Below are 60,948 nucleotides of genomic sequence, written 5' to 3'. Positions count from 1 at the left end.
ACAAGGCTTTGTCTATCAGAACAGACGTTAGACGATCACTTCCTTTTGGCCATGCTGCGCTGTAACCCGAATCTTTATCGTAATTATTTATGCGTTGAATTCCTTCATCTGTGACATTTCGGATAACGATGTTTTCGGATAGTTAAACTATTCAAAATACCCACCTGGCCCTAACATAGGAGTTTGTGTTTTTAAACTGATGACTAGGAATGTTTTCTTTATTTCGTGGCTTTCGGTTTACACTATGTCTTCGTACTTTTATTTAAATGCGAAAGCACTGCATCTTCTCACGCATCTCAGCAAAGCTGGCATAAAATAAAAAAAGAATCGTTTCTCCCATTTTTATCCTTCAAATCCCTTCGCTAATATTTCCTACGCTAGCTACACTGTTCATCGACCGGCCTCTCTTCATCTCATTTAACAGTAAGCGATATATTTCCTGCCTGGTATTTATTGTTTTCCGTTCCCGTGTTGTTTCGTGTGTTTGTTTCGATACTTTGCGCCTCTTCTCTGCTACGCTGTGGACGTTCGGCCCCTTGGTGGGGTTTGATTCTGTACGTTACTGATTCCATTTTTCTTCGGTCACCTTCGCGCCACCCAAGGACGGGACGCGAAAATTCACCTTTGCACATTTCTTTGGACGATTTATTTGTTTGCTGTCCTTCGCAGTAACACTGCCAAAAGACCCAACTGCCCACCATCGGAACGTCCCGCTGAGCCCGCCGCCCGGTGCTAGTTCAGATGCTCGAAATAGTTTATCACCTGGCGATTTTCGACGTCCCGGATCGCGACCGCCTGTGAGCCGCACTGCAGTTTCGTGGATTTGGCTCCCGGGACCACCGTCAGCTGATGCAGTTCGATCTGCAAAATGAACCGATAACTTTCAACCGAAACTTTGGGTCCTCGTCCTCGCAAAACCTGGACTTACATCGTGTCCCACCTCGACCAGCGGATACTGCGGCAGCTCGATCGAGCCCTTCGCCAGGACGAACGAGTTGATCCACTGGCAGTCGGCGTAGACCGTCACAAAGCCCCCGCCGTTCCGTCCGCTGCAACCGTCATAAATTATCAATTAGCGAGACCGAGACCATTTTCCCCGAGCGGTCCCAGCGGAGAGCAGCGGTCGTCATCTGTCTTACCTTAGCGCTAACGAGTGCCAGTCCCCGTCGAACAGGGCCGCTTCCGGTACGGGCAGCATCTCGGAGAGGCCGTACTTCTCCTGGATCACCCGCAGCCCGCCGTGACCATCTGTCACGAAATTTATCGACAAACTTGGGCCCGTCGTTAGCTTCGAGCGCAGCGACAGGATATTGTTATTGCTTCCGGCAGCCGCCGGTGGCGAGTCCGTCGTGGGCTCTAGCTCCGGTGCCGGTGGTGCGGAATGGGCTGGACGCTGCTCAAGCCGGTGGTCACGAGTGGAGTCCCGTTGCATGCGGTGGTGGCCGTGTCGGGGATGAAGTTCATCGAAGTTCGGTTTTGGGCGCAGGTTCGGAGGTTTGTCAAAGATAAATGAAGATAAATAAACGGAATGGATGAAAAGTTCGAACCATGTGCGAAACTTTGGGTCGGTCCACACGCTAGAGTGGACAAATTCATTATTTAAACCCAGAGAAAAGCTCTTTCGTCTACGGTCGTTTCGGATGGATTTTGCGCCAATTTCATGAACCTCAACTCTAGAGTATTTAAAAAATTCGCTTTTATTTCAGTTGTATGATAGTTAATTAAGATATTATATTGGCAACCGTTGTCCCTTTTATTAGTAAAATAAATTTCTTATAAAACGCATATGTGAATAGACATTGCGCTGTATGCATTACGATCGTTATAGAACCAAAAAACAATCATCCAATCACCGTTCTCATTAGTTCCCGGAAACCGAAACCAGGCGCAACGGTTCCGAATAGTAACGTTGTTAATGAAAGAAACTTTCACGAATCACACAAATGTGAATTAGGACCGGGCGAACCACAAGCACGGCCCACAATGGGCCCAGAGAGTTCAATGATGGCTTAGTATTGAATTTAGTTGCCCCTGCAACTCTCTGATGAAAGTAGAAACTTTTTACTTTACTTTTCGATTCCGGACCCGGTGATTGGTTTTCTTGGCATCAAATCAATGCCACCGCCACAGCCACCGTTCGATCGCACGGTTCTGTTCCGGAGCCGTGGCCACAGTTTTCTCCTACGGTGGCTGTTTCGAGTGGATAGTTCATGGTGAATTTCAATTTTCTGTACCAAACTCTCCAATTTGTCACTCGAACGGGTTCCATATGTAACGTACGCTCGGTGCGGATGCCAGGAATTGCTGCGAGGAAAGCCATGATACGGTCGGAGAACATCTTCGTTAGCGAAACAATGCAAATGCGGGCGATTGATACATAGACGTTCCAACCGAAACGATAGATTTGCTTTGGGGCAAGTTCCTGCCCGAAGCATGTAGTGCAATGTTCGGCACATTTTATTGCCAGTTCTGCTCAGAAAACAGCATAAATATTTATCTTTTCTCACGCGCCCAGCTCCCGCGTATGCCGTCGACAAGGGTTCCACTCGGTTTCGCCTACTCGAGACATCGAGAAGTGCAACCAAGTCAAACGATGTTTAGCTGGTTTGTGTGCAGCAAACAATTGACCAATAGTGCCGCTTCGGCAAATAGAGCTGAGCTACGGTTGGCTGAAAGTAAAAGAACAGCGATCTGCGAGCTCGCAATAAAACTCCGACTCCGGTGCTCCGGTCTCGCTGTGTATTGATTTTGGTTACAGAGATTGCTGCTGATATGTTTGAGTTGAGAAGACAATGTTTGCCCGACCACGGCCCATGCTTCCCGGTTGGTTTGTAGAGTCAAACAATGGCAGTTGAGCAACTTGTTTGGAGTGGTTTTGGAACCCAGCTACCGGAGAACCTGCTAAATAATGTTACAACCGTTCGAATCTTACCTTAAACCGAAAGCTGACCATCAGCGTAAAGTTTTGCTCCAGCTGGTTGATCTCGTAGTTGATCCGTTCGTCGAAGCTCGCGTCCCAGTTTCTCCAGTGGTAGTCAGGTTTAAGTGCCGTCAGCAAATCGACAGTGCCTGGAACGGGTGTTGAGACACATAAAACATGTTTCCCTTTGACCTAGCCCATTGATAGTGATGACCCAACACGGGGCACTGCGACTAAGGGCTTTCGGCAGAGTTATAGTTTATGGGCATTGTTGCTTGGCCAAATTACAGAACTGAGAACAATTCCATTTCTCGAGGCGCGCAAGTCGAAACATTTAGACACAAAGTGTTTGTGTGTGCAATGAAGCGTCACAAAAGTAAGAGCAGAATGTTGCCGACCGAAAAGACGACCGAAACCCTCGTTCGGGAAGGCCACTTCAGAAACTTTCCGTCCGTCCATCGCATATTGTCGCGCCGGCCCGACATTTATCGCCCTGGCAAACTTCCGGCCGATGGAGCCAAAGAGCTCGCAAATAGTTACGGTGGTCCTCTAGCCGTCATCTGCAGGGCACATTATCACCCGGCAGCGTGCTGCCGTGTGCAAAGAAAAAAAGTATGTTGTCATAAAATCATAACAGCACCCCCATTCTCGTTGGCCTGCTTGGTGTAGGTCGGCGGCACCAGACCCCGTTTGATGAGATTGCGTTGCCATTGCTTTGCTTTTCGTGATCCACCGGCGGCCCATTCATGTTGACAACCGGACTTTTATGCGAAGTTATGACACAATCCGTACACAGTTCGCAAAACAACAACCACCACCCCGAGACGGTGGTCCGCCTTTTTATGCGTTTCACCATCATCAAACGGCGTACCGGGGTTCCTTACCTGAGCAGTCGAACAGGTTGCAGCTCCGTTGCTCGATGTTGTGCCCCTCGCAGGAAGCTCCCCCCAGGTCGTCGCGAGGAAGGCTATTGTTTTGCCGGGCTGCACTCTCGCCGGGCGGCGCCAAAGGTGTCGATGCAGTCGTCGGAAAATCCATTACCGGTTTTCCGTCCCACCCGTGGGGAGATGGTTTGTTCTTCTTCGGTTTCGATTTCACCTTTCTTTTCGACGTCACGCCACTCGCGGTCGGTGACGCGTCGTGATCGGTCGACCGGATGGAGGCGCCTGGTTGGTGGTAAAAGGTGACTGGCTGCGTACGTGTCGGCGACGCAGACGGACCGCGGTGTTCACCGATCGAAGACGTTGGCACCCCTGCGGCTGCGGTGGCCGTTACGTACCCTTTCGCTGGCTGCTGCTGGCGCTCTCGCGCGTACACGCCACGTGACGGGTTGCGAGACCGATGAGCAACCTTCCCGGGGGTAGCGGTGGCGGCTGCCGGGTCGGCGGGGAACTGCAAACAGTGGCGAAACCTTTGTTGTACGCCCTTGCCGCAAGCCACACTGCAGCCGGTGTAGTCACTCCACTCGCTCCACCCTGCCGCAGCGGAAAGTAAACGCGAGAGTAAAGGTTAACAACGGAAAAGGCTGCCTGGGCGCCGAAAAGGGCTAAACAAACGCTTCGTTCGGCGAAGATGGGTTTGCGATATGCTTTTCCTTTGTTTCCACCATCCTACCCCATTCTGTCTCGGTTTTGTTCTTTTAATTTACATTCGAGATTACAGGGGATGCGTGAGTCAACAGCGGTTCCCTAGAACGGGCCCCGGCGGCTCGAACGTGCCCCGGCGAGAGCGCCACGAATGCTAAGTAATTGAAGGCCCCATCATGGGCTGTCATTGTTGTTTAGTTTTGTGATTTACCACCATTGTCACGGATCTCGTAGCGAAAAAGACGTCTTATTTGCCGAGACATTACTATGGAAGGCGTTGCTCGCGCAAACCGACGGGCACCATCGGGACGAAATCATTCGGTTCTGCGTGCCGAAAGTGGATAGCCAAAAGCCAAAAGCCCGGTGCGTAGGATATTTACATTCAACGTGCGTTACTTAAAACGGTTCTAGCGGCCTGGCGCTCTTGGTAAGTCTAACGTTGACAAAATTGAATTAAATACACAACGTTGAATGTCGCATCCTATTTAAATGAGGCTTGTAAATTCAAGCCACTTGAAAGTAGCAGCTGTTGTGGGGAAGTGAATTTTTTTTAAGGTCTGTGCAAATTTAGAATCTTATTGGGCATTTGATTAAAGCCTTCTAACATGTGTGTCAATTTGTCTACATTTTGAACTTCATTTTAGCATTTTTGAAAATATTTACAAATTACCAAAACTGTTAATTTGGAGATGATCCCATAAGTTTTAGAGCTTAACACCTTCGAGTGAGTACATTTCCAACTTCTGACGATATTTCAATAACTTCAAACATTTATATATAGCATAGCAACACTGCTTGTTATATTATATTGTATAAGATAAAAGTATAAAATGTAAAAAAAAGTTAAATTCAAGAACAACTTGCTTCCACGAAAGAACATCAGCTTTCGGAACTACTTAGTGAAAGCTCCTGGTAAACCGACTTCATCTTGGCTGGCTCCATAGTCAAACAGTGTGCAACTTCCCATCGACGGGGGTTACCGACGGGCAACAGTTGTCGAATCGGGACGCCAGAACGCGAACGGCCTTCCGTTTTAATTGCTAGATTCTTTCAATTAGAAAGAAGTCTCTTCATTTCGTAAAGTACGCCCTCCCAGAGGTCGAGTGTCCCCCTTGGTTGAGCCGCTATGCTCTTGTAACAGTTCTCCAGCATTCTTCCATTTAATTGAACCTCAAAGCCCACCCCACCAGCGAGGGAGGCTCGTCCTTCCGCCCGCGTGCCGTGCGCCGATCGAAGTGAAAAAGGGATAATTTCCTACTTACCGAGCGCTTGCCAGAGGGCGTCCTCGAGCCTCGGGCTCCACCGTAGCAGCCCCATGTACGGGTCGACCCGCAGCTCCGTTTCGCCCGGGTCACCGACGAGCCGCCCGAAGACGATTACTGTAACCGGCAGTATCTCGTTTAGCGTGCGGCTAATCTGGCCGGCCTCGGTGCCGGTCCGGGCGTCTTCCGTGGCGTCCTGAACCGTCCGCCGGCTGGCGGGTAAATTAACACGTCCGTTTGCAAACGAGGGCCACCCTCTGTGGGTGGCAGCGGAGCCATCATCCGCACGGTTGCCTTCAAGGTTGTGCGCATCATTCGGCTTGACGGAATCATCCTCCACCGTACGTCCGGCCGTCGCTCCAGTAGCGGGATCTTCGAGGACGTTCTTCGATGAGTGGTTACCCACAGTCGTCGTCCTCGTCGTCGTCGTCGTCGGAGGTAGCGACCGTGCCGGAGCTGGCTGCGACTGGTCTCGCCGGCGCCTCCCACGGGCTGCTGTGCAGTTTAATCTTGCGGTGCTGCGGTTCATGCTGCGGATGTTCTGTTTTGGTGATGGCTGTGCGTAAGTTGGTTTACCGGTGCGTACGTGGACGTTACCTAACGATGCACTCGCCGTGGGCCGGGCCGCTGTTGGTTGGGGCGAGTACTCCGCACTGCCATTGCTGTGGACGTATTCGAGCGAGCAAAGTCAGTGTAGTTAGTTGTGAAGTTTATTCCGCATGGTGGCATTGCATGTTTTTCAGCAGGTTGTGAGTACTAATGGCCACCGATACCAATTTGCAGTCCTCCAAACGCACCAATGACTACAAGTGGAGCGACATTCTCTTCCTTCGTTCGACACTCTCCTTGCTCACGGCTTTGCCCAAATGCCCAAACAAATTTGATGGGGATCGATTGCGGGGTCCGAAGTGCTCTCGGCAGCGTAATCGAAATCGAGTCGAACGAGTGGATTACCCACCCAATTTAAATTTCGTTCAATTGCTTCCGCCAGCTCAGCCCGGCCAGCCGGGGAAATTAAATTTTCGATTGGATTTCGCACCGCATTATGATGGTGGCCGATTATTATCGGTTCAAGCTTTAAATCAACAGCGTAGATGATGTTGACTTGTGGCCGGTCAGGGTTTCATCATCGATATGTTGCGACAAGGCTAACGTTTCCGATTTTATACTCGCCGTCCAAAGGAAGTCAGAAACAGATTATGGCACATTGGCCGGAACTGATGTAAGGCATTGTTTGTAGTTTCGAATAACAGTTTTACTGGAATAACTGGAAAGCATTTTAATTTTGGACATATGGGCAAATTGTATGATAGCCGTCGGGTATTCGTTTGATTCGTTTGACGGAAAACGGGTATTCGTTTGATATGTTAAAATGCGTACCACCGCTGCCTTTTACTTTGAATTGCAATTACCGTCCCTGACATCAATGACCGATCTGTTGGTTCGTGGTCGGTTATGGGTAATCAAACGACTTGCAATTGAATTTGTTGTTTTGGTCGATGTTCAATCAATAAACAAAGTGTTTAATTTCAATACACATTGACAGTAGGGAATATTAACATGAAATACGAAACCATGCATACATTTCTCACTAAAAGCGAATCCTCCTAAAACCTCTTTTGTTTCTTCGCTTTCGTTGTTGTTACGTGATCTATTATTTTATAATAAATCATTCCAAACGATTCATGAAGCCATGGGTTTTGGCTTTCGTACAGTACGGGAGCCAAATATCAATAAACAGATCCTTTTTTACGAGGCACCACTCAGGGCCACAATTGACACATGCACTCGGCTGTAATTATGACTGTGAACTAGTGCCCGTTTTACATCACCTAGGTCGCGTCTCGCGTCGGAAGCTTTTCGCTCATTTATTCATTAAAATCTGGTGGCGGCGAGACGGAACACCTGGAGCCCTTGAGCATGTTTCACCTTGGCACTATCGTCGCTAAGTGCCAAAGAATGGTTGTTAACCGACGGAAAATTCAATTATCGTCTAGCGAGTCTCCTGCCGTTCGTTAAAGTCAGTCCAGTGAACGGAACCTCGCTAGGTTCCGTGTCGCTGCGTTCGAGTCAGGCTAGGCACCGTTGCTAGCAATTGAAAACAACCGGACCGGAACCTGCCGCCCACGCGACAGGACACCGACGGGCCGACTGTGGGATGGGAACGGTCACAGACAGGGGGGGTCAGGAGTGGAGCTACGAACGAGAGCCACACATCTCCATTTCCTGTGTCGGCATTGCGATGCCAAGGAGGGGCACGCCAACGGCCAGGAAAGGGTTCGATTCCACGGTACGTTTGGTTTGAAATTTATCTAGTCGAAAATCTAGTTAAATGTTTCGGGAATTAATTGAATATCAATTGCACCGGAGATTTATTGTCCTGGCGTGAGCTCGCTTTGGACAGCACCGTAGCGCCTCGGTAACGGGACGGGACGAGACCTCGAGCGCAGCAGTGAATGAACGACGTGCCCTACTTTAAACTGTGGAGGACCAACCAACCGGGGTTGATGTTCCCAAATTATGCGACTAATTTTGGATCTTGTTTGGACTAATCTTAAATTATGTTCTTTTTTCAATTCCATAAACTTAACAGTCGGGATAAGTAGAAGTAGTAAACTTAACAGTACTAATGAACAGTTTAAAACAATGCAATTTAAGTTGATAGAACATTTTCTATTACCGACAAAATTCCAAAGGATTGATTCCGATGCGAAGCAATAACATTTTGATATTTTAGTCATGTTTCAATTCAAATAAGTATTGTATTCTAATTGTTAAATATCGAAAGAAAAAATAACATCTAGATCAAGTTAAAGATAACATCTAGATCAAGTGAATAATGTGTTTGTAAAACACAATAAAAGTAATAAACAACGAATAAACTGCACAAAAGAATGCTCACTATTCTCATCAGTAAATTAAATTCGAATTATGCTACTACTGCCTGTCCCCACAGAGCCAATCGTTCTGCGAAAAGTAAAAGCTTCTCCGGGCAGCCGGATCTTCAACGGAGTGTTTATTGCGTACCAAACAGGAAGCCTCACAACGGAGTCCTTCCCGGACAGGGGCACAAAACCGGGCACCAAAGGGTCGACACGAGGCACCGGAAGCGAAGCGAGCAAAGCGGGAAAAGGGAAGCAAAAAACTTCCCAGACAGTCCGGTCCGGTGGGTCGAGCCATAACAAACGATTCGTCGGTCCGTCGAGCGTTGCGTGGAGACGGTTTCGTAACGTAGTTCGTACCACGAGGCTGTCGCAGCATCCCTGCGGCCCTTATTAGCATAACCACAACTAGCTGGCTCGGTTGGCTGGCACGGAGAAAGGCAAACACCTTTCCATCCGCATCACAATCGACGTGAATTAAGCAATTTCGCTCGGGCAAATATGAAACACCAGCCAACATGAAATTGGTCGCCTTTTTTGGAGTGGCCTGGCCTTGCCGGTTTGTGTCCTCCGGAGCGTGACCCAGCCTGGACCTTGAAATGAAGCATACCACAACGTAATGGGTTGAAACAGGCTCCCGCGTGTATCACCTCGTGATGGGCCACTTCACTCAACCCCCGTTCGCTGTGGCAGTGATGGATGTTGCAGGGCCCGACCCGTAAGCCCGTTTAACCCGGTCCGAACATAACCGCAGCGAGCGAACGACCCATCGCCAGTGGCGCCAAATGTTCATTTTCACTTCTCCACCTTTTTTGCTGCCGACAAACGGGAAACTGAAAGTAGTGCGAATGCCGCAACGAATCGCAAAACAATCCGCGCGAATCCGGGCGATGATAAATGGCCCGATTCATTTGCATCAACTTTTCCGCGGCCCCGGTTGGCAAGCGTTCCGTTCTGCCGAGGTGAGCATGGTGAAAATCGGAATCGGAAACACTTGTAACTCCCACCGATCGGCGCCGGCGTGGAGAAAGGCTGAAACATAAAAAAAAATGAGTAAAAAATTAACGATGGAACGTGGTTTTTCGCTCCCATTCGTTCTTCAGATAGAAAATTCCATCAGCAATCCCGAGAGGACGAAGAAACTGCACACAAAAAAAGGGTGGCCCGAATGCAAAAACCGCATCGAGCAGAGTTAAAGTATGTTCTTATTTCATCACCGTCCTGGGCGAGTTTTTGAGTTGTGTGCTACCGCGGTGTGTGTGTGTTTCGCGGAACCAAAGCGTGAAATTGCTTTCAATAAAGTTATTTCCATTGCCCGTCGTGGCCAAGGTTTTCTTACATTATTCCTGCCACCGGAACACTATTGCAATTTTTCATCACCAACGACTACACTACGACGAGCCATACCGGCGGTTGAATCGATTTTTTTTTCGTTCCCAAACGGCATGCTTATGGTAATTAAATTGCATAGCTTACGACCCCTCGGACCCGGTCACCCGCCTCGGCGACGGCGGTTTATGTAACAATCAGCCCCAGTGACCCAACGGGAGACATTCTTATCTGGAACGACTCTCGGTGCAACGGTACAGTTGACAAATGTTGAGACAAATGAAAATGGCTCCGCAGAGCATTTTTTGCTCATTATAATTGGTCGTTCGGTCCGGTTTCTGTTTCTGGGTTTGCAAGTTACGACATAACATCAACGGAACATCTGTTTCGTTTAAAATAAAACATTTGAACCATGTTACAAACATGTACCTGTACATTTCCTACGATAAACAATGTCCTATGGTTTTTGCCTGATTCTTGTTTAGAGAGTTCAGAAAATTCAAGCATCAGTTGTTTATCTCTAGCAATATTCAAACTAATAACGACTTATCAAATAATCAGATTTTATGTCATTTGTGAAGATATTTTGGAGCTCGCGTGAAGTTGAGCAAGAAATACAATAGAAGAGATCTTCCACCAAAAACGCCTGAGGGTATGCAACAGGGTATCGACGATATTCGGTGCGATCTTCTGATTTACTTCTTCTAGAAAAGTTGATAAACTGTAATTTTTCGTACTGTTCGATACAAATTCCCGGCAACAATATACAAGAACTTCAAAATGTTTATATTGAATATTTTCACATAAAAAAAGGATCTGCTATATTTTTATTGATGTACAACATTATCATTTTAAGACCGTGCAAACGATCGCATTAAAGTAGTCAACAAAAATTGTCAACCCAAAAAATAAGCAATTCGTATTACCTTTTTACAGATCACTTCTCAGAATCTACGCAACCCATCAGACTACAAATTAATTTGTCATCGTTAACTATATCTTAAGAAAAGAGCACTGAAATCGTCAAACTTTGACTCCATAGTGCGGCGGTACGAGAATAATCTACGATCGTTAGTTATTAATGGAGTTCTCGGAAAGTTTCAATCGAAAAGTGGCTCTGGCCAATCAGACACTTCCAAATGAGTCTAAATGTCTCAGTCACCAAATGTCTTGCGCTGGCTCGCGCACTTTTGTCCTTTTCTTCTAACGTCAAACTCCTTCAAGAGTTATTTTGGAATCCACAATTACTAGCGGAATGTGTACGGGTAGCATCGAGCAGTGGTTCACCTCACTCACAGCCGGTGCCGAGCATTGTTAGTCGTCCCGCAAACCCACCACCTACCTCCAAATGATGAAATAATGCTTCCAACTGTTCAGCTGCAACTGTTTGAAAAGTTCATTTCCTTTGTAGACGGTACCGGGCTCGAGGCGCACGATGAAATCGGACGCCGTTGATGATGCTGATGATGATGCTTTCCACCGCGGTTGATGATGCTGACGGTGTGCTGCCTCGGCCGCCCCCTCGGAGCGATTCAACACGCCGGCCTCCCGCAGGTTGTTCCCGTGGCCGGCGAACGCTTTGAATATCACATCACTTCGCGTCACAAGCTGTGACAGCTTCAACGTGCCACTGTCATCCACTGGCTCCGTGCCGTAGTCGTCGTCCTTGCCGTCGCTTGGCAACGGAGGTTCTTCGCAGGGTACACTACCTTCTTCACCGATGGCTACTTGGAGTAGGCTGTAGTCCTGTACCCGCAGCTCGCTGGCCTCGGTGCCGGTGCGAGGAACACCGATGAGAAGCCAAGCTCCCAGAAGGACGATTGGGAACAGGACACCCACGGCACCGCCACGCCGTTCCATTGGCCACCGGAACCCTTTGCGACTTAAAAATTGTCGTCCTTCGTGCGTTCTTCGTTCGGTTCGTACGGCGCCGTCACCGGGCTCCGTCACGATTAGCGCAACACTGTGCGGCCGCGACCGCCGCGTTACCATTTGCACGTCGTTTTGGTTGCTTTCGATACTGTGCACCATCACAACCACACCATCTCTCGACACTTGGCACCGGCTTCTCACTTAAAAGAATCCTTTTTGGCGAAGGTACGCGAAAGAAACGAGAAAAAGCATGCAAAGTGCAATAAATTTCACTTATTCGCACAGAAACACACACACACACAGTTGCGCCGTTGGCACCTGCCCGCGTCCTAGAATCCTTTCAGTGGCGCCACCGGAACACTCCGGTTTCGCCGGATGCTTTTTACAACTTCACTGGCACTTCAGCGGCAGCAGCAGCAGAAGAAAAAAGCAGCAAACTATTTTTGGTACGGGAATAATGTCACGAATTTCGGTGCCGAACGTCTTAAGTGCCTATGGCCTGCGGTGTGACCTGAGCAGAGCACGCCCGTAATCAACCGACTCCGCCGACGGGCCGACGGGTTCGGCCTGAAAATGCAAATCCTTGCCAAGGTACGTCGGCCCCTCACTTGACGGTGCTTCTGTTTCGCGTCTTTATTTCCCTCCAACTGTTGGCCACCTAAGAACGTAAAGTCGCCGACAGAGGGACGTCATGGGGACGTTTTATTTCGCAACGCAACGTGGTTTCCTCTTTTTCTTGATCGTTTTGCGGGGTTCGCTTAATGCGACTATTTATGACCGAGGCCATAATGGCACGCTTCCTCGGGCAAAGGTAGCATAAAAAAAGGAAAAACTTCCAAAAAGATAAATGGAAATCCTGTCTTCGAATAAAACCAGAACCCACTGCCAGGCCGGGAAGATGAGATGAAATAAATTTATAAACCGAGTGGCACCACCAAGATCGCCATTTCGGGTCTGTGGTTTGAGGTCGAGCAGCAAGAAGCGCATCAGCGCATGACAACTGGTTTAGGTGTTTTTCTTCCACCGAAAAAGTGCCCTCCAAAGTGTCCAAATGTGATAAGGATATGGGACAAAACCGGTCGGAGAAGTGAAATGGAATCAAATTATTGTACTCTGGTTTCGAAGAAAGCTTTCGGTTTAATTGAAATTGCTTCTCGGCTGCAGACGATGTTGGTTAAAGTGTGGATTCGCCGGGTTTTCGAGAGTGGTTCTTGGGTGGAATTATTTATGATAACGAAACAGGGCAGACCAGATGTTGATGTTGGCAGTCCCTCTGGGCTGGTTTATAGTTTCCGTGCTCCATCATAGAGTTTGGGAAAGCTGCTTCTCCTGCTACTCAATTACATTCCGATTCTGTGGGTAACAAACTGGGCACAATAATTGGTAATCTTTTCACAAGACCACCCTTTGTCCTTTGTCCCCAAAACTTTAGAGGTCCAAAAAGTCGAGTTGCACAAAAATTTCAAAAACTGGCCAAACTGAACCCCTGAATCCGAATGAGACGGTAAGTACCAATAGCCCCAATTGACCGCAATCGAGCGACTTGAGCCGTTTGCGGTTTGCCAGAGATCAGAACCGCAAAAGGTTGTCATTTTTGTCGTTACACAAATTTCACTATAACTCTAATACTGTCCAGTGCACTGCAGGAAGACCAAATTTAGTTTCACTTTAGTCGGATCAGTTCGGCGTACAAAAACCCTTCCCCGAGACCGGCTATTCGTGTTTGATGTACCGCAATTAGGCCTCGTTATGTATGGCCAAAGCAACCGGTCCGGGTTCCAGCGGCACATTAGAGTGGCTGCCACGAACTTCAAAGCGGTTTTTGAGGACACATTCCGAAACAAATGCTTTTCCGTCGAGGCAAACTTTGTGACCCTTCTGGTGGGTCCCAAATCACCGGCGGTCCAGTTTGTTGCCAATAAATAACGGCCGTGATAAGCGAACGACGAAACGGTCTTCGTTATCGACAGGAGGTTATTTTTTCGTTTCGCATGAATATTTCATAACTTCAATGAGACCCTATCGTCCATAATGAGTACCGTACCCAGGCCGGGCACCCGGAATCCGCGCACCGTATACCGTAAAACCGGAACACTAAACACTGGCCGACAAATCTTGGCAGCGATGAGATGAGAGTAAACATATCCCTCCCGGGCTCCAATCCAGCGTCCCGCCCCGCGTACGTCCGGGGTGTTTGGGTAACAAACATGAAAGGTTGTAGTGGCGGAACATTTGGTGGGTCGTAAATATTGCATGGCGCATGGCGTGCGCGGCGTCCAATGCTCGGCGGCACAAATGGCCACTCTCAGATTGGGGTTGGTTGCGAGCGCATATGTTCCGCGGCACTCCGACCAATCTCTGGTCGGCAGGGCGCAAGTGTTGGGGCAGAAAAGTTGCGCCGTTTGGAAGCTCCTCTCCGTAGTGTGCGCCTCCACCGTTGCAAAGTCTCTGGAGATCCTTCGTGATCCACCATCAGGTGTGTGTGTGCGTGGCGGGCGCCGCCTGGCAAGGGGTCGTTTTAGAAAGGGCTGGTACCGACGGTGCGAGCCATTTTTAACATTCTGCAGATACGGATCGGGTAGAATGAACCTGGCGCTGGCAGTAGCCAGCGTTGGAGATCCCGGCGGCCAGATTGGGTGACACATGCGGGCAATAAATTATGTTGTGTATGATACGTGGGCCACGGCGATATGGGCTGCAAATACAGTAATCGGGCGACAAAGACGGCAACGGTATTGACCTCAAACCAACACACCAGCGTGCCGGAATGGAGGGAGCGAAAAAAAATAATGGAAAACTAACAGCTGCTGTTCCCTATTTCCAAGAGCACAACTGCAAAATCCGGCATCGGAATGGGTCGCGGAATTAAAAAGCGTTTTTATCTTACCGCTGTCCTTCGCTCGGGACTATCCGTGCTAAGCATACCGTAAGGATGTTTTTTACCTGGTCTCGGGCCTCTTTTAACAGGTTTGATTTGATCCTGGCTGCGTGAGTCCTATTTGTTTCGTATTTATTTTCGAATTCTTTTCCAACGAATCGATCTCCACTTAACTTGTTTACGCAATCGACACAAAGTGGGCTCGTAGCTCATTGGCATGTTAAACAGTTTATAAATATTTGTTCGATTCATAGCAATAGGTCTGGCCTGGTCTTAACGGAAAAGGCAATATAAGAGGAGAACACACCCGGCAAGTCATCGCTATTTGGTATACCTTATTGCCTACATTTAGGCGGATTAGAGAATCTTGAGTAGAAGGTATGCAATAAACGTCCAATTTGTCTGGCTTTAACGCTCCTGCTGCTAAATTTAGTAACAACGTTTGACTTAAATAAGACACGCCGTGCAGAAACATTGTTTGTCGTACGCTCGATTCAACAAAGTCCTCCAACCATGAAATCCTCCAAAGCAACAACTTAAGAGTGTATGGAAAATTTATTTCGCAATAATTGATACTTTTCATTAGCAGCAAAATCCTGAGTGTTTGGCAATTATTACTGCTATTGTGACCGTTGCAAGTGGCACCCTCGACAATCACCTGCACCTGAAGTTGGCGCACTGGAACGCTGCACCTTCGCGGTGTCATCGAGAAAACTAATAGCTTCCTTATCTCACCGTTTATGCCGTGCTGCACAAGAATGCACTCCGAAACCTAGGTCTGGGTGCTTTGTCAACGTACCACGCTTAATGTCGCCGTCGCCGGATGCTTTTAAAATTAATTAACAAAATAATGTGCCTTTCGCTTCGCGAGAACCGCGGGAACCACCGTACCGCGGGTGGGTATAAGGCAGAAGCGATCCGCATGGCGAAACAAACCGGTTTGCACTTTCAATCAGCATCGTTCCCGGGCACCTCGGGAGCAGCACGGATCACTCCGAGCGCATAACGCGAAGCATAAGCAATTGCAAACACGGTGTTGGCCGCAACGGTTTCCCGAAGCATCCCACAAAAGGGGGCTCCAGAAGGCCGCCAGGGTAGGTCTAACTTTCCGAGCCCGGCGAGCTTCGTGCACTGAATCGCCAAACCGTGCGGGAAGTGAAGAAACGGATGAGCTTCTGCATGTTGTCGGGAAGCCATAAAAAAGAGGGCCTGTGGTGGAGTTCAACTGCTCTGCTTGTGGGTGGGTGCGCGACTCCTGCGCGACTCGTCACAAAATTGTCATCATTCGCATACATGAATGCAAAGATTCATTTCTCGCACCGTGCACCCGAGGTCGGCAGTAAAGTCGGTGCGATAGACAACGAAGCATTATGTTTGCTGTGGGGAGAAATTAATCCCACTCTCGGGACGGCGGAGCAATGACAAGCTTCAGCATCAGCAAATGAGAACCGCGGCGGGTCGCCTTCGGGACGGGGCACCTCGCCTGCTGAATAATCATGGCCAAGATTATCTTCTCTGCGGGAAGATCTGCGTGGCACGGGGATTAATGTTTTACATGCGGCTAACGGTAGCAAGCAGCACGCCAACGGACGACAAATCGTCGCTCGCTTTGCTTTGCTTTGCTGTGGCCACACAAGCATACAGCAATTAAATTTATTCGAAAGCGCTTCGCTTGAAAAGCCATCAGTTTTAAATTATGTTGCAGCATTCATCATGTGTTCATTAGCATGCGACTCTGTACGATGCGAATTAAGTGATTTATTCAAACGGATTTTTTTGGGCTTGTTTGCCAAACACACAGCTCGATCTGTGCCCAGAGAAGCAAACAAAGTGTTTGTTTTGGTTTTAAAGAAACGTATTCTACCTTTGTGAGAAACGTTAAAGGCATTCCGCGGAAATTTATGCTGATGAGCCTCTTTTAATCATGGAACGATCACAAAACTTTTCAACGACCCATCAAACGAAAGTGATTGAAAAGTTTGTAATGTTTGACGCTTTCAATAGCCATCCTTCCAAAAGCTTCGGCCCGAACGAGAGTGATTAAAACCTCGCCCCGGAATCGACCCGAAATCTCATCTCGGCCCCGGCAAGGATCGAAGTTAAACGATAGCATAAATAAAGGCTAATCACCGCCGGCCCTGTGTTTGAGTGTCCCGACCGATCACCGTGTTGATCCTTACAATTCCGTCCCGGATTCGTGCCGCTGGCCAGCGAACCGACAAAAAGGGATTTGTTTTATGAATTAGAACGAAGAACTTTCTGTCTCCGATATTTCCCGGCCTGGCCGGCTGTGCGAAAGTGTGAAAACGGTCGGGTCGGGCGGTCGGGCTAGCAGCTATTTGAATTTAAAGTTTCCGTCGAACACTTAATGAAGAGCAAATTCAATTTACATTCCGTACATTTTGCCAGCCCTCCATTCCGGGACGTGCCGAAAACGGCGACGACGACGTCCCGGATGCGGCGGAGCGGGAAAATGCTTAGCCATTTTTTCATCCTCACTTGTTAGAGCTTCCGGTTAAAGCATTCTTCCCACTGCGAGGATATCCAGGGCTTCGACCATGTCAATGATGAGCAGCGCATTGTAGGAGAGAAAAAAACGAAGCCCCATGCGGATAGTGTTTCGCTCGCTTCGGGCGCGCTCCGAACAAAATTTCCATTGCAAATGAGGCTGGTACGTGGCTGTGGCGTGGCAAGAGATTTTGTATGTCCTTCAGACCGGGCGTACCGGTCCGGATGGCGGCAGATTCATGATTCCGAATACCGAATTGGTTCTATTTGATCTCGCTTGACGCGGGCGAAGCGAAGGACGAAAACCGGAAACAATATATAAAAGGCTGCCCTGAAAAAGGGGTTTGACGAAATTCTGTCCCCACATCCTGCTCACCATTATCGCCATCATCGTCGCCAGCTGATTGTCATCATCATCGTTCGCCGTTCGTTGTAGGGCCGATTGATAACTTTCCACCTTCTTCAGCTCGCCGTCAGTGCAAACATCAATTAAGCAACCGTTCTGACGGGAGGGTCCTTTTTTCGGGCAACCGAAAATGGGTCTGAAGAGGCCTTTTAATTCAACACACCGTTTGAGGGGCTGCTTTTTACGGGTAGCCAAAGTTTCCCCGGTAACCCCGGTCGTGGGACCTTAGACCTTCATTAGTCTTTTAACAAGCGGACTGACGTGTGCTAATGAAAGTCACGGGTCGTGGTGCCTGTGTTTAGATATTCTCAAGAGGCTGCTGTTACTGTTCGAACCAGCGCGTGGCCGGTGTCATTGATATCCCCATCAAAAAGTGGGACACACGATGGTAAAATATTCAATTTTAAATTGAAGCAAAAAACTTTAATTTGGGTGGTAGTATATCATCTACTTTAGCACATTCAAACCTTGACATCGTTTTTACATTAATGTGCAAGAACAGGGGTGATAAACGCACGACGCTGTTTGGTGTTGCTGCAAAATTGCCTCACGATGCCGTAAGAAAACGATGTGTTGTTTGATGTGTTAAAAACACTTTAAAGCCCTTGTTTGTCGGTTGCTATAAAAATGTGATTATTCCAAGAACGTACGAAGAAAGAAGCGTCCACCCTAACCCCTAAGCTCGCAGAACGAACCACGTAATCCAATTGTTCCACCAAATACCGACTTATGATAATACTTTGATTGAATGTCACGCACGGTAACCGGCAAACTTATTAAGCTAGGCTAAGCTTATTCCGGCCGGTTGTGTACTTGGCTTGCTGGGCGGAAAGATCAAACAAGTTGGTTGATCCGTCCGACAAGCCGCTTCGAAATTACTTTTTATCGGCACATTTGGGGAAACCCAAACACATACATGAACATGACAAGCATCGGCGAGGTTCCGTAATGTAATTTGATTTTTTTTTGTTCAAAGAGTCGAGTGAACCGACGCTTCTAACAAGAAGCGCGAACTTTGGTGGAAAAAGTCAATTAACGCATTTTAGGTAGGTTGAATAATTAATATGTTTTCACATATTTTTTTTGTATCAAATTCGGAGAAGCGTTTAAACGCAAAATTGTGTTAAGTCCCGAAATCGGTACCGTAAGCTTTAAGCATTGCATGACTCATCTTGTACCATATCGAAGATCGTGAGAAGCACTTGAGGACAACGCCTGGCGAAGGGCAATTTTTGCGAAATACCATCCATAATCACCGGGAACCGTGTGAGTACACGAAGGTGCCATGTCAGAGTGTGACATTTTTCCAATTACTGTCGGCTGTCTGGAGCAGCGTGTTGCTGGCAAACTGAAGCTCTACACACTGTCGGTGGCTTTTCCGATAAACCGCCGGCATATCCCGCTGATCACACGTCTTCCGCATCCGGTTCCGGGATATTCGCCGCCGAAAAAAAAAACGGAAATAAAACACCATCACCAGCAACACGCACCGCACGGCGAGGACAAACACTCCAGCTGTCGTAGAGCGCAAATGGATTTAGTGGCAGCAACGGCCTCGGTTTCCACGTACTCCTCGTGGAGTTTGGTTTCGTCACACCACATCAACACTCGAACGGGAGAATCAAACCCACCACTGACCACCACTTCCGCCACTCGAACAGGCCAGCTTTCAGACACTCCGGCTTCGAACGGATCGAGTAACGCTTTTGCTGTGCATATTTGAAAAACCACAGTCACTCCAAAATGGCCCAAAAGTCTTACTCACGAATAACACGGTTGGTTTACTTCGATGTTTACTTTGTTTATTATAACCACGCTTAGCGTTGCACCATATTTTCGATGAACGGTAGGCCACTTCTTGGGCAGGATCCGATTCGCACGACGCGTTGCTTGCTACTGCGGCTCGTGGCCGACTACGGACCGTTCTATATAGCACTGTGATCCTGTCGAGATGAGCATCGTACTGAGAGCAAACGAACTCGCACCCGAGAGTCGCTCCGACGTTCCGATAGTGAGATGCTGTGAGCTTGCACGCGTGGATTCTCACCCGATCCATCTCGGTTCGGCTCGGCCAACGGCTCGGGCAACGATTGGGACGATAAACAAAGACACGAAACGTTGAATCACGTGCTATGCTCTGGTTATGCTCTCGCCATCATTGGCCACCTGCGGCTCCCCACCCAGGTGCCGCTAACCAGCACCTCGTCCTTGGCTGGCGCAGTAAGTTTGAGCGCAAAATTTTGCTTCTCTTTTCTGTTTCGGGACGAAGACCAGCGTCCAAACGTTGCATAGCGACCACCGAATTCCTTGCATAGCAACGAAACGGCTCCACACGCGGCCGGCGCTCGGTATGTAGTACGAAGGACGGGGACAACCGAAACGGCTGTCGCTCGTTAGCCTCTTGCTGGCTTCCGTCCCGGTTGTGATCAACCTCATCAGCGCCACGCTGGCGACGTTCAGCTCTTTTGTCTGCCGTCGCGGGGATGCAATGCGGGATACCGATCCTGGAGACGAACGCACAAAAAAACTCGCGTCTTGCGAGATTCATAGCAATGCCTCGGTGGACACATGTTTTTTAGGCGACACGCTACACGCTACTAACTCATATCACCGGTTGTTAGCGGTAACCGGTGATGCCAGGGTATTGTTTTTGGTTCGCTTTCGACCGCGCACCAAAATGGTCGCGTAAACAGGACGCGATATACTTGGAGGTGGTCGTTGTGTGTGTGAACGAAAGTCCCACAAAACATGGGCCTCGGAGTCGTTGTGAAGGCTGTAAGAACAAAGTGCTTAAAATTATGCTTTTAAGAAGAGTATGCTAGGCGCAACGACTGTAATGTCGAGCTTTGAGTGAATAACTAGGCGTCTCCATCGAACCAAATTTACTTTTCAATATTCAAATAATTCAATGTACAATACCTGCCGGAAACGTTTGATGTGAGGGTATGCGTTTTGAACGCAAATTGCACAATAACCGAAAACATTTCACTCATTTATTTATAAATTACTCAACTGCACCATTAATCCTGTGCTTAATTTAGGTCCTGTGCACCTTTCTTTCCTTTCGTAGATCTGCATCTGACACGGTAGTTCATTAACGTTCGTCTTCCATGTGCATCCCGAACGCTGCTGATAACTGTTACACTTTATTGATTTACCGATGACGCATACGGCAGAATAGATTCTTCACAGCACGGGCCCTACAGCGAATGCCACAAACACACCACCACTCGAGCCAAATCGAGCCATTTGCGCCCAGGTCCGCCAGGGCTTGGTCCTGGCTTTACAGGCATCAGGCCGCGCCTAGGACGAGGGATTTGGCCGTCATCTTCAGGGTATAAATCCTTCCACGCGCAGGCAGCAAAGGCAGCAGCAGTCGACAGCATCCCGGTCGGCCCACTCCAGGCCGATGGCGTCATGGGCTCCCTTCATCACCCAAAGCTCTAGGCTGTAGTACACTGCGCCGTTCAACGGGAGGTGTCCGGTTTCGGCGTAGATGATGAAGTTAAATCGGAGGTAAATATCGTTGGTAAATAGACGGCTTTTCCTAACAATGAAGCGGGCATTATATGCCAGAGAAGGGCCCACAATCCTGCCTGGCGCTTCGAGGATACCGTTGAGTGTTGCAAAATTAGTGTTGGCGATTAGAGGTTAATCGTAGCTTTAAGCATGCAGCATCTCGGACGTTGTTTATGGTTGCTTCACTGTTTAGTCAGTCGCTACCTTTGGCATGCAGCACTGTTTCGAGAACGTTGGAATGATGGATTGACCTACCGCAGAATAGGACCAGGACAAGGGCCCACACAGAGAACGGCACGTATTTTGCATCTCCGGTTCGGAATGTGTTCCACACAGTCAGCCACATATAGAAGCAGAATATGAATCGAATCCACAGGTATGCCATGTACGCCTTCAGCAACGTCGTCTTCCGCTGTGAAGAAAATCGTTAAACGAGTTCTTATTATGGGAAGACTACAAGGCTTCTTTTGGTCCATGGTTCCTACCATTGTGACAGCTCCCAGCATCAGCAGCGACATGAAGCAATCCAGCGCACTTGCGGTGACCAGAGCTGTGTAGGTGACTGCAAATATAGAGAATGCTCACTCGTTTGTCTCCGTCGATATAGTCAATCGAAAACCCGAATGCTAAACACTCACTAACATTGCACGTTTGTTCTTCTGCCCGCTCGGATCCGCTTTCGGTAGCACAATCAGATTTGCCGATCAACCTGCTTATGCCACCGGCGTTCAGGATGGCGCAGTACGCGAGGTACAAGTGGCAGAGGGCATAAAACCAGCACAACACCTTATATGTCACAGCGGAACACATTTTACATCCACCAACTTACTGTCGCGCTTTTCGGTGTCGAGCTCAAATCGCGCTTCCCGTTGGAAGTCAAACACTTCAAACTCTTCAGACCACCGGACGAGCACTGCGTGGCGTGGTAGCGCCCACAAACACCGGGCAGCAGCTCAATCCAACCCTGCACCATATGGTATCGTTCCGCCAGCGCCTTGGAATCGGCGGCCCGGCCACATTAGCGTGAACTACGAGACACATATCTCCTTCGACGGTTGGATGTTGTTTATGCGATTACCGCGCGCAACACGAAAATGGCCATCACCCGGGGGTTGCGCCGAAGGAGGACCGATTTGGGAATTGGGTAAATCAACGCGTATTAAGAATTATGTAAACAGCACCAACCAAGCAAACAATGGACGGGTTGCTCGCTGGATTGGCAACTCCCAGTCTAACGATGGTTTCGGGGGCGATAAATCGAACGTGACTGATGGCAGGTTCGATGACGCCTTTGTAAACCCTATCCAGCTTTCCATCTATTTTTCCGGATTAACACGTTCAAAACGGATGGCTTTATATTTGATTTGTACAGCATCGCAAGCAATCTTTCGAAATGGTTCAATGTGAGCTAACAAGGGCGGGTGGATCTGCAGTTATGTTTGGTTCAAAATAAGGGAAACGTGGGAAATTGCGGCAGGTCAGTAAATGAGCGAAGGGCTGGAAGGGTATTAGAACTGAAGAAACTTTTAGTGCGCCTTAGGCTAAGCAGTAATAATTAAGGAAATGGCGTGCGCATCCTCTAAAACTGGCTTTCCCGTAGATAATACGTATGCGCTGCACCGATTTATCGGTTGCTACCTGAACGATGTCACTTCGAATCCTGACAGTGCGTCAAGTTGAGGGCACATCCGTGCCAATTCCTACTGGAGCATTTTATTGAATAGGTTTATCCACAAGTTCTACAGACCGAAATCGATTGAATAGTTGTTTACACTATTATAAATTGTCCTAAGTAGCCTCCGAAGACAGGTTGTGGTTAATGGAAAGTTTTAATTTTGGTGGCGATACCACTTCTACATATTCAAGTTGTCCGTGCCATGGCGTCCAAATGGCGGACCTTCGCACCCTGCAACGTCCCTTTTTACTTTTACATAATCGATTGATTGAACAACACCAATCCGAACTCGACAATCTCATTTACGATGGCAACTGAAACAATGTTTTTGTAATGACGTCGGGTGGCAACCTTTTCCGAACCCAACCTAGGGGAACCGCAGGAATCCGGCGAAGACAAAATGAACCACCGGCAGTCGAACAATTTAAACCATTTCCTTCGCCCGGTGGTTTCCGCCGGGAGGAAACGGAGTCTGCCGGCCCCGCCCGACTTCCGCTCGACTAGACCTACCGGACCCGGCATGGGTAACCGCTCGTTCCCGTTGAAGCTGTTTTACTGCATTCCGGCTGGCAGGGCATGGGACTGTGTCCACGTCTAGGCGTGTGGTGCGGTTGCTGCAATATTGCAAAACCCCTAAACCGCTACAATAAGCAATAACGACTTAACAATCTTTACCCTATGCCATCCGTTCGCAATCGCGCAATGGTGGGCGCAGGCTGGCTGGCGGCGAAAGCGTGGGCCCCTTGCCCCGTATCGCTTGTCTGGCCACTGACATGACGTTTGGGAGCGAGACACAGACACAGTCTTGATCGGCCTCTATCCGGCGCGGTGGCTGGCAGCACCTTAAAGCACACCCCACACAGGGGCAATTCGAGAAAGCGATGCCGGCAACGTGTTTGACAGTGCCTGATGCTGGCAGGCTCCAGTGGCGGCGTAGCATAAAAACAATTTCCCTCTGCCGGATGCCGTCACATTTCCGCCCTACCGCGGCGCTGGGTACAGCTGATCAGGATGGACGAGGTCTGGCTCGTTGCCAACCGGCACCCGGCGACCGGAATAACGATGGTAAAACCGTTTTATTACCTTTTCTTCCAGCCCGAGCCTGGGGGCGGAATCAGCTTCCTAATTGTGGGGCCACCCGACCCCGGGAAAGGGGCCAGCTTCCTTGGGACTGTGTGAGGTCTGAAAACCCTGATTTGGGAACCAAAGAACGAACACCGCGAGCGGACGGAACTCCGACGTGCCGAATCATAATGCAATTCGATTTTCATCCTTTGCCATAATCTTTACCATAAAAAGGCACACAGAAACGAATCAACTCGCTGGGGGCGCACAGAGGACGGACTTTTTCCATCCGTTTGTTTTTCCGAGCAACTCATGTGAGTGGTGGACTTGGGAAAATGTCGGAAAACAAGTGTGACGACTAATAAATTATGGCCGCTTTCTGCAAGTAGCACTTGCGCTTCGTTAACTCGCCTTCGAGGAATGAATAATGGTTCGTGTTATGAAAAGTTCTGCCGAAAAACATTGGAATGTTTGTGTGTGGGAAAACGAATGTATGTGCCTTCCAGTGCACTCTGAATGGTTAGTGAAGCTTTTCGCATTTGTTTGTCGTGAGTGAGTGAGTGAAAAACAAGGAAAAATTATTGCCTCTAGTCTGCCAATCAATCTTTGCTGTCTCTAAGCCGTCTGGCACGAAGAGTGCTTTTGGAGTCGCCGATTGACACTTGTTCGCCCAATCGGTAGAGTGTTAACAGTGACCCTACGAACAATGCAGGTGACCTTTTCTTTCTTTGCCACAGGTGGCCGTGTGCGTTGGCTGCAAGTGGTGATGATGAAAACAACAGCCCGGTTCTTTGGAAACATAAATATTACTTTTCGTTTCGTTTACTACTTGGTCAAAGGACAGAGCGATAAATACACCGGATCAAGGGGGGATAATAATATTAATAATAGCAGTAATAATAATAATAATCGCAAAAATAATAATAATAATAATCAGCTATTAACAGGGGCATCCTTCTGGCGCGATAGTTAACAATAGGGTCGGCGATATGTAATAGCATAGCGACCCGTTTTTGCGTGCGAAGGAAACGGTTTCCTATTCCTAATACAAATAAGTTTAGTATTAGCTTAGTTTGCGCAATGGAACGAGCACTTCCTAATGGCCAAACGCAGCCAGTACACGCCTGACCATCTGGCCACCGAGTTATGTACAAATTGCTAGGCGGGATCGCTAGTGCCATTCGTTCCCGGTACCGATATCGATGCTTTGCTATGCCTGAGTATACAAACGTATTTAAATATATTTACCTCCCATACGGTTTAAAGTGCCAACTTTCCCTATCGGCAACACTCTACAGCGCCTATGTACAGTAGCTAACTTTTCGCTAAAAGGTTCCGGGCAAGAAGTGCGTTGATAGTGGTTCACGGCGGTTCTCCGTCATCTTTAACTTTCGTAACATTCGTATTGCTTGTAGGCGATGGGTTAAGTGAATATACAAAAAACGTACCATCATTGGCAGTGCTGCGTTATCTCGTACCTTGTCGAGTTTCTTATTACATTCTGAATATCGTCCAGTTCTTTGCTCTACTTCCTATCGCTTCGTTCTTTTTCCGTTTTCTCCTTTCTGGCCGAGCTCTTTTCCGTGTTACGCTTTCTTCCCTTCTTCGGCGGCTTTCTCCTGCGCGTCGGATCGCCTTATAGGTCGCGGCTCGGTATGTACACATTGTTTGCTATAAATTTTCGCATGCACACACTTACACACACACACACTCAGGAACACGTATTGCCGTTGTTGTTTTTGTTTAAAGCCAGCAATGGTTGGTTATCTTCTACAGCCATTTTAACGATCCTTTTTTTCTGGCACACACTCACGCACACACACACAGACGCACTGGTTCCTGACGGTGGTTATCACAGGACGGTTTCCATGATCCACGGTACAAACTTCGATATTCGCGTGCAGACACCGGGCAGGTTCGCTTCGGCGCACCCGATGCCCCAGGAGATGATGCCGGCCAGAAAGTAGTGGCCGTCCTTACCTTTCACCTGCAAGAAAAGCAGTTCCGGAGAGCGGATCGCAACAATGAGCGTAAGGAGCTGCGGGTTTATGCTTTCGACAGCGATTTAAGCGCTTGGCGATTGGCAACACTCACCTGCAGAGGGCCGCCGGAGTCGCCCTGGCACGAATCCTGCCCGCCGGTGTCGTGGCCAGCGCAGAGGAAAATGTCCGGAATAAACTCGTGGCGGCCGGCGCGCAAGAACATCGATTTGCACCGGTCGTTGCTCACTATCGGCACGGACACCTAGTGGCGTGGGAAAAGAGCAAAGAACGAGAAAACGGTGAGTGGGAAATAATGGGCGGCCGAATGGTTTTTCCATGAATAATAAGCAGCCTCCATAATTCATGCAAGGTTGGGTGGGACCGGCTATGATTCATGGAATGCCGCGCGCAGCCAAACCGGCAGCAGCGACAGCGCGGGGAACCGTTAGCCCGTGGAACCGGGCCACGGGCTAACGAGAAAATGAATGAAGCTACCAACTGTTCCGAACGGCGAAATAAATATTCCACCACGCGCCCACCGTCGTGCCACTTGGAAGCCGGAATTCAACAGGCTTTCCGGTGGTCAGAGGAAGTGCCGGGCATCAGAATGCAATTTCATGGTAAATAAAATATGGTTTTTGATTTAAACGATTGATGAGGGGGGGAAAATATATCTGAAGCAAACTGCAGTAATTAGAGTAACTTCGCCGCAAATGTTGGATCTTTTGTGACAATCGCAGAAGTTTACGCTGACTTCAGCTTCGAATTTTGGTTGTGTTCCCTTGAACGGTATCGCGGTTATCGCTTTCCTTTTTACGGGACATCAAAGCGGTGGCTTTCGCTAAATGATCAAACCCAAACTATTACAGACCAATTAATTACCAATGAACCACCGAACCGACCGAAACCGGTTAGTGGTCAACATGGAGGCGCATGGTGCTTCATCATCCGCCAAATTTGCGGAACGACCCCGTGGGTCGTTAATGGGGGTCGCACAAACCGCACCTAATCTACTTCAGTCTGAATAAATGCTTCGCTTTATTAGTATTTTTGGGGTCGCTAATAAGTTTAAGCATTGTCCGTATTCCGGGGGATATTTGATAAGTGTTATCCCTAAATCCTAAGCATCGTCTGGTGACCTGGAGCTGAGCTGAGCTAGCACACGTTAGAAATACATTATCATGTTGTAAAACGTGAATATAAAGGCGTATAAGTTAATGAACATATAGATAATTTCGTTAATTTGAATGATGTAGATCTTATATTTTAAACGTGGTAAAAGACTCATATTATGTTTGTCTTCAAAGTAATTGCATTAACATTCGACGAGTGGTTTTCGTTTGCCACCAAATCATGCCAGAACATTGTATTGCAAACGAGCCCGCCTCTGTTTTCGACTCATTAAGTTTAGAGCCGATTATCGGATTATGTTCTTAGATCGCATTCAGCAACCGAACCGGATCTCGGATACCATCTGTGGCGCTTAAACCGGCTGAGCAAATAAAAATCGGACGACACACAGAGATATCAAATTAGCAGCACGAGAAAGCAAATAAAGACCCGTGCTAACACCCGTGAGCAAGGGCTAAGCTGAACGGATTATTCAGATCTTCTTCCCGAGCCAGGTGTCGCTTTCGACAGGCCGGCAGCCACCCTCGGTCCTTGAATATGAAGCTGAACCCGGATCACATCGTATCCATCTCGCATCGTGCTCATCAAACCGGTGGCAGGCCGCACGGATTTAATCCGCATCCGCTCCGGCATCCCGACCTAAGGCTCGGCTTCTCGGGGTGGTCGAATGGCAAAAGTTTTCAACCCAACGCAACGTGAGCATCAACCACCTGTCTGTTGCGCGAAAAAGCGAAAGCATCGTGCCAGTTGGCCAAGAGCGGCTGGCTTTGAAAGATGACAAATGGAGGCTCATTTATATGGTGCTGCTGGCGAGGAAGGGCACCAGCGGGGGCGCAGGCAGATTGAGCTAGAAGGATACCGTTTTACTCACGGACGTCGGAAAAGTTGCATCTTTTCACTCAGACTGGCAGCACTTTCACCGCGTAGTAGTCGTTTTCTGTGCTCCGCCGTCGAGGGCTCTTAAAAGCCCGAACAGGCCAGCGGCACTTGTCGAACACGGCGTACAAGGACACTGCCTGGCATAATGGAGAACCCACCGGGACGCTCGGGCTCGATAGCATCAAGCTTACATTAACGATTTCACGATACGCGCCGATATCGTTGTCGTCGATTTCGTCGAGCCGGCATTTCTCCGACGGCGGAAGAAAAGGTTCCACGAAGATTGATTGCCTTCAGATGGCTGAACAATTAGATGCAACCCGTCCGATCGTAGACGGAGCCAGATTGGATGCGTTACGGATGGTTCTGCTGTATGGCGGCTTTGTTAGGCCCAGCTTCAGGGAGTGCAGGATAACGAACCAATTTTCCATCCGTTTTTTTTTCTTTCCTGCCTGCGTTCAATTGCTCCAAAAAGGACTCATTGGTACTCGCCGGAGGCTGAGTAGTTTGTCATAACCACAAACACTCAAAAGTCGATTGAACAATGGCCGTTCTATTGAATTCGGAGTCAAGGAGCCAACACGGGTGTGAGCTGTGATAGCTTTTGACGGACGGGACCACGAAGCCCGTCAGTTCGCGATGGCGAATGAGAAATAAGATATAAATTAAATAATGTACTAATCAAAGCCAGACGCTTTGTTCCGTGGTGGAAAATGGAAGGAAAATTTCCAATTACGCCCAAATGATTCCGTGTTTTGCTAGGTCCCATCGGAACCGTGTACGGATAGTTAGGCACCGGAGTTCCGTTGGTGGCTTCGCTGTTAATGGTTTTACTGCGCCGTTATTCTGAGAACGAAGCCATCACCATTTCAGCGACCGGAACAATTTTCCGTTTTTGAGGAATATGATTTCCCAAAATCCCAACGGCCCGAATCGACCGCAGTTCTTCGGAACACGTCGAATGAAATGAATCGCTTTTTTCATTATCATTACCACCCAGTGCAACATAATGCTGGGGTATAACGTGCCATTACGAGAGGCTGTCAATTTGGCCCGTGGGATTTGTGCGGCACCTCTAGAAACACAGAACTTCGATAAAAAAGAAATACGTTGGTGGGGTGTATTATTTCAATATTGGTAGCCGCAACACCCCCGAGGGTCTTCGTTGGAAGACGATAGACATGACTTTTCAACTCCTGCCACGGGTTTTATGTTCTACCGAAATTTACTTTTTATTTCGTGGGTTTTCGTGTGATGTTACTCCCCATCTTGAGTCTAGGGAAACGAACCGTATTCAAGAGAAAACAACCCTCAAAGATGTGCGGCTTCCGCTCGATGCTGGGAACAATGGGAACGTTGTTAAATACGATCGAATTGAGACATTTTTTATTTATTTATTGCAAGACTGGTCGGCAAAGTGAGTTCATTTCGAAATACGATAAAATAAGTCAAATAAAGGCTTCCTCTTTGTCCAATTTAAAATGAGAACAAATATATTGAAAACATACCTCCAATGTTTTCAATTGATTGCAAATTAAACAAAAAATAATGAAGGATAAATATGAAAAATAAAAGAACCATCAATACAAATGAAAACATACAACAAACATTTTTGTATGTCCTGGATTGGAAGCGAAATTTTTCTTGGAAAATAAGAAAGTAAAGCAGGATTTATTATTCTAAAGAAAGCGGAAAGATTAAGATTTATAATTCTAAAGAATAATCTAAAGAATAATTAATCTTTCTTTGCAAAAAAAAAGCATTTTGACTCAGCGAGTAAAAGCGGTTCAAGCCACACTCGCAAAAGCGATACCATTTTGTGCTGTCAGTCCATCTCGCCATCCGGCTGATGGTGATGCTTGTGAAAAATGAAGCTTTCTGTCGGTTCACAAAAATCAATAAGCGCACAACTGTGTTGCATTCGCACACACACCCATACGCAGACGGTGCGCACACAGAGAAAGGAAATAACATCAGCCAATAAGTAGCTCAAGTCACACATCCTTCTTCTGGCGGCTGGCTTCTGACTCCCCGCGGCTTTTGTGTCGGCCCACTCAATCCCATTCACACGTCGTAGTAACATGTGTGCCCCCGGGAGCTTACGGGCCAATCCCGGATTCTGTTATTCTTTCGCAACCGAGCACCACCGCGGATGCATCCTCGCCGATGTCGATGGGAATTTGGTGAGATTTGGCGGTACCTTCGTCGAACTTTCCTGACCGCAAGAAAAATGTCCACTTCCTGATGTGACTACACGACACAGCGAACGCCTCGAATGGTGCGCCCCCCCATTGAACCTCACACGCGTTGGTGTGATGTCTATTTGAAAAATATTTTCGATTTCGCTCCCGCCGTCCGCAAACGGCTCGGTGCCGTGGGCCGCAGGGCATCCAGGATCCAGGATATAAGCCGCCTCTGTGTGTGGCACGACATCGGTAACGAGTTTAGTGTGTGGGAAAATTGCGGAAAATCACGGACGGAAGAAGAAGGCATCAGCAAAGATGGAAGATAAATAGGACGAAAAATTCATACCACCGCCACCGCCGATAGCTGCCAGTCGGGCGGGAAAATCCCGAGTCCCGTGGGCGGCCGGGAGATGCAGTCGGGCGGGAAAATCCCGAGTCCCGTGGGCGGCCGGGAGATGCAAACATTTTTCCAATCCACTTGCGGTTTGCAGCGTGACGCCGCGATGTGACGATGTTCTTCGGCGCTCAATCGATTCACCGTGCACGTGATAATATCTGTTTCTGCACCCGCCTTTGTGTGGTTTTTGTGGCACTTTTAAGTCCTCGTTTGACAAGTTTCACCAGGGGAGCTCCATCTCGGACCCAACTCTGTACCTGCCCTACGGCAACTAGCCCCCCGTGGCACCATGGAGTCGTATTCCAGCGTTTACATGAAAAGCGCTCACGTCCTACGTCAACTGGCTGCGGTTTACTTTCGTTTCATATCCGATATATTTATAGTTATGACGTGACAAACCCGCCACCGAGTTGACTTCCTCTTTGCGGCTGCGGCTTGCAGTGCCATTCAAAGAACTTCTCCCAAAGAGCCTTTCATCAGGTATGGAGCCGCTCGGCAGTCGCGAACCGAGGCAAATGCGGGATAAACTTGAATCGGTTTCACGTCGATGGTGGCGGCGAGCAGAGATAAACTCCATCGCCAAGCTCCCGCGCATCGTCACTTCACTTTTATCGTCATAATTCTTCGCGTTCGCTATCAGCCGCGCTGCTGGAATGGCGGCACTTATCGGATAAACGTGACGAAGCAAACCATTAAATAAAGGCACATAAATGCCTTATCCCTAACGACATCTTGGGCTGCGATCAGAAAAGGCAGGACAATTTCCGGTCGAAGCGACGGCGCCAGTGACAGTGGCGCATCCCTGGCCGTGCCCGGCGCAAAAGTTTCTGCGCCATCCATTTTAACGCTCCAGCGTCTTCGCGAGTCCCAACTTAATTTATGAATAAATCTATTATTCGCTCTAATTATCGTACCGCACCGTGCGCATTACCGCGGCCGGGACTTAACCGAGGCGAAACATCGCTTATCTCGTTCGCATGTCGTCCGGTGAGAGGCCCACCCGGAGAAGGTTGCAGAAGACTCTGTCATAAAACAGAGCCTGATACTCGCTCGCTACGCTAGGGGTGCTTTAAAATGTTGGCCTCCGTCACACGCGACGACCATCGCCAAGATGGTAATCCGGCCGGATTATGGTTTTCCTCGGTTTCGCCCCATTCGCCTCCATTCGACAGTTCATTTCCACGCGACCTTTCGCGGAAAGGTAGAGGGAGCTAACTCCAGAGGATGGCCGGAAAAAAACCGGACGCCGAGCAGAAACCGCAATCAGAGAGACATTCGACCGCCGTTAATGGCCCATCACCGCCGTCGTGGCCGTTTGCAGTGTTTTATTGAAGTAGAAACCCGGTCAGCAAAGAAAGGGACGCAAAGTGTTGACAGGTTGGAAAACTTGTGGCATCGTCTGTGGAAAATCGTTGGTTGTAGAAAAAAAACGGGGGCATTGAAATCAGTGCGCTCAATAATCCCCTTCACCGGGACACCGCAATGGCCGAGGCCTTTTATCGTTTGTCACTGTTGTTTTTTGTTGTGGTTTACTTATCTCGCTACATTAAACGATGCCGGAAGCCCTTTTTGGCACGGAAAATCAATAAAATTTCGTTTTCTTACTGTTCGTTCTTTAACTTTTTTAACTTTCAACTGTCTTTTAATTACTTTCCCTCCCATCGGTGGGGTAAACACATTTGTTTAACATTTGCGCCAACAGCCGACCCTTAAATAACTTCACGCAAAAGGCACCGAAGTACTGCAAACCAACTTATTCAGACCACAAACCATTCAGACCACAGACCACCTTTTTTGCACTCGCGTCATTGTCGACATGATGATGGTGATGAAGCCACACGAGAAAAGTTTCCCGGTGCTTTTGTCGGTGCTCATTGTGCTCGATTAACTCCTTCATATCGCCGAAGACAAATGACTTGCGCCGTGAGGTCATGAATTTTCGCGTCTTACATTTTGCACATATTTCCGGAGCCAGCACAAAGAAGGTCAAAGAAAACGGTCGGTCGGTCGGTCGGTGAAGCAATAGAACTTTTGCCTTCTGCACCGTCATTCCGGTGCCGGGTGAGCGTTTGGTGGTCGCCGAGCCGACGAGCTTTCTGCCACTAATTGAGAAAAACAATTTATTTATTCGCATTGAAAGGCGACCCCAACGGGCGACGATGGATATGCAACCGGCGATGAGTTCTTTCCAACTTTTTCCTTTGCATTCTACCTCGAAGCATGATCCTCGCGTTTGTTCTTAAACCATAAAACGCAAGCGATCTATTTTCCCTCACTCTCTCTCCTTCTCTCTCTCGAACGCTCGGTTCACCGGAAATGTGATGGAGAGAAGGGATGGATTGCGATGCATTCCCGGTCCCGTTCAGGAATGTTTTACACAGCAGCCAAAGATGAAAAGAGGTTCTCGAAATGATTTTCTCAACTCATTCCTTGGGCGGCCGATCGTCGGCTGCCGATAGCGCCGACGGCAGCATCGCGACCATCAGGCCATCGCCTTTTACAAGATGCTGGAAGGAAAATGGGACGACCAAGGCGCCTAGCGGTGCTTCGCTGCCAACTACGGAATGCCTTTCGAGCGCCATATCACAAACTCGCCCCGAGGACCCCGGTGGCTGCTGCAGGAATCCTAACTCCATTCTTTTGCGGCAACCCTGGTGGGTGGCGGGACTTGGCAAATGCTCGCGAACGTAGCCCGATCGCCGCGGGAAAAACTAAAGTATGCACAGCGGAATGTAGAGAAATGGCAAAGTCTTCGGATCGCCGCAAATGCGCCGTACGCCGAACAGCGTGGGCTTTGTTGGTATCATTTTTAAATTCTACCTCGTGCATCCACAATCGACTGAGCCGTTTAAGGTACGCTTAGGGGTCGGCGAAGCTATGCATGGCTATTGCATGGCAAGCTTCCCAGCCTTCCACCGTGGACGTTAATTTAGTGCACTTTCTCCTGATGTCCTTCTGAAGGAAGAAACTTGGCGAATCAATCCGAACGGGCTGCCGTTTTAACCGACTCATACACGAAGAAAAACGTTAATACCTTTTAAAATGTTCAATCAAAACTTGTAAGTTCCCTGAACTATTTGCTACTCATTATAGTAAATCAATTCTACTTTCTGGGCCCCACCATAAATTATTGGATTCAGCCAGACAGTTCTCAGGACTAAAGCAAAATGAAGAGGATGAGATTCACTTTTCAATAGTTCACCGAAGAAGCCGGATCCAACTTCTCTTCGAATTTGTTCGTTTCATTAAAGAATCGCTCCTCCTTGAGGTAGAACTCATCGGGTATCTATGGAGAGCTTATCACTGCTCGATTACCTACACTCATGATGCTGGAATCTGTTTCACCGGAATGCGCACGGAGCGCTGCCCCTTCACCCGATTTGCCGATTCTCTTTCCGCGAAACTAATCAATTAACACCACTTCACGAGATTTACGGAAGTTGCTCTCCGACACACGCCGTGCCACCAGCTCCGCCGCAGCCAATAGCTCCTTCCTATATTCGCCACGTAGCCGCGCGGGAGAAAGTTGAAAGTTATTTCAAAAGTTCCGCGAGTGCCAAAGAAAATAACTCGCCGCAGTGAGAAGAGACTTGCGGGAGCTGGAAACTCGTTTTCTTGCCTCTTTCCATCAGGGCGCCGCGGGCCATTTAGGGGTTTTTCGTCCAAAGCAAAACACGTTGCAATCCATCGTTGTCTCACCGACGAAGGCCGGGTTTTCAGAGCCCCGAACAGTTCCAGAACAATGATTCAGCCAGGCAAATGGGTTAAATGGAAGAGAACCGTTTCAGGGCGCCGTCTCTCTTTCTCTTTCCATCAAATGGTTAATCCGTGGGGTGCGCCAGCAACGCAATCACGACCGCCGGAAGCCCTTTTCAAAGTAGAAGAAAAAACAGTTTTTTAAAACCGAACTAATGGCCGTCGGGAAACTCAACAGTCCGCGGACGGAGAAAACAGGGAAAAATCTCCAAAGAAAAACAGAAACACGGAAAGAGTTTGGGCACGAAACGGATAAAGAATCGAAAGCCCTGTTCTGTGAATTCCATCACACACCAATTGGACCATTCTAAGTTTTAGAACACTTTAAGAAGCTTAGAGTCACTTTAAACAAAATATTACTAATTTTACGAGCTCTGGTATTGTTTATTATTTATTTCTGTTGGCCATCATCCTCCTTTGTTTTTGCTGTCTTCTCTTATTATTTCGGCCACAGTTTGTCACAATAAATCTCTACTGCACAGTTTGAAGCGCTCGCAAACAAACAATGAAACCAATAGAACCTTTTTAATGTATGTTGTTTTCCGTTTTTCCCAAACTGCAGCTCGACTGAAAAGTTGTGCACTCGAAACTCCGACCAAGTATCGTAAATATTCAATCATCTTCTTCAGTTGCACAACTTCACCAACAAACTCACCGGGCGACGTGCCCGGCAATGTGGTGTTTGAAGCGAACTAACAAAACGAAAAACTTTCAACGGTTGACGTTCCATTTTACCACTGCCTTGGCTTTCCGTTTTTTGCCCTGCCATCGCTGGGGAACGAATGGAGCAGCGCAAAAAAAAAACAAGGAATCACGGATCAAGACCGGACCAAGCTTCACGAATTTTGCACCACACTCCTTTTCCGTGGCACAAGAATCAATCCCCGGGTGAGCGCCCGGCGAGAGCGTTCGACGGCCGGCCCTGGTGTCCTTTTTCTTGATTTAGGTCAAACAGCTATTGGATCACGTTTAGCAAACATCTCCAATTGCCGAGCGCCGAACTCCGTGCCCATCGGACCTGGGAGAGACGCGCAACATCAACTCGTCCCCAGGATGGCCAGCATCCTTTCGGAGGCATCGTTTACATCCCCGTGGCACCACCGTTGGCACACCCGGCATGCGCCCGCTGCTGCTTAACTTCTTCGGCGAGTGGCGAAGTAGCCCTTTGCTAGAGACCCTGAGTTCACCTGCCACATCCGGGGAAGTTCGCCACCGAACGAGAGCAAACGCCACGCTAACTTTGCCTGATTCGTGTTCCAGATAAGCACAAATCACGGCTTTGCCAAAGTTACTTTCTTTGCCACGCGTTCCGTTTCTTAGACACTCGGCTCGGCTCTCGGCTCGCAATCAGTGGCACGATGGCCTGGCCCGGCCGAAATCATACACGGAGTTGGAAATCGAATCCATCCCCGATAGCGTAACGAACCGAAATGGGGACCGGTACGGTTGGCTCCGGCCAGGCCGGGGTTATTTCATCACCGACTCAATTTCTTCTCCGACGTGATGATGTTATCGTGTCGGAACCAATGGAGGCGCTTTAATACATACAAACGAGGACGACAGCGTGCTTTCAACAGCCAAAGGTGCCGGAAGGAGCGAAAATTCGTATGAAAAATTCGAAACAAGATGCGAAACCCGGAAAAGGAAGGAAGGAAACGCACAAAAGTTAGGCATTCTCCGCTCGTACGAGTTTAATTAATTCCAACGGTGCGGTGTGAGCATTCGTTGGGTTGTGGGTGGGATCCCGAAACTCTGAAACCTCTACTTTTGCTTCCCACCGTAGCGGGTGAATAGGTGAGATACATCTGTAGAGAATACGCGTCTGTCAATTCGTTCAATGCATGAATAAACAATGTACATAAAAACAAACAAGAAATAAAGAAAAATGTACAAACATAATGTTACATAATAGATAAATTGGCTTCAGGGCAAGTTCCACAAGACTCACGTCTTACCAATTATAACAGAGCAACGAAGAAAGAAACGTAGCAAGACTGCCGTCACAGCTTCATATATCAAACTGTCAAAGAAATAATTGGGCCCTCGTCGGGAACCAAGGGACCGACAATTGTAGATAAGAAAACACTCGGAAAACCAAGAGGCTTCTTCGTTGTCGTATTACTCTTATCATGTCTTTTTTTGTTGGGATGTTAAATCAGCAGGTCAAATGATCGCAAATATAGTGCGATGCTAGGAGATGTAGTAAAACCAGAACAGGACTTCGATTGTAGTCTCATAAATGCCAAATGAGCGTACGACTAATATAAAATGTAAAAAGTTAATTTTTTTAAATAACTTTCTCTCTTTATCACTTTATCATGAGGTTCCCCCTTTTCTATGAGGCCCTTAAGTACTTTGACTTTGGCATCCTCCATACCATGCGTTGGCCATTAGTCCTGTAGTCTTTATTGTGCAACGTGCATCCTTTGGTGCTGCATTTTTATTTTGCTTCCTGTGCGTTACTGTTAATTAAAACTCGCCAGTCGGCAGTAAGCGCACCCTTCGAAAACGGGTCACACCTTCCCCGGGTCAACAACATCCGTTCACACCGGGAAAGCAGGGAAACGGCAAAGGCGACTCCAAAAGTAAATGAGAAACCGGTCCATAATTAAGATACCGCCAGTGGCTGCCGTACCTTAAACCGCAACCGAACAAAGGAATGTGCGCGAAGAACGTTTCATTCCTTCGGCAGTCCTGTTGCCCTTCGTGTGGGCTTCCTCCCGAGATCCTTGTACGTGCAACCACCGTTAGTCTGCCCTCGACGCCCGGCGGATTGCAGCTTTCAGCTCTGTAGCTCTGGAATCGAGTGGAGCTTTTTGCGTGAAGGAATCCACGGCCGCCGTGTGTCTTAGCAGTGCTCAATAGGTCTTCTCACTTGACACACATTCGAGCGTTATGAGGAGCGCGTGGTTTCGGTGGCTAATGTATCACTTTCGAGAAAGAATCTTTCATTATACGTGAGTCATTCGCCAATTAGACCTCATCGACAAAGGGTCGTGACCCGAGGGGAAGTTTAAGTATTAAGTCTAAACTGTAGTCTAGTGTGTGTAGAGCACGTCACATGTCATGCCTTGTCATATGCCACATGAACGGTAGAAAAGGACCGTATGCCGTCTAAACCGCTTATGGCCAATCTAGGGCCCCCGAGAGAGAACTTTTGTCAGCGAATTTGGTGACCTGCAATGAAGGTGGAACACTCGGCGAACTCACCGTGACCAGTGTGGTGCAGTATTTATGTGGCATGCCAGAACACCACAGTGCTCAGTCGTGGTCCATTAGGCTCACTCAATTTGCTTCATCACCGACCCTTCCGGGGCTCGGCATTATTTCGCAATTCTGCAATTACGGACCGTTCCGTAACCCACAAAGGCCACAATGCAATTCAATAACAAAATTTTGGGCCACCTCCGCCGGAAGCGGACCCCAACCTACCTCCTGCAGGACGGACGGCAGTGTGCCGCCTTCGCTGAGCCGCCCCCAGCCGGTGACGGTGGCGTTCTCGCCGATCAGCAGGTCGTCCGTCGCCGGCAGACAGATGGGGCTGATGTGCGGCGCAAAGACGAGCGGCTGCTCCAGCTTCACGAGTGCCAGGTCGAACTCGTACGTGAAGAAGTTGTACTTCGGATGGACCACCTTCCGGGCGACGCCCCGCTCGATGTACGGCAGCTGCTCCAGGACGTGCGAGAAATCGTACTCGCCGACCCGTATCCGAATCTGCGACGTTAGCAGGCTGCAGCGCCCAAGTCGACAAGTGGCCCGGAAAAAGACGAATCGAACCCCAATTAGTAAACGAGTGGAGGCTTACTCGGCCACGGCGTCCGCGGATGCTTACTCGTCGACACAGTGGCCCGCCGTCGCGATCCAGTTATCGTTTATGACAGCTCCGCCGCACCGGTGGGTGCTCGAGAAGCCGAAAAAAGACGTCCGCCGGACCGACACCTGCCACGGCCAGCGCCCGAACGGCGCATTCTTGCCGCCCACTATCCGCGTCTCCGGCCGACCCATCGTCTGCACTCCGCAGTCTGTAATGAGAGTGACGTTAGTTAGTCGGAACGGACGGATGGACGAACCACTGCCCCTTACCAGCGTTTCTCGCCGCGGAAATCGTTGACCGGCCCGGGGCGGTCGTGTAGGACGAAATGGATGGCGATACTTCGTCGACGTCAATCACAGATGGGTCAGACACCGCGCCGGGCGTGCGACTTGTTGAGCTGCTCGAACCGGAAGTTGTGGGACTCGCCGTCGTAGTGGTGCTGGTAGTGGTGGTGGTGGTGGTCGTGGTGCTGGAAGAGGTTGTTGTGGTGGGCCTCGGGGTGGTCGTCGTCGTCGTAGTGCTGGTACTTTGCTTTGTCGGTTTGGCCTAAAATTGAATTGGAGATCAGATGAGCCTATTTCTATGCCTTTCTGTCTGTGGATATCCAATTTGATGCGTTGTTATGTCAATAGACACGTTCCCCAACTTCATAGAATAGTACGTAAACAAACGAAAAAATTAATTAATGGTAAAATCGATCGATTATCATCATACGACCTGGCGACTAACAAACATTAAAATTGATTATTTGAATGTGCCCAAAACAGCCAAATGTTAAGTCGTTGGAAAAGTGAAGTCCGAGCGCGAGGACAACGGACAACGTCTCGAATACAAAGTGTCCTATCGCACGTAATTAGCCTCCGATACGCACCGATGGTTTTGGTTTCAGTACGGTGCTTTGAATGTTGTTCGTGATGGACAGGATCGGTTTCTTGGACGGTTTGTTTGGCTTGGGCGGCTTCGTCCGGGTGATGAAGCTTGGCTCCGTCGTCGCCTGCCAGTGGGTGGTGAAGATCCCTGCGAAGAGCGCAAACACTAATGAGTACACACACCTCGCACAGGACAACCGTCCTGTGACCTGTGACAGTGGCAGTGCGCGCCACAAAATGAGCCGCCACTTACCGGTTGCGGCACTGGCCGCCATCTCCTGGTCCGGGACTGTGGCCCCCGCTGCTGCCACTGACTGCTGCACCAGCGTCGATAAGGTAGAATGTTTATTTACAGTGCCCTCTGTTGGCTTGTGACTAAATTGATTGCTGCCGGTGACGAAAGCGCCACCGCTACTAACGCTACTGGAACTACTAAGGCCGCCACTGCTCGGTTTGTGGTGGTGATACGTGTGCTGGTGGTGGTGGGGATACGACTGCTGGTGGTGGTGGTTGTGCGACGGTCGTATCACCAGCGTCCCACTTCCGTTTGGTCGGTAGATGGTCGTATACCCGTTACTACTAACGAATGTACTGTTTCGGCCAACGACCAAAACACCGGATCACACCAAGCATGGAACGAAGAACGGGGAGAACAGGTTATTCGTGTCGAAGGTCATTCGTCGAGCCAACCACCCGATACCGCATGGAGCCGCATGGTCATTCATCTTACCTTGGCTTCGGTGGTTTATACTTGCCGCCACCGCCGCCGCTGGGCGCCGAGGGCTTCGGCCGGTAGGTCAGCATCTGCTGGTAGTTCTGAGGTATCACATTTTCGGTCAGATTGTGCGAGCAGCAGGACCCGAACATGAACTGGTCCATGCACATGCCCACGTGCTGGCCCTCGGATTTGATGCATTCCCAGACGAACATGCACGTGCCCTCGTTGCCGTTCACCGAGCAGGGCTTCGGATTGATCTTGTAGTTGTGACTAGAACCCGAGGCCGCAGCCGCCAGCGCTGCCACCGGTACCGTGTACTGCTCAGCGATCCAACAGCAAACCGTTAACAGTAGAATCGATGCCTTCCATCGACTCCACATGGTGGAGATTTTTAGATCTGCAAAGAAAGGTGGGGGGGCACAGATTAGCGATCACGGTCCGCTGAACAAATATCTTCTCCCGCTTGTCGGCCCAATGTCGCCATGTCAACAAGTTGCGCAACGTGGCCTGTTTTCCACCCGGTTTGTGTCCCTTTGCCGGATGCGACGACCCCAAGCCGAAAATAGAACAAACGGCGCATGAATGTTTAAAATTTGTTTACCGGGAAGCGGCCCTTTCAGCTAATATATGTGAGGTTTTCTACAAAAAGATGCATCTTTAACGGTCAACAGGTGCCGGCGTCGTGACTGAGTGACACAATCAATTAGTCGTGCAGTCTAAACACACAAAATTAAAAACATTTACCAGTTGCCAAATCTATGAAGGGTGCCAAGTATCTGATGGGTCGCATCCGCATCTTGACAGTGCATTTGTGAATGACCCGTTTGGCCAGTTATGAGTTTGATTCTATTTTTACCCACTTGCCCCAAAGACCTTAAGGGAAAGTGGCGCACCACAAAGCCAAGGTTAGCAGAGTGGTTCATGAATATTCAGCAGAACTTTTCTCTGCCATTTTCTTGCGATCTCATCGGTGGGACGATACGATTGTAACATAATGGACATAAGTTTTTAATGCAACACCTGTTAGAAGCAAGTGGCGCACTTTCCCAGGGTGATACAACCAGAGTTTGAAACGTGGTTTGTTCTTCTTTTATTATTCACATGTCGTAAGTGATTACAGTGTACTCTGCATGATTGATCACCCGATCGATCCAGTTATTGATTGCTCCTAGTCCTAGTCTTAAATGCCCCTATTTGGCCACTTCTCACGACAGTTTGTACTATATGTATACCATACATGTATATCAGGTGTATACGCTTAAATCCGCTGTTTTCCGGGAGGATAGCAGTGCTCATCCAAGTGATTTGATAGTATCCTGAAACAGTTTTGCTTTTTGGGGTGCCTGGTGCTTCAGGGCACGGGGCACCAGGCGCCTCCATTGTTGATAAAAAATTGGCTTTTTGGTGGTTTTTCGATCAATGCATGGTTCAAATAGGGCATTTGTTATCAGTAACGATCGGAATGATAGAGCAGTCGGTAGTGCTTTTCGCTGTCACGCAGCTGGCCTGGGTTTCGAATCCCGGGATCGGTTGTCACTCAACCGGCCATGGTTTCGATTTCCGATACCGGCGTGATAGGGAGGTTGGCGCGGGGCTAACAATCCCGCCCGTAAAAATGAAATGTTAGAGAGAGCACCAGAGATTAACATTGTCTCTGGTGCAGGCCAAGACCGCGCAGCGGTTGTAGCGCCAAAAGAAGAAGAAGAAGAACGATCGGAATTAACGTTTGCATCAGGTTTTAGAAACTTGTGAAACACCACACCTCTCTGTCCCACCATAAAGTCCGTTTTTTGGAGTCTTTCAAGGCTTTTTTTTGTAAAGTCAAAATCGCAATTTCGAAACTTTTTAAGCCGCTTAAAGCACTGCGATCTTCCAAAAACAAGTCCCCACAAGCATTTGGTGCGATTCCGAAGCAGTTTTCTTCAAGAGGCAACAGAAAAATAATAATCCCCGCAAAACGTCATTTTCAGGCACAAAAGTTGACATAGTTTAACCCTTTCAATGATGGGTTGCACACCGAAATAATTTATTTTGCGACCTGAAATCATTTACCTCATTTTAAAATAAGGTAATGTTGCCAAAAACACGAATGAAGAGGACAAAATTGACAGGTGAACCTGGTATGAGCAAACAGCGGATTTAAGCTTATACACCTGGTATGTATACTCTCCAATCGTTCAGCATGTATCCAACAATTCAAATTCCCTTAAAAATTCCTTGTTCCAATTGTTTGTTCCAAAAATTATCGTAAATAAATATGATATCAACCTTTTCGTCGAATCTGAGGCATCTATTTTGTTCGTCACTGTGTGCCGTTTTGAGAGAAGAGAGAAATCTCGCTATGGTCAGTTTCGGTAAAGAAAGGTCAGGTTCAAAAGTCAGGTTTGCATTTCTTCTTCTTCGTTTTTTCTTCGTTTTAGAAATGCATTTTCATGTGTTCTTATTTTTCTTATTCTTCTTCTTGTTTTCGAAATCGAATTTGAAATTTTCGAAAGAGCCCGGGAACGCAGAGAAATACAGGTTAATAAATCTGTTGGATTCAGAAACAGCCAGAAAAAACAAAAACACCTTTGCGGGATCAACAAGTTTTGCATTTTTGTGCTCGTGTGAGAGAATTTCCCGTTGAATTTAACGTGTTTTCGGTTACGACCAATTTCAAACAGAAACATTCAAACGTATCATTAGAACTCAATTGTTGTGCTCAATTGTTGCGCATTCGAAAGACATCATCACAAGTGCGAAGTGAAAAGGATTTACAAAGGACTTTAGTGCTGAAGTGCTCGAAAGAAAACCATTTCCCGTTGTAGTAGTGAAACAAAAACTCTGTAAAAGTTTTTGACCCCAACATCATCATCGTAATCGGATGCTGCGCGGGGAATGAATTGTTTGCCTTTCGCTGGCGAGTTGTGTATACAAAACAGTCCCCAAAAGGGAAAAACCGGTTCGCACCAGCTCTGGGCGCGACAGTGACAGGCGAGCAGCTGTTCGTACACAGATACAAACAAACACAAAAGAAACGGGAGCAACACAAGCAAGCGAGCTTGTGACACAACTCACGAACGCACGCACGCACGCACGCAACGCACGCCTGCAGCAGCTGATTGGAGGTACGAGACATTGAGCCCGCTTATGTTTTGGTCCGAGCTAACCCTTCGATGCAGAACGGCAAAAGGCGCCTTGGATTTCGAGCATCTTTCAACCGGGAGTTCGTGAACCGCGCTCTATTGGTTTGATGAATAACTTAAGACCAGCGCGCGTCAGACGAAAGCACCGCTATGTGCGTGTCTCGCGCAGAGGAAGTGGCCGCTTTCGCGCGTTTTGTTTTGGTCGTTTTCTTGCGCTTCCTCCGAAACGGAACGCCCAACAAAGAAAGGCGAAGAACACGCGGACCGCGGACCGATAGAGAAGACGAGGGGCGCGCGTTGAACCCCCCTTTGCCGCGTGCGTGGTCGCGCATGAATCATAACCCCCCGCGCCGCGCCGTTTCAGACCGACGCACGAACGATGGACTTTGGCGAGGCAACAGTTGGGCCGTATGTTGCCATGTACAGCTGCGGCCACAAAGCAAACACAGCAGCAACGGACGGAGATTAGTATGGCCGTCCAATGGCGATGAGCTTGACTTTGTGGGGCCTCTTTTTTCTTGTTGAATAGAAGTACCCAACTGTTAAGTGACTGTTAAGCGCATCGCCTTGAAATGTGGCGACCAATTGGTGTTTGACGGAACAATTTACGCACAATGTGTCCGCAGCGGTCGCTAGGTGCGATGGAATAATATTTATGCACATCTTGACATTTTCGCACTAATGTTTGCCAACCCGTAACGAGCCCGTAGCGCAACGCCGTTACGTAAATGTTGGTTTCTTTTTCTGTGCTGATTAAATCAATCCAAATAATGACTGCTTCTCTGCATTCGAGGGTTAAAAAAGGTTTTCATTCGGCGTTCGATCCTCTTCCCCATGTGTGGCGCGCGCGATGGTTACATAAAACAACCGGAAACCGTCATTCGTAAGCAAAGGAATGCGTGGGTAGCTCGCTTCAACATGTGCCAGGAATTTTCTTGACCACATTGAATAACGTTGAAGCGCGTTGGACTAAGAGCGGATGCAACTGGAATGACTCACACCGCACGCCGTTGCAGCCCGTGGCCACCAGAATGTACCGCTTATGATAAAGAGGCCCGACTTCTTTGTGGCGCTGTTCTTTGCAGAAACTTCTCGAACATTTTTTTTTTATCCCTACACCACCGTGCCAAAACGTCACGAACATCGGACCACCGCATGTCATGTGGCCGGTAGCCGCGATTGCGGTTTCGTAATGCGTCTCTAGCACCACGCAACACGCCACTTTTCTGCGAAAGCCCTGCCATAGCCTGCCGTCGTCAGAATCCGTCTAATTAGCATGTCTTATTGATGTCGCCTTCATTTTCCCTTTGCAGCAACGGCGATCGATAGCGGGTGCTTCGCCCGAGACCTCTGCTGGCCATCTTCCGGACTACGTTTGGAACGTTATCTTCTGGGACGCTTGAGATCGTTGCCGTAGTGTCCTTGAGCTGGGTTCAAAGAAAACGTGGCTTCCGGAGCGCGACCGCTCGGATTCATCGAGCAAGAGTGACCGTTAAACGGGCCCCAGTGCCGGTGTAGGTCGACGAAGAAAGCACTTCACGCCCGGCTGCATAAAACGTGACGCGCCGAGCTGTAACGAGTGAGGTGCTTCAGAGCGAGTTCGTTCGTGCTGATTGCGCCTTTATTGAGCGAAATTTATTCCATCACGCAAAGGTTCGCGAGTGGCGCAGTCCCGCAGTGCCTAGCGACTGGCGTGGTGTCCATTTTGAGTTGATGTACCGCAAAAGTACCACCAATTCGTAACCGATCGTCAATTAGGCAAGGTCAGGTTGGTTAGCAACGTTCGCCAAGAGCTTGTGACAACCAAATAAGGCGTTCTTCGGGGCAAGTGAACAATTTCCGCCGCCGACGACCCCGTTAGAGTGTTGCCAACGGGAGCCAACGGGGTCGGAATCTTTGGTCGGTTGATCCACTCTCAAAATAGAACACCGCAGGATGGCCACGGTGACTGACCGGCGGCGACGGGCGGCGGTGTCAACAACAAGTGGGCTGCTGCTGCTGCTGCTGCTGCTGCTCGGTGCCCCGACCGACCGGTTGGCAGACGCGGCCAAGATACTGGCAATCTTCCCGGTGCCCCTGAAGCAGCACCAGCTCGTCTACCGGCCACTGCTCGAGGAGCTAGCACAGCGAGGCCACGACATTGTGCTGGTCACAACGGATCCCATGGATCCACAGCATCGGCCCGATCGAATCGAGCAGATCGATCTCAGCTTCGCCTACCGGCTGCCGGTGCTGGAGCAGCTCAACGTGGACGGGCTGGACGGGCGCGATATGCTGCGCAAAGTGTTCGATGTGATGCGCACGATCTCGGCCGAGGAACTGCAGCATCCCGCCGTGCAGAAGCTGATCCAGTCGGCCAGCCAGGATGACGGAGTGGCCAAGTGTTCCCGGTTCGATGTCGTCATCGTGGAGTGGTCGGGCGTGACGCTGATGAATGCGTTCGCCGAACACTTTCGCGCGCCCCTGGTGGGAATCGCAAACGGCGGAGCCTACATCAATGCACACGAGGCCCTGGGCAACCCGAACCACCCGATCGGCTATCCGAGCATCTTCATGCCGTTCAGCGAGGATCTCAGCCTGCTGCAGCGCATTTCGAGCGTACTGTTCACCGTTTGGTACAGGTAAGTGGCAGGGAGCGGTGGACCACCCTCCCCCCGTGTCACGAACACGGGGGAGCCAAGCTGCTTTGGCAAGGCGCAGGGCGAGGTAATGAATGCCGTCTAGAATGAATTATTCAACCCTGACATCGTGCACTGCACTAGGGCCCCGCGGTGGCAATTACACCGCCGTTGAGTAACCTATTCGACGACAGCCACTCAGTGCCGGTTCTCTGGGACGGCCACGGACCGGTTAGGGTAGCTGCGGTTGCTTGCTGAACCCTCGTGCACGAAACGTGCGCAAAAGTGCAAGTCACATGCGGGGCACATGAAGGAAAGTAAAAGTGAGGTTACTCAGCACTCGGTGGAGCTCGCAACACCTAGCCCCCGAGGCGCACCGATTTCCGGCTCGCTGGGAATCATCTCACGCATGACGGGGAGCGGGTCAATACGCCGGCGGAACGATTTGCGGAACTATCGACGCGTACGTTCGCAACACGAATTGTCCAGTGCGATAGCCTTCAAGGTTACCGATTTCGCTTGGCCAACGATAAGTGTGGAGCTGCAGTCTGCCCCCAGGTCGTCCGCTTTTACTTTGTTTGCAATTTAGCCACGCAATGGACGATCGCCGTTACAAACGAATGGTTGCGCGGCGTCTCCTGTCGCTGGTTCGCTTTGTTTGGTCTCTAACGCCACTTCATTGTTTCGAATCGCGAGTCTCCGATGACTTGTCGTCATCCGTCCGTGCTGAGTTTTGCTTTTAAAATGACCAGGATTTAGATAAACGATGCATCGGGGAGCGCTATTGCCCCTTGAACCCCACACGCTGACCCACTTTGAGTTCATTGTTCATTTCTTGCGGTCGGCCTGATAATGAGCTTCGAACACGTTCCTACTATCAGCAGAACCTGCCGGGCCACTAAGAGGTTGTTTTCGGCGACAGGACAGACGAGGCGGGATTAGGTTGTGTAACGGTGGCGGTATTACGCCTCGTTTGGTCTACGCGGTGCAGTGACGTAGGGCCGAGTCGTTATCAGCCGGCCACAGTCACCGGAAGGGCAAACATATTTTTGCACAGCACTATGCTGGCGCATGGTAGTCGCTAATTAATATGCTTAATCAGCTTCCGTGGCCACCGTTTGACGTCACAGACTAAATAACCATTAACGGCGTGTTTACTGATTGCTTTTTTTCTGCTTCCCCCCGGCAGGTTCTATTACTACACCGAGGAGATCCCGGCGCAGAATGCGATCGCGAAGGGTGCCTTCGGCGAATCCATCTCCGATCTGTGGCAGATCGAACAGAACGCCGATCTGCTGCTGATCAACTCCTACCAGCTGCTCGGTAACGTGCGTCCGGTCGGACCGACTACCGTGTATCTCGGTGGCATCCACCAGCGGCCCACCAGCGGCGGCGATGGATCGATGCTGCCGGCCGATCTGGAACTCTTCCTCGCCCAGTGCGACGAACCGGTCGTGTACGTGAACATTGCGGCGCACTCCGGCCGGGCGCGGATCGAAAAGATCGTCAAGACGCTCGAGCAGCTCGAGGTGGCCAGCGTGTGGTCGCTGAACGAGGCTAGCGGGGTCATCAATACCTCCGCCCGGATCTACCAATCGTTTAGCGTGCCCCAGGAGGAGGTTCTCGGTAAGTACCGGGGCGTCTTTGCAGCCGATTCGCTTCACTTCATTAGCCCGCTATTCTCGTCACGAAACGCGCAGTTTCTTCGCGTCAACCGCCTTGTGTCGTGCCAGCAGCACTTCATTCGCAACGCGTGAAGATTTGGCACAGCGGTTCGCGATCTTGATTGGCTTTCATTGGCCAGCGCCAAATTGCGCAGTGCGCGGCATACTCTGTGTGAAACCTTGAAACGGCACGGTTTAATGTTTGTGCCAATCTTGGTCCCCCCCGGGTTCTCGCCAGCAAGGGTCGGATCAAAACAACCAACTATCACCACTGCGCCCCTTTGCAAGTCCACAAAGGACCCGGCTCTCGGTGCTGACGGGTGTGAATATTAATGACTTCCCGGTCGATCTGGGAGAGGGTCTGTCGGTAGCCCGAGACTCGACGCTCCGGTGAGCGAATCGGGTCACCGGTGGCGGAATAGGGATGCAGCCGGCGCCACGCTCTGCTCTGTAGTTCAAAACAAAAACAAGATTAGACAGACCTGCGGGGCGAGGAGCGGCGGCAGCAACGTACTTGTTTGTCGACTTCTCGCGCGCCGGTCATCAACATATCACGTCCAAACCTCCCGCGCGGGCCGCAACTTAACTTGTTGGGGGCTTGGCACGATGCTTCGATGACGCACTTGACATTCGACGATGACGCCGACGAATAGCGATAAAGTGGTGGGCCAAGCGAGGGCAACTGCGCGTGTATTGTAATTCCGCGGTCACACTCGCCAGCACGTGCACACGGCCGCATTCCGGTTCATTGAGAAAGGTGCATCAAAACAACTACCACTCGTCTGCGGGTACAATAAATTAGAAACGCACCGTCAACTTCCGGTCACGCCTGGGAGCAGGCGGGTTTGCCATTTTGTGGCCGTAAACAACGCTCTGTTTGTTTACGGTAAAAGTTTGCACTCTCCTCACGGCTTATCTGCAACGCAAGCGCCAAGGACGCGTGACATTGTTTTGCGGCGCTTCAAGTGTTTATGCTACTTTATCTTAGGCGGCTTATCAATGGACGTATTTTTCAATGGGAAAGATGCACGCCCTTCGTTCCGATAGTCAGCAGGAAGCTTACTCCTTATTTATTGTACTCCCTTTGCAGCTCATCCTAAAGTGCGTCTGTTCATAACGGACGGGGGCCAGATGAACATCGAGGACGCCATCCAGCATCGGGTGCCGGTGGTTGGCATCAGCTTCTCGACTTCGTACGAGCACTATTTGCTTCAGATTGCCAAGTACGAGGCCGGCATCGTGTCGCTCATCGACTTCGAAACCCAAGCCACCTTCATGGACAAGCTGCGGGAGGTGTTCACTGTGGAAAGGTTAGTTACAAAGAAGCTGCACCAAACGAACGATGCCTAATTTACCCCCCTTTCATCTCAAACAGATATCAGGAAAACGTTAATAAACTCCAGCGTTTGCTCAACGATCAACCGCAAACGTCGATGGAGCGCGCCGTCTGGTGGATCGAGTATGTAGCTCGCAACGGTGGCGCTCAGCCGCTAAGAGGGCGCCACCTGACATGGTTCGAGTCTCTGATGATAGATGTGCTGCTGGCGGTCGGTGTCTCCGCTAGTCTCGCCGGTTTAGCAATTGGCTACGTAATCTATCGAGCAGTTCACTATTCGAAAAGTTTACCCACGGAAATGGTGACCCGCGGAAGCCGCAAATGTAAAATGCTGTAGGAGTTAGCGAAGAAGGCAATAGGAATGGGGTTGACCCCAGGGGTTGCCTACTCTAAACTCAGTTTGCCACTTTACCGGGCTCTAGTCTCTGCGGGCGGACTAAAACGGGCCCAACCTCACACACACAAAAAACACTCACACTCTGAACGTGTCTGAAAGTCTGAAACGATCTACTATTTGTGACGGGCTTAGCGAGAAGCGGTTAGCAACGATCGATCGTGTGCCTCTCAAGAGTGCGTGCGAACGAGTCTTTGAATGGAGCCTTTAGACTGCGAACCACCTCAAGCTGAACCCAGGAAAGCGGAGCTATTGTTTATTGCCTAAGTATGTTGTGATATTACCGATGTAAGATTTGTCGTTGAGCGAATGAGCGAATGATCAATAAAGTGACCACATTTCTGACAATACTGCAAAAGATGGGCTTTTTTTTCTTCAGTTAATTTTAGTAGTTGGAAATGATGTTTGGCAATTGTTGGCGTTAAACGCTTTCTTTCTTCTAAAGGATTTTGAAACCTTTTTTAGCTCCTTCGCAAACTATATTTTACTATTGGGAAGCGCTGAAAAACGTGTTCCACTTTCCTTTGTTCTCTACTGACTCCTCGACTCACTGCCAGGCCGTTTGACAGTTCCCTTTTGGGCCGTTTCTTTGGGCCTTTTTGGCGTCGATCACAGGGTGACCCGAACTTGTTTGGTGATTTATCTTTCAATTTAATTTATCCTCCTAACATTCTCCCCACCGTGGAACTGCCCAGAACTGGAGAAGTTCCACCACCTCCGACTTTGAGTACTGCCAGCTCCGCTACCGGACTCTCAACCGGGAGGGAGGTCAACGGTCTGCTATTTACAATAGCTTCAGCTTCAGCCAACGCCGTCTGCGGATCCTCCGAACTGAAGACGTCTCCGGTATGAACTGCTTGCAGGGATAACTTTACCGATCGTATTAGTCTTTCCCAAGAACCACCCATATGCGGTGAACCGGGAGTTATGAATCGCATCGCCGCGTTCTCATCTAGAATGGGTGATAGACGGAACAATGAATGTTGATTAAGGAGTCCCGGCACTTTCCCTTGTTTTATCATGTTGATTTCGGGAAACGACTCAGCTTGAGCCTCTCTTAACAACGTTTGTTCTGCTTTCGTATACTCTTCTTTGCAGAGTGGACTATTCAATGGCTTAAGTTTCAGTTTAAGTAACTTGAAGTTACTTACGGCCCGTAATGTGTAGGCCATCGCTCGTAATAGTCTGGTATATTTAGAAAAATGTGACCAATCAATCAGGTTGTTGGCCTGAGACTCCCAGTGCGCTAAACAGGTGCGGACTTCTGCCTTGCTTTCCCCGATAAGCCCTTGTTTCGGCCACTCGGTGGGTTGTAGATATAGGAATGGTGGTCCTCGCAACCAGGTGCTGTTGAGTTTGGTAAGGTCTGCTCCCCACCGTGTTGCCTCGTCGGCAGGGTTCTGTTTTGTAGGTACCCAGTACCACTCTCGCCGATCTGTTAGCTCCTGGATTTCTCCCACGCGATGTGCCACAAAGGGGCGATATTTCTTGGGGTCGGAATGTATCCAACTTAATGCGGTGGACGAATCTGTCCAGAAATATCGCTGCGTCACTCTGTAGGAGTGGCCTTCCGCCACATATTTGGCCATCCGTGCGCCTTGAACACATCCTTGAAGTTCAAGGCGGGGTATCGTCAGTATTTTGACCGGTGCTACCTTGGCTTTTGCCATTACTTGTGCCACTTTTATGGTTTTCTCATCATCTATAAAGCGAAAATAGGACACGCAGGCGTAGGCCAATTCGCTCGCGTCGACGAACGTGTGTAACTCAACTCCTCGTTGCACTCCCGAGATTGGTTTCTGACAGCTCGCTTGGTGGTAGTAGCACCTAGGCACACGCACTTCGGCGATATTTCCCAGTGTGTTGAGCCATTTATGCCATTTGGGTATTAACTTGCCTGTTATCTGTTCATCCCACAACGTCCCTTCACGCCATGTATCCTGTACCAACATCTTTCCTTGTATGAGGTACGGCGCTAACGTTCCCAAGGGGTCAAACAGCGTCATCACGCACCGCAGTATTTCGCGTTTTGTCGGGATCTTTCGGCTTTTGATCAGCTCTGCTATCTCGTTTGTCATAGTAGTGGGAAAGTAGAACTCATCTTGTTGAGTATCCCATTTTAACCCCAGCACCTTTTCCGCATGATTTTCAAAGTCATGAGTCTTAATTTCTTTTGAGTTAGTGGCTACCTTTTCACCCAGACTTTCCACTACGCTTTTGACGTTAGAACACCAGCCTCGGATGATGAAGCCTCCCTTCTGATGTATTGCGGTAACTTGTTTTGCAATTAGTATGGCTTCAGGTTGGGTTTCGAAACTATCTAGGTAGTCGTCTACGTAGTGATTTTGAGTGATCGCTTCAACGGCTCTTGGATATTCTTGCGTGAATCGTAGCGCATTGTGATTCTTTATGTACTGTGCCGTGGCAGGCGAGCACGTAGCTCCGAATGTTGCTACATCCATTATGTAGGTATCCGGCTTCTTCTCCGGGTCCGAACGCCATAGGAATCGTTGTGATTGTTTATCGGCCTCGATGATTCTTATTTGATGAAACATCTCTTTTATATCAGCACTCACAGCAACGGGGTATTGACGGAACCGGAAAAGTACTGTAGGTAGTGTACAGAGTTGGTCGGGACCTTTTAGAAGAACTGAGTTCAATGAGATGTCATTCACCTTTGAGGAAGCATCCCAGATCAGCCGCGCTTTCTCGGGTTTCTTTGGATTCACCACTACACCCAGCGGCAGGTACCAAATTCTGTTTGGTTTGACTGTTTGTAATTCTTCATCAATAGCTATATGTGCATAGCCCTTCTGTATATATTCTTGAATTTGAGCTTCTACTCGTTCTTTTAATTGTTCGGTTCTGTTCAATTTACGCTCGAAACATTCGAGTCGTTTGAAAGCAGTTTGATAACTGTCTGGAAGATTCACTTCATCATACTTCCAGAGTAATCCGGATTCATAGCGATTGCCGATGTACTTGGTGGTATTCTCCAATATTTCCAGGGCACGTTGATCCTCAGCGGAGGTTATTGGGGTGGTCGATTTAATCGCTACCTCTTCCAACGCGAAGTACTTTTTCAACGTATTGTCCATTGACTGATCATCGTTACAATCGCAGGTGTGATAGTGACAGCCATTTGAAATGGTCTGTTTTCCGCCGTATAGACACCAGCCGAGTCGAGTTTTAACCGCCGTCGGGTGTCCCGAAGACCCTTCTCTTACTTTCTGAGGGACAATAAGAGAGATGTTGTCGATGCCTATCAGCATCTTCGGCTTCTCTCCTCTGTAGCTACAAAGTGGGATGTTTCGCAGGTAATTATACCTCTCCCTTAAATCTTGCGCTTCCATGGATTGTTCCGGGAGGTCCAAACTTTCCACCGTACGAACTCCATCCATTGGATACTGCCGATTCTGTCCTCGACCGGAAACCTTAAACGAAACTTGTTTAGAATTTCTTTCTTCACGTGTAACATTAGCAGTCCACTTCAAGCATAGTGGTTTTACCCTTCCCTGAAGTCCTAAGGAATTTGCCACTTCTTCTTCTAGGAGTGTTAATGACGACCCTTCATCAATGAATGCGAGAATTTCCAACTCTTTGTCACCATTATACAGCGTGACGCATATCATTTTGAGGAAACCATTTTCTTCTTGGTTATGATAAGCAATTGTCACTGGAGTGGACGCTTCCTCTTTATTCGTTTCGCCTTCTACGTTTTTATAATGAAGCAATTGGTGGTGTCGAGCTGTACAGTTGTCAACACCGCAGGTTTGCGTCCTATTACAAGGGGATTTATGCATGTTTAAACATGTTCGGCAAAGTTTTAAGGACTTAATGGTTTGCCAACGCTCATTTGCGTTCATCGCCTTGAACTGCGTACATTGCTCGATTTTGTGGCCATCTTGTTTGCACACAACACATGCCTTGATTATATGTTGGTTGGCATTGGTGTGTACTAATAATCTGTGTGGTTGCCCTTTCGTCGATTTTTCCTTAGCCATCGATTGGAAGGTGACGCTTGAAGCATCGTCAACTATTTCTTCCATGTATTGCGCGAATGTTTGCAAATTGGATTTGCTATTATGGCGACTGTATTCTGCCCATTTCATCTTGTATTCGGCAGGCAGTTTTACAATAAGGCTCTTTATAAGAGTGGGGTTATGCAAATGATCTAACATTCCCACGGCCACTATATGATCGCTCAATGCTTGCACGGCTGTCCCAAATTCTATCATCGATTCCAATTTATCTCCTCGTGGTGGTGGTAGTGACGCTATCTTTTCTAACAGAGTATCAATGACTAATTCGGGTCTACCGAACCTTTTTGTCAGCGTTTCGATCACCTTCGGCACCGAGTTGGGTAAAAGCAATCGGCTTCGCACCGATTCCAATGCAACTCCCTTTAGCGATCGTTGCAAGCGAATCAAGTTTTCGTAGTCTTGGTAGCCGCACGCTTCTGTTGAATAGTTGTAATTCGCTATAAACAAGGTCCAATCCTTAGGATCCCCATTAAATGTAGGCAGATCTTTGGGCAGCGCATGGCGGGCTGCTAATTGAGCTTTCGTTGGTTCGAACAAAGGCTTTTGCTCGGGGAGCGTTAACTGCTGTCGCATACGAGTGATTTCGTCGGAAATTGCCTTTTTTTCGGGTTTCGGTAATTCGTTGTCCTTCAACCAACTTTCAACTCGTTCGCCAGCTTGACTTCTTGGAATCCCATCTCCCAGCATGCCTTCTTCCTCTTCGGCATCCAGCTGCTCCTCCATCAGCCTTTGTTTTTCTTCTAGAAACTCTCTTTCGAATGCCAGCTCTTTTTCCTTCAGAGCTCGCGACTCTTCTAGCTGTTTGAGCTTGAGATCAATCCTTGCGCGTCTCGATGATGACGACGTGGCGAACGACATTGGCTTCGGTGGTGGTTTACAGCTTGCACACTGCCACGGTTCATTAAGTTCATTGACTTCAGCATTTGTCACGCCACACTCTTTATGCCACCATTTTTTGCAATCGCCGCAAGCTATCATCTCCTTCTGGGAAGCTGGCTCATTACACATGGCGCTGCAACAAACTTTCTTCGTCGCACCAACTTTAGACTTTGGTGGCATGATTGTGCCTTTTGTGAGTTAATCACGTACTGCTGTGAATATATCACTATTTGAGGTTGTGAATCTGTCACTATTTGAGGTTGTGAGTCTATCACTATTTGAGGTTGTGAGTCTATCACTTTTTGAGGTTGTGAGTCTATCACTATTTGAGGAACCAGAAGAGAACCCTCTCCTTACAAACTGTACAAGTTTTTCAGAATGTTGTTTTTCAGAATGTTGGCGTTAAACGCTTTCTTTCTTCTAAAGGATTTTGAAACCTTTTTTAGCTCCTTCGCAAACTATATTTTACTATTGGGAAGCGCTGAAAAACGTGTTCCACTTTCCTTTGTTCTCTACTGACTCCTCGACTCACTGCCAGGCCGTTTGACAGTTCCCTTTTGGGCCGTTTCTTTGGGCCTTTTTGGCGTCGATCACAGGGTGACCCGAACTTGTTTGGTGATTTATCTTTCAATTTAATTTATCCTCCTAACAGCAATACTTTGTTGATAAGTTCGTCTTTCGATGAGACAAAGTTACAGAGAGAGTGGTCAAAAATATGTTCATCTTTTATGTTTTGGGTGAGCATCGAGCAGGGTGTTCGTTGTTAATTGAACCGGTAGTACTCCGGTATTCAACACGGATCGCTGTGCGGGGTGTTACGTTTCTTTCCTTTTCATAATTGGACATTATATCAACAGAAAAAAACCAGTTTCTCCTTTCTCTTCATTTTCTTACCCGCTGCAATGTAGTGCCTCCGGAAGGGAGTAGCCACCATTTTTCATGCATTTCGAGTGCGAGGAGGAAAAATTCCATAGAAATAGACACAAAAGCTTACAATCTGGCACCGGCGCGGCAATCATCGCCTATCGAGGTATAGTTGCCCCACGCCGAAAAGCGATAATGCATCACTTTACGGGTCCGTGCCTCGGTCCCGGCCTTGAGATCCAAAATCATCACCAATTAGCGTAGTGATAGCGAGGCATTAATTCGAAGTGACCGTTCATCGCTCAACGCAACGCAGCCAGTTGCAGCCGAGTTGTGGGCATAAATATTCAGTAGCAGCTGTTGAAAGTGCAGCGCGTGGTTTAGCATATTTTGGAAAATCATCACTTTCCACACCCACGGCCCACGGCCCAAGGTTGGTGCTTTGACGGAGCAGGATTAGCGGATAAGACGGAGAAAATCTCTCCACAGCCGAATCAAAGCCCACCGGTCCCACCCGAACCATTCGTGAAGATGATCTGTGTTAACGAAATGCTAATCGTGGCCATGATAGATGAACATCAGCGTGCATCGCGAGCAGTTGCAACGAATGCAAGTGCAATGAAATGAATTTTATCGCCTCCAGCGGGAGAAAGGACCCCTTGCCTGCGCAGTAGCGCCACCGTGACGCACCGAAACAGCTCATTTAAATGTAAACGTGTGGAAAATGCCGGCCCTCCGATCAAGAGCACCCGGGCCGCACCCGGGGAGCTACACGACTAATCAATTTGTTTATGCTATCGTTTGGCTCCGACACGGGTTTCACAACTTTTTACCGGCCGCCGCTCGGTAGCTGCTACCGCCTCTACTGACAGGGCTACTCCTTGTAAGGCGCTGGGCCGACTAGGCTATCGTACCACGCTAAATGATCTTGTCGTCCGGACGTGGCCTGTCCGGATCGTGCGCTACAGCGGCGCTTGCCGACCGATAAACGTTCGTGGATCCCACGGGAGTCGTTTTTCGTGGCCGTGGCCGAAGCTTGTTTTGGCTGGGGGCTGGCGGCACGAAGGGATTACGCCCGCTTGCTACTCGAAGAGCTTGCTTGAAAGCGAGAGCGTTACGTGGGACTTGCAGTTGCACGGGGCGCCATGGATTGCCCGACTAGTTCCAAACGGGACGACCCGTCGGCCCGTCGGCCCGTCGGCGTCCGGTGGCAAATTTGTTTCCAGTTTATCTTATCTCCTCGATTGCAGCGGACGCTATCGCCTTCAGGACTGTCGATGGAGGTGCACCGGTAGCTGGGATTATCCAGGCCCGTTGCTTTGTGGCATAATGGCTTTCAATTACTATTACCTTGCTCAGTTCGGCGAGATATCAAGGAGCAATTAGCCCACGAATCACCGTGCACTTGAGGCATTTTACTACGGGTAATTAGATAAATTGTCAGCAGAGTACAAAGTGGCCTTCATTGTCGCAAACAGTTGAAGCGAAGTGAACAGTTGGCTCCTTGTTCGTAATCCTGTAGATATCGAGCATCATTTGGGATGTAGCATTTTTTTTGGTTCCGATGCGTTATGCCTATATGCTCCGGAATCAATCGATAAAGTCTAAACTATAACGCAAATTATAGGAGAGTTTGTCGCTCTAAGTTATTTGGATTCCTTTAAAACATTGGGCCATAACGTTACAGATCTTCTTCTTCTTCTTCTTTGGCGCTACAACCGCTGAGCAGTCTTGGCCTGCACCAGAGACAATGTTAATCTCTGATGCTCTCTGTAACATTTTTAATTTTTACGGGCGGGATTGTTAGCCCCACGCCAACCCCCCTGTCACGCCGGTATCGGGAATCGAAACCTTGGCCGGTTGAGTTGCAACCGATCCCGAGATTCGAACCACGGCCAGCTGCGCTGACAGCGAAGAGCGTTACCGACTGCTCTATCAGCGGGGGTTACAGTTACACGATCAGATCAGATCAGAGTTAACGTTACAGATCAATATGAAAAAAAATTCACAATTTTAACACTTCATTACTAATGATTCAATTCTTCTGAAGATTCACTTTTGTCCCCTAAATTGACAAATAAATTGGACACATTACTTCAATTATACTGCCTCAATACCTTCACTCGATTCCACTCGTGGCAATTGATGTGCAGTACAAACAAATTATAACACGTAACGCCATTCTGAAGGCTTTCTACACACTACCTAACGCCCTTTGCTCACATTGCTTCACGTTCTACAACATGTCACAAGAAGTCCAATCGCACTACTCGTCACTAGTTCGAATACTTGACGCTTAATCAGGGAAACGGTTCCTGTTTCGGTCCAGAACCAGGGCTCGAACCGTTATGATCCGGTCCGCCAGCACGCCGATCGATATATACGAACCGTCACGCGACAACCGGGTGATCATCGAAAATCAATCGCGATCTTGACAAGACAAGCCGCCGTCGCCTTCTTCTAATGGAGTTGTTTTTTGGTGCCGCCCAGCGACGACAACGACGACGACGGACGGAAAAATTAATTCCACGAAACCACGCGCCTGATTGGCCCAGATTTGGCCCATTTTGTTTAGATTCATTTTTATCCAGCCTTCACTCTACATGCCCAAAGCCGATCGGCCATAAAACCCTAGGCCAAATAGAGCGAGCCGCCGACGAGTCAGATGCGGACCCGGTAAACTCGTTTATCACATCAGCGATCGATCGAATCTTGCCGCTTTGCGTGATGTCGCCGCAAAACTTGACCGCCCACGCCGATCGCGGCAGGTCGTGCGCGGCGAAAAATTGCAGTCCCCCCAAACGTTTAGCATAAAACGTAGTAAAATCGCATAAGCCTAGAACCCGGGCCGTGTGTGGGGCCCACTAGCGGATTAATGGGTTGTATTTTTTAATGCTCCATTTGTGCCACAATCGAGACCGAAATGCAAATTATGCTTCCCGGTCCCGGACCACAAATCGTCCAGAATTAGGTGACAGCCCATGTCCCATATTGACGGCGAACTTGTGCCGAGTTTGCCGCGATGATTAGATTTCGCAGCGAGCGCTCCGTGGTTGCCATAAATCGTGCGGAAAACCATATGCCATTCCGCGAGCTGCTGGAAAGCGCTGAGAAAAATCGCTCAGCCCTGGCAAAAATCGATTTGTCAGCCGCAGCTATCCTGGCAAGCTGGCATTAGCATTTTATGGCCAGGCGGCGGAACTCGGACTGGAAGCGACAGCTGGACTGGACTGGAGGTTTTACCCAAAATCGTTAGCTGGACCATAAACATGGGGATACTCGAATTTCGAACGAATCGATGTAATTAATCATAGATTCTGGAACCGGCCGCCTTTGGCCACCGCGACTCGGCGGAGGTGGCTACTAATAGTGTCGCGGCCACGATCGTTGTTTTGATTGGGAAGCGGAATAATTTGGGAAGAATTTTTAATCTCTGCCTTGTGGACTTTTATTAGTGTCGCCAGATTAGGTGAAATGTTGTTGGACGAGAAATGAGACTAATGGCGTGCTGTTTATTAACAAACGAAAAATTAGGTTCAAACATTTGTTCGAAAGATAAACGGTAGGTAGTATTGATCACTCCTAATACGGTAAACGTCTTTTCGTTTATCTTACAGTCATCTTGATTTTTGTAAAATTCCAATTATCATTACCGTTAATGTGGCCATTTACCTTATTTTTTATTTTTTTAAGTTTTTTAAATTGGCAAAGTAAAATTTCTTTGCACGCATGTTTGTTCCTTCGGTGGTGATCATTATGAAAACCAAGTTTAAATGGTGTTTGCTGCAAAATATCAATTATTTGGCTTATTGACTGTTTTTCACTTTTCAAGTTAATACAGAAAACCCAACTGTTGGTAATAGTCAAACACCGCGACCGTTCCGTATCTTGAAGTCCTTTATTATCGATCACGAAAGAAGCGATCCGAAAGAAGCGACTCAAAATTAGTCCGTCTGGTCCGGCATTTCGCTTATCACTGCTGGTTCTTTCGTCATGCATAATCCTTTCTCACTCGTAAGCGGGTCGTGGCATGGCATGCAAGTGGCGGCTAGCTGGCTCTACCGATATCGGCGGCTGTCACTTTGTTGTTGTGATGTGTTGTGGCGGCTAGCTGGCTCTACCAATAGCCGCGGCTATTGGTAACACCAACGTTGGTCATTTGATTTGCATGGTAGGTGACGTTACGGGGCAATTTTGGTTTTAGATATTTGCTCAATAGCAAACTCGTTTAGCTTTCATTTGTCAAACGCAAAACGCTATCGTTTCATTCACTTTCATTACCAGCGCCTGGCGAAGTGGCCAGCAAAAAGATGACGAATGTCTCAAGATTATCAAATTCATTAGCGAAACACCTTCTCGCTGCCGCGACGCCGGAAACCACGAAGTTTCGAAGATATCACCTTTCCGCGTTCGGCTTCAAACGTTCATCATCACGGCCCGGCCCGATTCGACGCTACGCGTCTTCACCGAGTCCCTCCATCACTAACGGTGTCCGCGGACGGCGACGTCGATCGATTGATAATATTTTTTAATTGATTGGTAGAAACCACTACCGGCCGACCGTCGCGAAAGCGAAGCAATACCCATTAGCATAAACCTTTCCAGAGCGCGGCCTGTGTGTGTGTGCCTCGGAGGTCTTCTGCCTGCACGGCCCGAAAGGATAAATCAAATGCTTCATCTACGATCAACGCTCTCGGGCGTCAGCCTTGGTGTGTGTTTTTGCTGGGGGTGCTCAACACCCACCTCCGAAGACGCCAACTTTTTGGCCAGTTTTCCCTGTCTCGCGCGACTTTTTATGGTCGTCACTGATTAATTTATGCGCGCCAGTCGTAAATCTTTATTTTTCGACTCCGATATATTGAGGCCCACGGGGCTTAAGATGACTGCTGAAACGGACGACGAAGCGCACCGTCTCTCGGCTAGGGCCCGGGGCGGTTCTAATTGGCAAACGGTGCCGAAATCGTGCCGATCTTCGAGCGAGTTCGCTCGATCAATTAGTCGCGGTTTGTAAAGTTTTACGTGCTAATTGTTTTGCTAGGCCAGATCGTTGGGCCAGATTGGGCAGGGTTCATCGCGCCACAGGCATGCGAGTTGTGAATTTGTGAAATTCTATAACTGGCCGCGGCTCGCTCGGAGGTGCCGTGGGACCGGGGCACGTTACGAGAGAGAGAGACTTTCGGCGCTAAACGGCGGAACCATTATTAGGCGCAAACTTGCTTAGTAACGGTTCATGGTGTTTTGGGGGAAGTTTACATAATTATCCATGAGCTGCGATACTCACCTATATCCACCATCGAAAGCCTTTTTAAGCGACATTTATATGACCATATCAGTTGTCCTGAAAGATGAGAAAGAAAGGGAACGATAAGTGTCAGAAGAGTGGCAACGATGAACATTGATTACATAATAATCATCCTGAATTTGGAAATATTAAATCGAATGACAACGAAAATAGCAACATAATTGATAACAAATTAATTTGGTTAATGAGAACACCAGGAAGTTACTTTCACATGCTGTTGGTAAGTTGTAAAATATTCTGCGATACAAATCATGCGCCATGTCCGAATTAATTACTTATCTCCGACGTGCACCGGGCGTTTTACAAGCTTCGACAAAAGAGCATTTTAATTGATCGATTTTCTTTATGTGGAACTTAAACAACAGGGGGCAGATCGCTATGCTACAGGTCCGTTGCTTCTCCGGCAATTAATTCTATACGAAAAAAAACCGCATACAATTCTTGCCCAACATCGACAGGGACATAATTTGCGCATCCGCGCCATCATAATTATCGCATGATACCGTCCATTACTTCTTCCCGAACGAACGATTGTAATGTTAACAAGATCCTCCTGAAAACGGACCTCGATCAGGGCCAGCGAACGGATCGAATGGCCCGGTCCGCCAGGCCGTGGTCAACCCAGTTGCCGATCGATCGGTATTTGAAGGGCATTTTTGCCCTTTCCGGTTTATAACGAACCCAAAATCCGCGACCAATTCAAACGAATAATGAGACGCGTTTCGGCTCCGGATCTGCTCCGGTGCTCCGTCTGTCGGAGGCGCAGAATCAACGTCCAGCCGAAGAATTTTAATCAACTCCGCACATTTCTGGGACGCCAGAGAGGAGTCCCAGCACATCACGGTCGCACGGTGGTGCCCATCTCGGAGAGTGCATCAGCTTCATTATGCACACTTGCAAACCACTGTACGCTGTTAGGGCCAAGGCGCCATCGGTGGACCCATCTTTGGCGCTGAATGCTCATCGGTCCATGCCTCCAAAGTAGGATGTTGTACCTGTAGCGGGAGATTAACAGCTCCGGTGCAAGCAGCCGGAAAATGATCAAAACAATTATCAGATTAAACGGCAAAGTTACGATTGGCAGCGACA

General features: G+C 48.8%; 4 protein-coding genes across 4 annotated transcripts; 1 reads left to right on the top strand and 3 right to left on the bottom strand.

Moving 5' to 3' along the window:
• Nucleotides 1–203: 203 nt before the first annotated feature.
• On the bottom strand, nucleotides 204–11,839 carry LOC128269913 (uncharacterized). The gene is made up of 7 exons (XM_053007316.1): nucleotides 11,322–11,839; nucleotides 5,769–6,430; nucleotides 3,805–4,395; nucleotides 2,936–3,069; nucleotides 1,140–1,459; nucleotides 929–1,049; nucleotides 204–861 (listed from the first exon to the last, which is right to left on the bottom strand). The coding sequence occupies exons 1-7, from the start codon at nucleotides 11,837–11,839 to the stop codon at nucleotides 733–735; spliced, it is 2,475 nt and encodes an 824-aa protein (XP_052863276.1). The 3' UTR covers nucleotides 204–732.
• Nucleotides 11,840–20,973: 9,134 nt separating this feature from the next.
• Nucleotides 20,974–21,972, bottom strand: LOC128269912 (uncharacterized). Its single transcript, XM_053007315.1, has 4 exons — nucleotides 21,801–21,972; nucleotides 21,648–21,712; nucleotides 21,418–21,574; nucleotides 20,974–21,101 (listed from the first exon to the last, which is right to left on the bottom strand). Exons 1-4 carry the CDS (start codon nucleotides 21,970–21,972, stop codon nucleotides 20,974–20,976), a joined length of 522 nt encoding a protein of 173 aa, XP_052863275.1.
• Nucleotides 21,973–25,754: 3,782 nt separating this feature from the next.
• Nucleotides 25,755–59,953, bottom strand: LOC128269910 (serine proteinase stubble). The gene is made up of 9 exons (XM_053007314.1): nucleotides 59,839–59,953; nucleotides 39,647–40,031; nucleotides 39,170–39,507; nucleotides 38,919–39,064; nucleotides 38,317–38,593; nucleotides 38,066–38,255; nucleotides 37,666–37,963; nucleotides 25,997–26,146; nucleotides 25,755–25,889 (listed from the first exon to the last, which is right to left on the bottom strand). Exons 1-9 carry the CDS (start codon nucleotides 59,951–59,953, stop codon nucleotides 25,755–25,757), a joined length of 2,034 nt encoding a protein of 677 aa, XP_052863274.1.
• On the top strand, nucleotides 42,607–49,120 carry LOC128273348 (UDP-glucosyltransferase 2-like). The gene is made up of 5 exons (XM_053011289.1): nucleotides 42,607–42,741; nucleotides 44,073–45,380; nucleotides 46,567–47,003; nucleotides 48,132–48,351; nucleotides 48,417–49,120. Exons 2-5 carry the CDS (start codon nucleotides 44,695–44,697, stop codon nucleotides 48,712–48,714), a joined length of 1,641 nt encoding a protein of 546 aa, XP_052867249.1. The 5' UTR covers nucleotides 42,607–42,741; nucleotides 44,073–44,694; the 3' UTR covers nucleotides 48,715–49,120.
• Nucleotides 59,954–60,948: the final 995 nt, after the last annotated feature.

Source organism: Anopheles cruzii, chromosome 3, assembly GCF_943734635.1.
Source record: "Anopheles cruzii chromosome 3, idAnoCruzAS_RS32_06, whole genome shotgun sequence".
NCBI classification, from domain to species: domain Eukaryota; kingdom Metazoa; phylum Arthropoda; class Insecta; order Diptera; family Culicidae; genus Anopheles; species Anopheles cruzii.
The sequence above is the reverse complement of the archived record's forward strand: the minus strand, read 5'-3'. Positions and strand labels throughout refer to the sequence as shown.

What these genes read in the sequence shown, in the direction of transcription:
- LOC128269913 (XM_053007316.1), bottom strand. Translation starts at nt 11,839, where the DNA reads ATGGAACGGCGTGGCGGTGCCGTGGGTGTCCTGTTCCCAATCGTCCTT. An exon ending in CATTATTTCATCATTTGGAG is followed by an intron (nt 6,431 to 11,321) that starts GTAGGTGGTGGG and finishes ATACGTCCACAG; the next exon opens with CAATGGCAGTGCGGAGTACT. An exon ending in CGCCCTCTGGCAAGCGCTCG is followed by an intron (nt 4,396 to 5,768) that starts GTAAGTAGGAAA and finishes CCGCTGCGGCAG; the next exon opens with GGTGGAGCGAGTGGAGTGAC.
- LOC128269912 (XM_053007315.1), bottom strand. Translation starts at nt 21,972, where the DNA reads ATGTGTTCCGCTGTGACATATAAGGTGTTGTGCTGGTTTTATGCCCTC. An exon ending in AGAACAAACGTGCAATGTTA is followed by an intron (nt 21,713 to 21,800) that starts GTGAGTGTTTAG and finishes TCACCTACACAG; the next exon opens with CTCTGGTCACCGCAAGTGCG. An exon ending in TGCTGGGAGCTGTCACAATG is followed by an intron (nt 21,575 to 21,647) that starts GTAGGAACCATG and finishes TTTTCTTCACAG; the next exon opens with CGGAAGACGACGTTGCTGAA.
- LOC128273348 (XM_053011289.1), top strand. Translation starts at nt 44,695, where the DNA reads ATGGCCACGGTGACTGACCGGCGGCGACGGGCGGCGGTGTCAACAACA. An exon ending in GCCCCAGGAGGAGGTTCTCG is followed by an intron (nt 47,004 to 48,131) that starts GTAAGTACCGGG and finishes CTCCCTTTGCAG; the next exon opens with CTCATCCTAAAGTGCGTCTG. An exon ending in GAGGTGTTCACTGTGGAAAG is followed by an intron (nt 48,352 to 48,416) that starts GTTAGTTACAAA and finishes CATCTCAAACAG; the next exon opens with ATATCAGGAAAACGTTAATA.
- LOC128269910 (XM_053007314.1), bottom strand. Translation starts at nt 59,953, where the DNA reads ATGTTCATCGTTGCCACTCTTCTGACACTTATCGTTCCCTTTCTTTCT. An exon ending in GCTTTCGATGGTGGATATAG is followed by an intron (nt 40,032 to 59,838) that starts GTGAGTATCGCA and finishes CTTTCTTTGCAG; the next exon opens with ATCTAAAAATCTCCACCATG. An exon ending in ACTCCGGCGGCCCTCTGCAG is followed by an intron (nt 25,890 to 25,996) that starts GTGAGTGTTGCC and finishes CTTTTCTTGCAG; the next exon opens with GTGAAAGGTAAGGACGGCCA.